Genomic DNA, 72,089 nt, shown 5'->3' with positions numbered 1-72,089 from the left:
AGTTTGTGGACTTGCACTGATGGCATTACATTTTCCTGCACTCCAGTGTCGATTAGCGCAGGCACGCTCGAAGATAGAATTGTGGCAGCGTAGCGTGGCTGCCATCTCGTCCATCCTGTTTTTTTTAGAAACGGAAGAAATAAAAAAAGACCTCTTCTACATCAAAAGGGTCTGTGGTACTTCTGTTTCTAGAGCCTCTTGAGACGCCAACACGACCATGGCAGTATACCCTCTCATCTATGCAGGTTACTTTTGGAATTGTTGGGGAGGACACAACGTCCGGCGCATGCACATGTGGCAGAGCGCCTCCGCATTGTTCACATGGATTCTTCCCGACTTCCTGTCGATGTTGGCGAATGGGCTGAGTTCTCAGTCTACGTCTGCAACCGGAACTTTCTTGGGAACTTGTTTTCAGCACATGTGCGTCCTCTACTTTTAGGCCCTTTGTGACATCCTCCATGTGGGTGGCCCTCAAATTCACCAATTCATGGGCTCTGTCTAGTTCCAGAACTATTAGCGGAGTTAGTCCTGGTTCTTTGAGCATCTGCTTCCTGGAGAATTTCTGAATGATTTGACCTCCTGCTTCCCGTCTTCATCTGTGAATGTGTATATGAAAACGAGATGCCACAACCTCATGTAGGAGGTGTTTAGTGATTCTGTTGGGCCTTGGTGCGCTTGACATAGATGGAATCTTGCATAGTTGATGTTTACTATTGGGGTGAACTAGTTAGTTAATGCAGCTCCAGTGTCTATAAATGATCCATTCGCTTGAGGAAGCATCTTGAATAGTTTGTGAACCTCGTTGCCAGAGTAAAAGAGTAACATGGTATGGTAGGTTATTTATAGCACACTTAATGCCCAGGGATCGAGCCTGTGTTGCTCCGTGTTATCTTGCTTCCATGGCAAGATCGTTGCTGCTGAGCTGTCCACGCGAGACTAAGCATATATCTTTTTGTGGCATCTTGTGTATCCCAGCAGCAGCAAGAAACATGTCAAACCTTTCCCGCCATAGTTCCCACCATGGTCGTAATGTGGCTGGTGATCCTGATCCATCAAACGCTGGGCCGCAACAGCCAAACCATGCCTACTCCCATGGACTCTCACATATGTGTGTCTGTCCTGGGGCCAGGAAGTGGTGGACGATGCACTATATATACTATCTTCTTCCTCCATACCAGCTCCTCCCCTCATATCTCTGGACATCTCTCTCCCAGGCCCACCTTTACTGCCGCATGAGCACTCTGACTTCACAGAGCAGCTGAGACAGAGTAATGCACACCCTTTGAGTATAAGAGCTCAGGTTGGATCTGGGCACACATGTCACACTGTAAATGCCAGCTCCTTCGTAGCACACCAGCAACCATGCATGTACACCAGACTGACTTCTTACTTGTGGGCAGCAGAAGTGAGTACCGGACAGTCGCTGGATCAGGACTTCTGGGGGAGGGCTTATGCACAGCAGCACTGTCCGTAAATGGGAGAACAGCACACCGCAGCCACATCTTGAAGCTCCGCTGCATCCGAAATGCACCGTGAGCGGGTCGCTCACTCGCCAGATCCAGCGGCCACCTTGAGTGTGCACATCTACTAACTGCTGCCGCTGCACAGCTGAATGTTGAGGCATGTGTTGCACGCACTTTATTTATTTATTTAATTTATTTCCAAAGTGCTGTAGACAAAGGCCCTGAGGCATGAGAGCGCTGCAACATGACAAACAACAAATAACATGCAACAAGAAATAGCAGAGGGTATCAGGGGTAGACCTAGGAACTGAGGAGGGTCCTCGTCCCAGGAATTATTTAGAAAGGACAGTTTTCAGCTTTTGCATACAGATAAAGAGGCTCGGGCAGAGCCGGATGTCTGGTGGAAGGGTACTCCACAAATGCGGAGAAGAAAATGGGAAACAGCTATTTAATACAAGTGCCAGTTTGGCTTTCGCAACCTAAAGTGGCCCTGAGTTGTTTGACCTCAGGCAGAGTCTGTCAGGGAGCCCTTCGTTGTGTATTGCACAGAACGTGGCACCGCATGTGGGAGGTAAAGACTGCAACCAGATGCATGGAGCAGCAGTGATGTGGGATCATAAGCTCCGCAATAGTGGTAGCTCCGTCCTGGTCACCAGTTGTTGGGAGTGAGGGTGCGCAGGGATGCCGCACTGAACAGAACGCAGTTTGGTATTAGCAATGGCCACGCTTTGTGGAGGCGTGGATCTTTTATTATCTTGTCCAACTTCACGTCCTCTGTGTGTGATAAGGTGTAGCAACTGGACATTACAAGGTTGGCCTGCACATTTGAAAGAATTCATTTTTCCTGGTGAATGATATTGGCATCTTCCTCCCCATGTGTCCGGGGCTCCGTACGGAGCTGATACCTTGGTGTGTATCCTCCCGTGCTCCATTAATACAATCAGGGAACGGTGTCCTTGTGGTTATAGCCCCATCTGCATGTGCAATGGTGTTTTACTCTGGATGGGGAGTGGAGAACGGTATCTAGGTGTACCAACAGGTACCAGCCAGCAGATCCTGGAGCTCTGTCCTGCATCTGGTTTCGACAGTGCTGTTCAGGGAAGACACCTCTGGTAGAGCAGCTGTTTGCTACTCACATCATCCTGTTGCTTCCCCTCTCCTTGTGCTACATCCCGCCACCCTGCAAGTGCATGCAATTCCTCAGAGGATTGCCTTCAGCCCACAAGGCTCCCAATATCATGACGGAGTGGGGTTTCCCTTTCCACCTGAAATCTGAATTGCTTGTTCTTCTGCCAAGTGTGATCCAAGGCCAGTCGCCATCCCAAGGATACAGGGAAAGCCGGATGAACCAGGGACTATTTGCCCCACCAAGGTAAGGCGACCACCTTCAGGCACGCTTTGCTCCACCCTCTCCCTACTTGGCATATGTTGTTCTTGTGTTCACCTCGTTCGTGCCATGCCCATTGTCGTGCACCGCAAGCGGTTTCTGACAACTGGTTTTGCTTTGCAAATCCTGACAGCTCTATCCAGCAAAATGGAAAATCACTCTTCTCCGTCCATTTATCTCTGCCGCCTGACTCCAGTAAAACCAATTTCAGGTACCAAACGTCTTGTTGAACTGACACTGGGGCCTGTTTTCTGCACATTTGGCAGTGCCAATGACTTCCTGTCCGGAGCAGTGGCATCCTGTGCATGATGAGCAGGGTGTATCACTAAGAGTTGTAATAGCGGATCCATATAGTGCATTGTCCCATTGCTGCCCAAAATGGTTTGTGCTTTGAAGAGGGATTATGAACAGATTTAAATGTACAGTACAAAGTAATGAAGTTCTGACTTTTTGGCTAAGAATATAAACAACAACGTTTGAAGAATCACTCGTGAAATGCGGGATAATGTTAAATTGATGCAGTCAATAAGCCATTAACATTTTATGCACTTTATGGATTGTGAAGCAAATTATTTTCACTAAATATGAGGACAAAATATGTTGGGGACCATAGTACATTTGCTGCAAGTCTTTTCTTTATGTTTATGAACTTTTAAATGGAAACAAGTGTGTGTGAATGTTCTATACAGTAAACACATCTTCCATGTCTGGCAGTAGTGATGTTAGTCTTTTATTTGTGTTCATGAATGTTGCTGCTAACTGCGAGTGAAGATGGTCCAGAAACTACTGTGGACATTGGAGGCCAATGGAGGCAATTGTGAGGAATGCATCCAAGCAGGGAGAGACGCTTTTACACTTAAAGTTCTATTTTAGGAATGCATTTGGTGCTAGACTTGGCGATACATTAGATTTGGCTGGGTATATATTGCTTCTTTCTTCTGAAATAGCCACCTGATGAAGGTACACGACTGAAACATGTAGTGCCTTAATAATATGGATGCTGTTGCCATACATTGATTTTTATAAAATGATGTTACAAACACATTTAAAAAGATAGAAACTATTATTAAAATTCAAGCTGTGAAAGACAAAGTTGGAAGAATAAATAGGCGTGAACACATTCTGCACATGTTGTGTTTCATTGCATCAGTGAGCCTGGCACAGAAATGCTGCTCGCCATTAAAACTGAAGGCTGAGTGCACTCAGGAATATGCATACACTCCTATATCCCAACTGATTAAAAGAAATGGGCAGCCATTTTCTGGCAACCAATGTGCAACCGATTGACTGAACACAGAAGTACATAGAGGGCTCTGGGGGCGCCAGACTTTGTGAGAGAAATACTAGACAGAATTAACCGCTAGTAAACAGACCTCTGTTGGATCTGACTTTGAGTATTGTTGCAGCAGAGACAAAGCGAAGACCAACACCACAGCAACCATGGAGTCGTGGAACAAGAGTAGCAACATGTCTTCCATCCTGCCAATGACTCTTTATACTGTTCTGCGTGCGGTCACTGTTGTGATGGCAATCACGTGACAGGAATTGCAAGCGTGTTGACGAAGGAAGAATGTCACCATATCTGTAAAATAGATAGAGTGGACCACGCCCAGGGCGGGGCGGTGCATAGTACACAACACTACGTTGTGTATGTGTACTTCTGTATATATCACAGCACGTGTATGCGTCCTGCCTAATGGTCGGAGGTTAGAATAGCCTCAAACAATCGCCTCACAGGAAAGAAGCGCATATCAGAAACGAACGCTTGGGATTTGTCTCACCCATCAACCACAAAGAAAGCAATACTGTAAAGTGTGGCCAACATGTTTGGAAGATATACAAGCCTGCATTCTGGCAAGGAACAGATCCTAGTGCACTTTGCAGAGTTCCATGAATAAGGGTTTGTGTCGGCAGTGCAAAGTCACTTTGAACCGGGCAAATATTCCATGAATCGGGTCCACTGTGTCCGCTCGTGCCAGGTTACATTGACACATAAGAGAATAGCCTTAACAACTGGCAGCATTGGTAAGTAATGTGAGCATGGGACCATGAGCTCTCCATCTACAAGGCAGTGTCCAGTGACACAGGTGGTACCCCCTAGCCCATCCCCCTATAGAGGAGCAAGCAGGAATAGGGGAAAGCATAGGGAGAACAGCGCACAGGGGTGTTCTCTCTCCCAGGAGGGTTATCGGTCTCTTTACGAGTCCCGAGAACTAGCGAGTGCCCAACACACCATCCCTTGCTGGGGCTTACAGCACATGGGGCATGCTGGCAGCACTCTACCTGACAAGGCTGGAGGCGAGCAGTGAGACGGTGCTCCACCTCCCCATGCAGCGCGTGCAGATACGGATGCTTGGCTGTGCTCTGTTCGCACGGAAGGCGAGTTCAACTGGACTGCTTTCACATCTGGCCTCACAACTCACCTCCCCAGTCATACAGCATCGCATGAATCCTCCTGGTATCCCCATCGGCATTAGAAATCCATCATACGTGGCACTAAGTATGTGTGTAGCGCAGAACAGTGCACAGGGCGGATCGGGTGTGAAAGGAGGTTGTGAGAAGATTGAAGGTGACGAACGGGGAGCGCAGTGAATGGAGGAGGCACCCCGATAACCGGGGCAGGGGCCTTCCTCCTTCCGCTCTCTCGCCCCTCCACTCACAGGGGAGAGGGCGGCAAAGGAAACAAAGGAAAGGGCGCCAAGAGCCCTGGAAAGCCCCCAAAGGGAAACAAAAGAAGGAGGAGGGGCTTGGGGCATATAAATGGCGGGCGCCCGGCACAGGAGCACTTGCAGCTCTTCCAGCAGCCGGGTGCCCACTAAAATCGGAGGATTTCGTTACAGCAGAGGACTTTGTTTCCCGTGGACTTCGAGGCCGTGGGGACCTTGCGTGGAACTTCGCCTGGAGACTTAGCTGCAAGGAGTATTTTGTTTTGGTTGTGTTGCTGGTTCGTGAGGCAGTTCGTGTTTCGGGAGAGGGTTCCAGTGCTGGAATGACTGTTTCACCAAAGGCGGAATTTCGTACAGCAACAAGGCGGCGTCGGGTAAGGGACTAACGGCAACAAAGGCGTGCGTCGGAGCGTGGTAGGTGCATATAACACTGTGTAGCTAGTTCTGCTGCGAGAGGGGCGCCATTGAGCCGAACCGATTTTAATGAGGTTTACTAGGGGCCCCGGGGCGCAAATGATAGCTGGCCCACGTTTACTGCTGGGAAAATCTCTAGGTGGTAGGGTTAGAAGCACCACTGGTGTGATGCTGAGGCGGGTGGGGGTGTTTTGTTGATACCTCGGCTCGGTGGCCTGACGAGGGGATTGGCGCATTAGCCACGTTAAAGTAATAGCGCGGTCGGATTACATGACCGTTGCGGTTAAGGGTTAGCGAGTGCAGATGGGGCGCACTGTCAATATTGTATCGCATGAGGGTTAACAGAGGCGAGATTATCGGGTTATGCACTCATACTTCCACACGCAGAGATACGCAGAGATATGCGTGCCAGTTCTAGCGATACAATAAAACATTTTTTTAAAAAAAACGTGATTAAAAGGAGCTGCTTCAGCCTTAAAGCTATTGGAGACTGTCTGCCATTTAGCTTCGAGGGCACATAGTACATAAGCAGACTGTCCTCATTAGTCTTTGTTGGTACCAAGAATAGTTATCTCTCTTCGTGTTGCTTACAGGGGTTACTGCTAACTCGAGGTAACCATTGTTATGTTATATGACATCTCCACTATTTTGGTCATATGACTATGAGGCCAATTGGGTTTTTTGAGGGCACACAGCAAACCTAAATAGTACCCGGGCTTGGTTTTGGGTCATGACGTCTCTACACTGGGTTCACGTCATCCCGTGGTGTCTGTTCCCTCTGGGTGAGGTCCAGGGCGCCAGTGTAACCCCATGCAGTGAACAAAGGAAGAGGAAATAAGGAAACAGGGAGCGAGAAGCCACACAGGGATCCTTCCAATCAAATGCACCTCAAAAAGTTAGAGTAATAAATGGCCTCAAATATTCATGTGCGACAGATAAAGGCGAGCTGTGAAGCACGTCATTAAATAAAATTGAGGTAGAGCTACAGCGCCGGGGAGGCCAAAATGCCAGCAGCGATCGAGAACGTGTGGTTCAGCGAAAGCGAACGAAATGGACTCGTAGCTTTTACAAGGCTGTGACACAGAAGCAGCATGTTGGGGTTTCAGCAGGGTGTTCATTCCTAAATCTCAGTCATGTGAAGCTGCGTTAGTGTAACCGTTGTGGAGTCAAGTAGGAGCATTCTTACTAAGGAAAAATTGTTGGAAAAAGTTGTCCAATTTCACACAGAACTTGCGGTGTTACATATTGCACCTTGTTGGTTGGGCTTGGGGTACTGATCGTATGCACAACCAGGTCACAACCAGGTCACACATTTGTGGGAATGTTGAAGTGGGGATAGGAGGTGTCCGCAGCATGCGAACAGACATGTGTTTTCTGTTAGCATAGCACTGCGAGAGTTGTCAGACACAGGTTTTAAAACTGCATTCAAACTTTATGAACAGGCACCTGATGCTGCGCGTGTGTGTGCTGATCTGTTTACACACAATACTATGACAGTGATTGCATCATTCACGGCATAGTTGGAAGCTGCTGGGTGTCTTGGTAAACTAGGTCGACTTATTGGTGATTGGGGAAAGAGCTAGTAGATGGGTTGGAAAATATGGCCACCCGGGATTGGGGCAGGGGAAGGCTCCCTGGAACAGTAAGTAATGCACGCAGTGGCGTGCAAATTCAACCAAGAGGCCATGGAAAGGAATGGGTAGCGAAAGAGGCCAGAAGGGGACAAGCAGTTAACGGGGCTGGCATATCGTCCACCAGATTTTGGTCATTGCCGCCGGCCTCAACCACTGGAGGTTTATTACAGAAGTGGTGCGGAAGCGAGAAGGATAGAATGGAAGGGCTCCACCCGTGTTAAGAGGGCCAGGGTATTTGAGTGAAGAGCTGCACCTAGGGCACTGAGGTGGGATTATGGAAGGTCTTCCAGGTTTGTACGCGGAATTACTGGCCGTAACGGGGATTGGGAAGTGGAGATAGCCACAGTGGTAGGTGCATTCGGCTGGGTTGTGTGGCAGGGGTGAAAAGGTGCGGGTGAATCAAGGCATTCAGTATGGGATGGCACGCGCATAACAGGGGCATCCTGAATACGAAAGGGAAGGTATCAAAGGTCGGAGAATTGGGCAGCGGGCCAGTGCCCTGAGGAACGATTATACGCTGGATATGGGTATGGCACGGTAGTGTCCAGCTGTTACAGGGGTGCGGGTAGGTTCTTGCTGAGGGGGTTCCCTAAAGTTATGGTGCAAGTTGCTCGGGATTGGCTGGTGAATGATGGCAGGGCTTGCGATGCCTGCAAGAACGGCAGGGCGTTGGGGCTACTCAGGGAGCTCACAAAGTGCTTGCTGCAGCTGAATGCAGAAGTCAGGGCACGACATATACCCGGGGTTAAGAATGTGGCCGCTGATTCTCTTTCTCGTTTACAGTGGGGAAAGTTCCGGGAAAATCATCCAGAGGCAAGCACAAGGATGACACCCTTCCAGACACAATGGTGGGGATTGGTTGGGGAGATCTGAGCTCGCTGATCGACACGGCACTCGCACCAGGCACAATGCGAAGATATAGAGGGTGCTGGGATCGATTCATGGCCTTCCAAAACAACACCTTGCCCGAGAGCGAGAAGGAATGGCCAGTGCGGGCCTTTGTGGGATGGTGTTGGCAACAAGGAAGGTCCAGATCTTGAGTGGTCTATCACCTGGCAGCGGTTGCGCATTTCTATAAGTTGGGGGGCAGACCCGATCCCACCAAAGAGCATTACATTGTTATGGCAATGAGGGGCTGGGCTAAACAGGTGACAGTTAAACCCGACGAGAGGCGGCCCATAGATGTGGGGAGGTTGCACAAATTGATCAGGAGCTTGGTGGTGGTGTGTAGAGATGATTATGAAAAAGCATTGTTCGCAGCAGCCTTCTCACTGGCATTTTTTGGGGCCTTAAGGGTAAGCGAGCTGGTGCCAGCCAACAAGAAGGGTAAAGGTTTAAGTTTCCTTAGAAGCTGTGACATAGGGTACAAGGAGAGCGGTTATACATATTTCTGAGGAGATCCAAGACCGATCAGACAGGGAAAGGCAGAAGCATGTATTAGGGGGTACCCGGGACAGTCCGGTTTGTCCAGTAGGATGCGTAAGCAGGTATTTGAGTTGGAGGATTCACACGGGGGAGGAGGCCCCCCTTTTCTAGTACATAACGATGGGTCAGTGTTAAGCCTGTTTCAGTTTAAAAAGGTGTTGGACATGACACTGGCAGCGGCTGGGTTCTCGAAAGGGGTTTATGGGACGCATTCCTTCAGGATAGGGGCAGCCACGTCGGCGGCAGGGATGGGCCTGGGAGCAGAGGCAATCAAGCAGATTGAGGGCTGGAGGTCAGGTTGTTTTAAGCGGTACGTCAGGCCTGAAAAAATGTAAGACTAACGGTTCCTCCCTCCTATCTCCTCACAGTAGCATCGAAGAAGGGAAGGCGACGGTCCGCCTGGGTAGTGGGCCATTCGTTTGTGTCAAGGGCCAGGGCAAACTGGACAGCCAAGCAGGAGGTGTTGACTGCCGGGGAAGACCGGGTGCAGTGGCATGGAGTGCCGGGGATGAAATGGGCACAGCTACAGGGGCACATGCGCAGACTCCTGAGGGAACATCGGAGGCCCGATGTGTTGGTGGTGCACCTCGGTGGCAACGACTTGGCTGGTCTGGAGAGGGGGATCTTGCTCAGGGAAATTATGTCTTCATTACAGGAGCTTTCGGCGGAAATGGGGGAGACTGAAACCGTGTGGTCGGAAATTATCTCGAGGCACGAATGGAGGGGCGCTGAGAGGCAGTCGGCCGTGGAGAATTCAAGGAGGAAGTTGAATTGAGCTATGGCTAGGTTTTGCAGAGGGAGAGGCTTTCAGCATATCAGACATGGTTTGATCAATCTTAAAAACACAGAGTACTACTTGAAGGATGGAGTTCATTTGTCGGAGCAAGGAATGGAGTTGTTCTTTTGGAATATCTGCACAAAATTGCTGGAGTTATAAGCAAGGAAAGGAGGGAGCCACGGTGGGCGGTAACCCACCTTTGGCGTGGCGGGTTGTGGCAACCTATGATAAGACAAAGACTCCGAATGAGCCATTGCTAAACCGGAAGGGGCTTTGCCCATTCTAGACAGCGCCTCCTGGGAGCCTAAACGGCGGGGGTGTCTGGCGGTAGCAATTGGGGCTCAACTTCCCCCCAACAAACGGCACTCCCCCAGTCCGCAAAGACCTGCAGTGGCAGGCGGTTCTCAGACTCGAAGGCCTTGGGGGAGTTGTGCCTGCAATCGACATGGAGGTAAAGGGGGAAGCAGGATGAGGAGCAGTCGCCACACTTTTGGAACTATTTTTAATACCTGTTTGCAGTGGTTATGTATATGTAAAAATAAATCTGCGGCCTTGTTATGCCAAACCAAAGGAAATGTCTCATGCAGCACCTTACTAAAAGGAAAAGGAAAGGGGCTTACAGGATGAGAAATGTTGGTGTTACATATGGCATAGCTAATGGACGAATGCCCAGGTTATGAAGGTGGCGAACGGGGAGCGCAGTGAATGGAGGAGGCACCCCGATAACCGGGGCAGGGGCCTTCCTCCTTCCGCTCTCTCGCCCCTCCCCTCACAGGGGCAGGGGAGAGGGCAGCGAAGGAAACAAAGGAAAGGGCGCCAAGAGCCCTGGAAAGCCCGCGAAGGGCAACAAAAGAAGGAGGAGGGGCTTGGGGCATATAAACGGCGGGCGCCCGGCACAGGAGCACTTGCAGCTCTTCCAGCAGCCGGGTGCCTACCAAAATCGGAGGATTTCGTTTTCCCACCCTCCCACCCTACAGTTATGGCGGAACCTGGACGTCGTTGTCGCAGGATGGACAGGCGGGTTGTGGCAACCTATGATAAGACAAAGACTCCGAATGAGCCATTGCTAAACCGGAAGGGGCTTCGCCCATTCTAGACAGCGTGTCCTGGGAGCCTAAACGGCGGGGGTGTCTGGCGGTAGCAATTGGGGCTCAACTTCCTCCCAACAAACGGCACTCCCCCAGTCCACAAAGACCTGCAGGGGCAGGCGGTTCTCAGACTCGAAGGCCTTGGGGGAGTTGTGCCTGCAATCGACATGGAGGTAAAGGGGGAAGCAGGACGAGGAGCAGTCGCCACACTTTTGGAACTATTTTTAATACCTGTTTGCAGTGGTTATGTATATGTAAAAATAAATCTGCGGCCTTGTTATGCCAAAGCAAAGGAAATGTCTCATGCAGGACCTTACTGGAAGGGAAAGGAAAGGGGCTTACAGGATGAGAAATGTTGGTTACATATGGCATAGCTAATGGACGAATGCCCAGGTTATGTGCAAGTGCCGCTGGCTGGCAAGATGTATTTCTAGGAGCTTGCAGTAGCGGAGGTTGTTCTTTGGGATTGGAAGAAACCTGCTGGTATTCTGGATGCCTAAGTGGATACTCAGTATGTGGCCGGACATTCGTGTTAGACTTCAACTTCCATGATCCCTCACCACTGACAGTTCTGGCTGGAGCTGATGAGAGTTGAAGGTCAAAACATCTGCTGGGCAATATTCTGAGCAACTGGAGGATTTTTGGAAGCCTTCAAGTCAGCTGTTTGGACATTATGGGCGGTCATTTGTAGCTACTAGAACCATCAGAGGTACATGCCAGCCATGCCATGGACTCTAGCCCTTTCACTCTCTGTACCTAACTGCATACGTGTTAATTCTCTCGCCCACCAATCCCCTTGCCCATCCACAGGTGTCAATGGTACTCGCACCTGCAAAAACAAAGGCTTATTTTTTTCACCCGCCTTGGCAACTCATAAGGTTCACAGCAGGTATGCCTCTGCACACCGCATGCCTCTAAGGTCAGTGTCCAAGCCAGGCTAGCCCCCTACCCCCGTGTCAGTTTCCACCCTCGCAACTCATCAGTGCTGCCAAAGCGCTTTGGTTTCCAGACTCTGCTGAAAGTTCAGTCTGGCTCTGAAACGTGCTTCTCTGTGTGTGCCAGCAGTGATACTGTTTCACTGAGATTCGAATGAAAGCCGTGGAACCCGGGTGCCTCCCTGCACGCTTGGTATTTTGGGGTGGCAGCTGTAACTGCTACTTCTTTTGTTGATAATGGGCACAGTGCTTTGATGAGCTCTAAGAGGAGCTTGATGTACTGAACGCAGAAGAGGGCTGAGGGCAATGGCACCTGCAAAGCCCGACCGTATAATTATGGGGAATTTTTGAAAAAACCTACTCATGTAAGGTGGTGTTACAGGAGCTCATTTTCGTTGTATCCTCACCCCAGATGGTCGGGGTAAGGACCCGCACTCACGCCTGTATCCACACACGCACACCGGACACACATGCAAGGACGACGCGGGACGCGTTGTTGCCTGGTCCGCGTCCCGGCGGGAACTGCCGCACGGGCGCCGTTTATTGCTCTGCACATGCGCGACCCGGGAACGAGGCTCGCGCATGCGCTGCACACTATGGGGACGTCACATCCCTTCTTTTTTTTATAACATCAAACAGTAGTGTAGTACGAACACAGTTGTACTCACGTGATCAAACGTAACAGTAATACAAAAACATTGCATAACCAATGTAGGCTTCAGGACTTCCTCGATCAATCACCCGAGTCCATAACATAGTCTCTGAAGTGGTCCGGAAGTCTCCTTCCCCCTCGAACTGGATATCTTGGCACGACCGTGGGCACGAGACAGTCAGCGCCACAGGTAGGGTCCGGATCTCTCGACGGCTCGCTCTCCTGGATCTCTGGGCTTGAGGCCCGCATTGAGGACTCCTCTGATGTCTGAGCTTCAGGCGCGACGTCCACTTTTTTGAAGAACGATCTATTGCGGGTGACGGTGCCGCATTCACTGGCTGCAGTCACCATCGTGCCTTTCACATGGGTCACCTTCCAGGGTTGTGGTTCAAATGGCAAGGACAGTTTCCCTTCCGGGTGTCTATTCTTGACGAGCACGGAGTCTCCGACCTGTACCTCCTTCTCTTGCAAACCCCTCTGTTCGCTCTCCTTTTCGTTGCGTTCCGCCCTTTCCTCTCAGACTTTCTCGTCGTCTCTAACTCTGGGACTTCGGTTGTCCACTTCCGGTATCATCCCTCTCGGGCAGCGCCCGAAGAGTGCCTCGGCTGGGGCAACCCCAGTGGACTGGTGAGGGGTTGTGCGGTACACTCGAAGGAACTCCACAATTCTCCTTTTGAGGGGTTCTCCCTTGCTGGCTGAGATTCGCATCACCTTATTGAGCGTACGCATCATTCTTTCGGCCTCACCATTTGCCCGCGGCCATAGTGGGGACACTCTCAGATGTTTAATCCCCCTCTCACTCAGATACTGGGCAAATTGGCGACCGGTAAAAGGCGGTCCGTTGTCTGAGCACACAATGTCAGGAAACCCATGCGTCGCAAACATTCTGTCCAACGCCGCCGTGGTGTATTCGGTAGCCGTCGACTTGACCACCTCCACCTCCGGGTACCTCGAGCATTGATCCACTGCCACCAGAAAATACATTCCCCGCCCCGTTGCGCCAAAGTCCATGTGTACCGTACCCCACGGCTTTGTGCTGCGGTCCATCGAGCTGATGGGTGGTGCTTTGTCCCCTGGCGTGGCAGCTTGGCAGACCAGACATCTCTTTACATAGCGCTCCACCCTTTCTTCCAGGCCTGGAAACCACACTTTCGGCCTCAACCTCACCTTTGTTTTCACAACCCCCTGGTGGCCAATGTGCGCCAGCTCCAGTACCCTCAGCCTGAGTTCCCACGGGATGACAATCTGTCGGCCCCTGAGCAACAGTCCATCATCGGAAATCGATAACTCCTCTCTCACTCTCCAGAGTGCCTGTAGATCTTTCTGGGCCTCTTCCTGGCGTCGTGAATTATTGCGCAGTACTTCCCTCCAATCTCCGCTTCTCACCGCAGCCTTGATGATGTCGAAGACCTCATCTTTGCATGACTCCGTGGCGATCGCCAGTCTTGATAGTGCTTTGGGAAGCACACCTTCCACTATCTGGCAGAGTAGGCCGTTGCACTCCATTTCACTGCCGTCACCTTCTGCACTCACTTTGTTGGGATGCCTTGATAGATAGTCCGCGGGGTTATTGGTCCCGGGTCGGTATACCAACTTCACCCTGTACTCCATTAAGGCCAGCATCCATCTCTCAATGCGGGGTGGGGGTTTTGATGATGCACCCGCGAGTATTGGCAGCAGCGGCTTGTGGTCGGTGACCACCACTACCGGTTTGCCCAATATGTACAGGCGAAAATGGCGACATCCCCATAGGATGGCCAGGGCTTCCCTTTCTATCTGGGAGTATCTCCTCTCTGTGCTGGACAGTGCTTTGCTTGCGTAGGCAATCGGTCTCATGTCTCCACGCTCATCTGGTTGTAATAGCACTGCCCCGACCCCGACTGGGCTAGCATCCATCACTACCTCTGACTCCACCGCTGGGTTAAAATATGCCATGGTGTCACCATCCGACAAGGCGTTCTTTAGGGCCTGGAATGCTTCTTGTTCTCGTGACTCCCATTTCCACGCCACCTCATTTTTTGTCAGTGCCCTAAGAGGTTCTGCCATCGACGCCAGTCCTTTTATGAAACGGCCACAGTACGTCACCATCCCTAAGAAGCGCCTCACTTCCGTAGGGGACTGTGGTGCCGCCGCTTCCCGAATGTCTCTGACTTTATCCGGATCAGGTGATATTCCTGCGGCCTGAAAGATGAAGCCGAAAAACCCGATCCGGTCCTTGAAGAACTCGCACTTTTGGCGATGTAACGTGAGTCCCAGGTCTTTCAATCTCCTTAGAGTACTTTCCAGACGTTTCAGGTGCTCTGCTTCTGAGTTTGCAAATACTAAAATGTCATCACTCATGTTTAGGACACCTGTCAGCCCCGCCAGTGCTCCTCTAATTTTGTTCTGGAACACTTCAGCCGCCGAAGATATCCCGAAACTCAAACGTTTGAATTGGTACAGGCCCTCTTGTGTTGTGAAAGTTGTAATGAATCTTGAGTCCGGGTGGAGCTCCAGCTGGTGGTATCCTGCTCGTAGGTCCAGCTTGGAGAATAGACGTGCCCCTTGAAACTCACCTACAATGTCGTCGAGGGTTGGTGTAATATGCCTCACCCTCTTCATCGCCGCATTGGGGAGGCGCATATCTACACAGATCCTCACTGCTCCCGGCTGCTTAGGTTTGGGGGCGACTACTATCGGTGAAACCCAAGGTGTGGGCCCTTCCACCCTCTCAATGATATCCATATTAACAAGCGACCGCAGCTCTTCTTCTACTTTTTCCCTGAGATGGAACGGAATTCGCCTGTGTTTCAGAGCGGTCGGTCTGATGGTGTCGTCGATGTGTAGCCTTATCGGGGGCGCCTTCAGTTTCCCTACGCCTTCGAAAATGTCAGCATATTTGTCGAGCAGGCACTCGACATCTATTTGATGCACCTCCAGTGCGAAATGCACCAGTCCAAGAGCCTCAGAAGCTGCGCAGCTGAGTAGAGAATGAAGACTGATGTCCGTGACAAAAAAACGTGCTTTGATTGCTTTGTCACCCTTGGTGACCGGCGTGACGAACACGCCCTTAATGGGTATCGGAGTGTCGCCTCCGAACGTAAATATTTTCGCCGCGGAGTTGTCTAGCGCCGGAGGTCCTGGAAGTTTTTGGTACTGCTCTTCGGCCAATACACATACAGAGGCTCCAGTGTCAATTAGAACCTGTGTTGGCACCCCTTGTATGTCCACCATGCATTTGGATTGCCTCTTCTTCCTGGTTCCTGATGCTAAATTAGATATGAAGAATGCGTCTTCATCCTCTTCTTCCTCTTCCTCCGCTAGCTGCAGCCTTTGTATTTCTTGTTCGAGAGCCGCAATGCTTGGTAGTCTTCTGGATCCGCCACCGCGACTTCTTGCTGGGCCTCTCTGTACAGACACGGGGGCTGGGGCACGGCACATACGGGCATAGTGCCCTGGTTTATCGCACCGACCACACGATCTTGATTTGGCCGGGCATTCCTCCGAGTGTGGCAGGTCATAACCGCAGTATTGACATATGGACTCCGACCCTGGGGGATTTCGAGTTTCTGGCTTCTTCTGGTCCCACTTATCTTTTGTGGCCCCCCGTCTGCTAGTGGCATACACCTCATCCACTATCCCTGGGCGCCTGGCTGCGTCCATCCTTGCGCCCCTCGCCTCCGCCAGTTCAAACGTCCTGCCACTGTCTAGTATTTGCGCCAGCGTCCACCCCGGTTCTCGCAATACTTGTCTCCTTAGCTTGCCCGAGCAACAGCCCTGTATTACCTGGTTCCGTATCATTGACTCATCATTGTCCCAGCGGCATGCCGTGGCCATCATTCTCAACCTGGCACAAAACTGATCAAGAGGTTCTTCATCTTTTTGCTTCTCCCCACAGAACAGGAATCTCTCATAGTCCATATTCGACTGAGGTATGAAATGGTCTTCCAAGGCCGTCTTGACCGTAGCATATGTGACTACCTGTAGATTGCACGCCTCAAAAATGCGAATGACATCCAGCCCTGCCGAATACAGCAAAGTTGCCCTCTTCGCGGCATCATCGGTGATACCGGTCGCTGCAAAGTACATTTCAAGTCTTTTAATCCAGAGCAACCATCTTGGCCCCAGTTTGGACGGGGGTCCCGACACGTCAAACTCCTGCATCGGTAACAGAGACCCTTGTTGTGGCCCCGTTGTGCCACGTGCAGTCTCCGCTTCCGAATCGCTGTCTGCCATTGCTGCAGGTCGCACAGGCACCTCTAGGTGTCACAGAGGCCGCAAACCTGATATGTGGGGCTCCAACGCCGTGTCTTGGCCACTCCTTTTTTTGTGTCACAGTTGAGGGTCGTCCCCAGGTGGGTGGGAACGACCAGGAATCCAAAAATTTGCCGTGAGGCAGAAGCGCAACAGCACACAAGCACCTGTGCAGGCCGCTACTGTTGCTCAATCGTGGCGTTCACGCCGGGTCTGTGTCATGCCACGATACGCAGCACCGCTGATCCGACGTTCGGTGCGTGTCGGGGCGAGCGTAATCGTGGCGCTCCTCCTCGTTGCCAGTTGTTGTATCCTCACCCCAGATGGTCGGGGTAAGGACACGCACTCACGCCTGCATCCACACACGCACACCGGACACACATGCAAGGACGACGCGGGACGTGTTGTTGCCTGGTCAGCGTCCCGGCGGGAACTGCCGCACGGGCGCCGTTTATTGCTCTGCGCATGCGCGACCCGTGAACGAGGCTCGCGCATGCGCTGCACACTACGGGGACGTCACAATTTTGAAAATCACCGTAAACCACGCAGAGGGGACGGTTACGTTTCCACTTAGGTCAAATGTAGTCGACTGCTTAGGCCATTGCTCTGCATTGAAATGCAAATGTTTACATTCCTTTTTTTAGGGGTTTCTTACATTAAACCCTTTGGGCAACAGTTGTGCTTTGTGCAGATTATTGCATACAATTCATCGTTGTTATGGACTAATGTTGCTCGTTTGATAACTCTGCCTCCTTAATTGGGGGTTATGCTGCCCTGTTCTAATGTAAATCCCACTTCGATTAAGCGACTAATATCTGGGGAGGCAAAGGACCGCTATCAAGATACAACCTTTGGCTCCCAGCTTCCCAAAACAAGCATCAAGCTAACGACAGAGCTCTCAAGTTCTTCCACAGCAAGAGCGAGGAGCTCGTCTAGTTTGACCCCCCTGGTGCCCAGTGCACCCACAGCCTCCTGCTGGCGCCCATTCATCCCCCCCACCACCCGGCACCACAAGCTGCCTCTGCTACTGTGGCAGACCCCAACACTGTGCCTAGCCATACTGCCTCCCGGATGTCAGGACAATTGCTCCAGCATCGGTGCTCACGCCGATGGTGGATACTGCTGTAGGGCCATCCCCATCGCTGAGGGACACCACGATGAACACGGTCCATGGCAATTCTAGGACACATTATTTCCCATGGAGGGAATTTCTTTCGAGATGTTTCCACTATCAAGTCAGTGCTCTGTATCTTTGTTTTAAGTGAAAGCAATAGTTGACAGTAATATTCCTTTATATAAATATATTAGTTTTCTGTAGGTTAATGGCAAACCTTTACAAGCATTTCTGATTTTAAGAGTGCAATGCGTTTTGTAATCATGTTGTGCCCATTTTCATTATTTTTCTTCCTGACTTTTGGTGGACTGAGGCCTTTCATAAAGTATTTGTTTACTATATAAAGACTTTGCTGTCATTTTGGTATTTATGTGTGTCAATGAGGGGCTCACCGCCCAAATGCCTGGTGAGTTCAGCCTTTGGATGTCAAGCCACACTACCCTAAGAGCTCAGCTCTGGAAATAAAAGTATATACAAATATAATATGCCGATTTTCATTCACTGGACTGCAAGCATATACAAGCCTTTGGCAGAACCTCTAGACCCCCTAAAAATAAATAAATTATCAAATACCGCCATGCAGACATACATTAGTAAGCAGACAAGGACCTCATTGCAGAAGCTTTGCACTACTTCAAGTTCAATTTTGCACAGCATCAGCTGAAGGCAAGAAAAGCCCTAGTTCTCATATGTATTCTTTCAATACATCTTTGTGCCAGTGCTTTGTCTGCCCTTTTGCTAATACTGTGCCACGTTAGAACTAGGGCAAACATTTTCCTTGTGAAAAAATTGCATTGAATTAATACTTTTTTGTCCATACCATGCAATATTGCACTCACACTGGCACAACGTTTCTGTAATGAGGAATTGTTGTTAAAAAAGACAAAATAACCCTGCTCTGACTAATTACTGATTTTGGCAATATGAATTTAATGTATACTGAGCTAGCTAATTCTTTGGGGAATGGGGGGGTGTCAGAGGCCATCTCCGAAGACTTCCACTCAGTGAATTTTGTTCTGAAATGGTGACTTTATAAGAGTTGCAATAACAATTTCAATATTACAAAAGGATATTTTGGTCATAAATCGTTGTGTTCGTTCATGTTTTAGATTGGTGTTGTCTTGTACATGAGCAGCAGGATTTGCTCGAGTATAAACTGGGTGGTTTGATGACAAGTCAAATAGAAATGTATTGTAGTAGCTTTCACCTGTCAATAAGATTCCAAAAAGAAAGATCGAAAAAAGAATTAAAATTGGAAACAACGTTTTTAAAATGTATTACAAATGGCACAACATTTCAAGGTGCATCCTTTTAACACATTTAAAACAGCTGCGGTTGGCAAAACAAATTGAAACACTGTACAGTCACATTATGTATCCAAGCAGGCAAAATAAATATAACAATAAGATAACATGAAATGAAGTCAGTAAACACAATATAGCAGACATGAAATATCAGTTATGCAAATAGTTAAACATAAAAGGATGAACTATCATTGGCTCAGAAACAGTTCAAACAGGCCTGGAGGTATCAACACAGCCAATCCGGATGACGTTCTGCATAATAGGTCTTATTATGCACCCAACTGGGTTTGTCATTATTTATAAACATCTGGTCGTCTTTGCTGTTCCCTAAAATATTCTTTAGCCAAGTGGGGATGCACATTATACTGCAGCATGAGCTTTGACACTGAGCTACTGTGGCAGTCAAAGAGCCACAGAACAATGTGTCAACAGAAACAATCCGCTATTTCATAGATAATATGCTTAGAATTGTGCCAGATGCATTAACTTGGGTGGGGACGGTTAATGTAGAAACCACTCCCGCTCATGGGGGCAGCCGAGCCTAGGTAGGCCTGGACGAAGGCAATGCCTCGGTGAGAGCTCAAGGCCATTATCGGCCCAGTACGCCACCTGAGCGGGGGTGATTGCTATTTGCACACCGGGGTCCGGCTGGGGTGCGAATATTATTATTTCTTTTTTTTTTAAGGAGATCGGCCCCGCGTGTGCTGCGTGAGCCTAATCTCGGACGGGAGGAGCGCCGGGACCGGAGCACAAAGCTCCAGTCCAGCAGATAAGTGCGAAGGAGGGAGGGTGGTGGGGAAAAGGGTGCGGATGTCTTTGGGGGAAGGGGAAACGTGGGGATGTGGGGAGGCAACAGGGATAGCCTCCCTGTTTCCCCACAATCAAGATGATGCCATCCTGGGAAGGGCCATGGGTGGCTGGAAAATGGAGGCGGGACACAGTGTGTTCCCACCTGCTTTTTCAGCCACCTGATTGGCTGAGTGTGCTTTCCCGGGTGCAAGTAACACAAAGCTCTTGTTACAATGTTTGTTTAGCCCAACTTTCTTCATCAGAGCTAAATATGTGTTGACTACAATGACCAGACACAAAAGTTAGCATTTTGTGACTACTGGCTTCCTAAAGAAGCTGATCTACGTCAAATCATACAACCAGAAAGATGTTGGGTTCTAAATCGGCTCTAGGAAGGATTGCTGCATTTTTATTCCAGAATGGCAACTTCACTGATTTTTTGGTGCTGATTTTTGTTTTACCACAAACAGCGGGGAGACGCCCGCAGTCCACCCGTCCACCTCCCACCCTCAATATATATCTTACCCCAACTTATCATTTACCTGTTTGTGGTGAAAACAAATTAGCAAAGAAATGTGACACAACTGAATTCGGCAAAGTTGCCATTCGGGAAAAGTAAGCTGGACCTCTAAATCATCCCCTATTGATGTTAATGGTTTTGAACTCTATTTAAATACATTGTACAATTTACATTTTTACAAAAAAATTACGATTTTTGGGTTTCGAATTGAATTTATTCTTTGTATTGGACCGTTTGCTCTTGAAGTATCTGGCTGTGGCTTTACCGTGATCTTGGGGTGTATGTGTTTCACCTGGCTAATATATTAATATATTTAATAGAAATACAAACAAAATATTCAGAGGAGTCTCATATTCCCATATTCTAGCAGATATGTGATGGAGATATGATGTGATGGAGATATAATGTGATGGAGATATAATGTGATGGAGATATAATGTGATGGAGATATGATGTGATGGAGATATAATGTGATGGAGATATGATGTGATGGTGGTACTACGGATAAATATAAAAAATGTAATGCAACAAAGGACACAGTATAATGGTGCAGCTTTCAACCCATAGGCAGCAATGTGTTGCTGTGTTGCTGCATTCTTTTTGAGAGGGCCATTTCATTAATGGTACAAAGTTTTTTCATCGACAGCTATTTTTTTGACTTTTTTAACAGAAATTATTTGCCGAAATAACCCATCAAAAAATATAGGGGGGGTGGGAAAGGGCATATAAAGGGTTGGGGGGGGTCAGGAACTGTAAAACAAAGATAGAGGAGGGAGTTTTGGGGGAAAACCCCACAAAAATAAAAAATAAAACATTTCAATGTTTTTTCTGCCGAAAAATATTCGTAAAAAAACCTGTCAAAAAAATTGCTGTCCATGCACTGACATAGAACCCCATTCCTAGAGGGAGTACTGAAGATTTAATAGTGTAGTCTGATAGGGTGAAGGAATATCCCAAAAATAGTTGCATGGTGATTCAGGAACTCTTAGTCCACAGAGCTCCCTCCTTATCAAGACTTGGTTTGGATCTCCTGTACCACCCAGGACTTTAAGGGTGGTTCAACGGGGGCCTGATCACCCCCAGCGCAGACGAGGCATGTAGGTAGGGCAGCCTCACTTTCGTACCGTAGCGACAGCAGGATAAGGGGGACTGGTACAGAGGGATTGGTGGTATTCACACTGTGCACATTGGTAGGCCCGGCAGGCATCCATCGGCCGGAAGATCTAGAACAGCCCACAGAAAGCACAGACACTGTGGCTGGAGCTTGTTGCCTAGTACTGACAGACCCTTCAGCCAGCCACCCACCCACACAAAGGCCAGTCCGGGAACCTATATATCTACGTCCAAAGCACGGCAGCTGGAAATTAAATCTAGCATTATCTGCAGTGCTGGACCACGTCATGTTGCCCGCATGTTCTGAAGACGACTGGTCAGAGACCACGGCACTCTTCCCATGTAGAAGGCACAAGGTTGCATCGAATGCAAGGACGCACCGAGCAGTTCCCTGACCGGACTGGGCGGAAACAAGGGGAGTGTGGCAAACAGCCAGGTGGTGGGAACCTCTCCTTACAGGGATTCTAATGTGCAAACTCTGTAGCTGCACTGTACACTGTCCTCATAGTGACATGCTTATTTCCAGCCCACATTCAGAACTCTTTGAACGCTTAATACTATATCAGCAGAGTTAACAAGGGCTTCTCAGAATTTATAAAAAGGGTCAGAAATGTTTCTCATCCAAGAGTTTTGAGGCCGTCTTTAAAGCCATTAGTCAGTTTTACTTCTTGCAGGTAATGCTGGGTGCTACATCAGCCATCACGGTTGTTTTGAAGCATTACAGTGGTTGCACCACTGCATTGCAAGTCAGACATCCTCGACCTAGTACAACTGTTAACCACTTCAGATGTCTGTCAGACATCTTGTACTGCCGAGTGCCATGTCAGACATCAGTGCTGCTGAACAGCCGGGTGCCACGTCAGGCATCAGCATTACCACACTTCCGGTGGCCACATCTGACACCGTGGACCTGGTTCCTTTGGGTACCACATCAGAAATCAGGCAACCTCTACTGCTGGGTGGCCCGTCAGACATCAGGGATGTTCTGCAGAATGTCTGTCAGAGCGGAGCGTGCATCGTTATGCGAATCCAGGGGATGTGCTGCAAGGGACTGAATCAGCTTCTTCACTATGGTCTTCAGGCAGTGGTGCGCCGCCAGCAGGTCTCTGTCGAAGTGCTGCCCCTCCAGCTGCATGGCCATGTGGCTGCAAATGTTTCGAAACTCAATGCTATCCTAATGGGGAAAAGAAGAAGACTGTGGTCATTCAGTACTAGACATTCTCAGAGCATCACACCTATTCTCAACCTCCTTACATTACACGACCATTAACATTAGCATTTCATTTCTAACCAACGAAATGCTGCATCTGATATGAAGGAAGTAGTTAAGAAAGTAAAAACAAGCATTGGCAAAGCCAGCTGTTTTGAATTGTTTCCCCTACGGCATTATTTTCAACAATGTTAGACTGTTCCACAGATTATTCAAATAAAATCTATAACATGTCACTGCTAGTCTGTAATTGTTCTATCAAAAAGAAAATGAATTCAATCCGTTTCGACTATTGTTTACACTGGATATCAACCTACTGCCTAGGAAAAGCTACTGGCATTTACCAATGGTTGCCATCTGTTACAGGTCAATACATCTGGGTCAGCAACAGTAGATGGTGAGGAGTGGTTAAGTGTATTCTGATAGAGAGATACATTATGTGGCACTAAAAATAATGTTCTGAAGATGTGACTTAAGCATAGCAACAAACCTGTCTATAATTGGAGGTAAGTTTGTTTCCAATTGCCAGACATGACATGGTCCTGCAGAACAATCAGCTGAGCCCCAAGCTGAGGTGTTAATTCACGGCTCTGTGCTGGGATGATGTATTGTTCATAATTCGGGTGGCTATATATATTCATTACATCTAACCCATTACCTTTGAGAAATCTGCTTCTGAAGGCAGCAAGCATTGTTTTAGAACACCTTCACGTGAGGACGAGGTGGCACTAGCCATATGCATGTCGTAAATGCATCCCTCAACAAGTACAAGGAAAATAAATACACAAATTAAATGCAAAGCACTCAAAAAAGCAATAATCCATGGCCAACCCCCCTACATAGCCAACCAGCCAATACACCAGGCCTGATTTACAAAATCTGTTTACAATGGCGGCATCCCGCTTTGTAAATTAGGCCCAACCTGTTTTAGGACAAGAAATGGACAAGCACCCAGAGTCCCAACCTTTCTGTGCAGCACAACACACAAACACAGCTAAACTGAAATTCTTAACCTACTATTTAGTGGAACACTAACATTTTACCTGCCTACGAAGAAGCACCCGAACAACCTTTGCAGGGTGCAACATCCACTGATAACACACGTGTTCAACCGTGTCTGTAAGGCATCACTCAAACATGAACAGTCAGAAGTAAGGTGTATTTGTGACAAACCAACCAATTGAACCACACAGGTAGAGTTTCATGCAGAACAATCAACAATGTGTTACATTACTCTTCCCTGGGGCAGAATCGTATTTACTCCACACACTGAAAACAAATAAAAAGAGGCAAAAGCTGTAATGGATGGAATTTATAAATCCATGTGCTGGGTGAGATTCCTTGTGTGCTTGCTGTGTATGTCTGGCGGCATGTCAGGCCAAAGAAAGTTGGGAAGGCTATGTACAAACAAAAATATTAGCCGAACGATAAGAATGTTAATACAAGAAAGGTGTCTGTCTGACCATTCGCGCCCGTGGAAGGGCACACAGCCAACCAGGTGGCTGAAAGAGCAGGCGAGAACACAATGCGTACCGCCCACTGTTTCCAGCCACCCGAGGCCCTTCCCCAGGTGGCGCCATCTTGATTGTGGGGAGGCAACAGGGAGCCTCTCCCTGTTGCCTCCCCACGTCCCCACACTCACCTCCCACCCCCCAAAATCACACCCATACCCTTTACCCAGCCCCTCCCTCCTTCCCACTGACCTGGTGAGCAGGAGCATTCTGCCCCTCCCACCCGCGGCAGCCATGCAAATAGAAAAGGGAGTAGGTCACCAGTTAAAAAAATCCACACGACCCACAGCCCTCACCTAGGTGACAGGACATTACTGGCCATGTCCCGCCTCCCCAGATGGGGGTTATTGCCATATTCCCTGCTAAGGCTAAGAATTCACGCAGTTGATTTTTCACAATTTCTGTTCTATATTGAGTAGTACTCCCCGTTCTCCATGAGTTTTATGAGAACGTTCATGTATTTCTATAGGCTACAAATTCAATCAGTTGATTTTACACAATGTAACTAACTTAAACCCTTCCACATCTTACTCTAGCATTGCTCTTTAAATTGGGCAATGTATGATTTAAGTTCATTTCTGGTCAACAGAACATATGTTTGACACTAACACCCGTTTGAAAAAAGTAGCACTGTTTCATGAAAGAAAGGCAAAATTTACTGCGCAGAACAAATTCAATAATTAAATAAATGCAAAATATGGCATTTAAAAATGAAGAAGGACTAACGCGAATCAAACCGCAGGAATCCCAAACTTGACATATTCAGTTTTAAAAATGTTGGGAGACAGTTCAGTCTGTGAATTACAGTATTAATCACAACACAAAAAAAAACTTACAGTAGGTATGATTTCTAAATCACATGCTTATTCAATCTGTTGTACGTAATGCTGACAAAGCAAAAACCATCATTTACTTTGCAATACATTAACAATAACTCGGAAGGCGTGGTGCAGAAACTAAGCAAGTTGATGACAAACATGGTCATTGCACAATACTCTGGTGGAAGCTTGTTAATAAAGGCTGCATCAAAACAGCCCAATAAAAACAGTCAACAATGTTGCCTTTGTGCTACTATTGATCCATAAGACGTCCAGGGGATTCCAGAGTGCTACATCTGAGAAGGATCCATAATGACCGCTCATTTTGTTTCTTAAAGAACACAGGGAATGAAGTGGCAAATACAAAGGCCAAGGACCTGAGTATTCCCCAATGCAGGTCCACTACAAATATATCCCTACCCCCTCCCCCCAACCCAATGCCCGAAACATTTGACAGGAAGCCATGGAATCATGCAGGGATCCTCCCAGCTGCAGATTGGCCCCTACCTTGTGTCGCCATATTGGATACACAGACCAGCATTGTATGCACCAACATTCGCCTCATTTGCCGCGACGCACCTCCAATCCCCAAGTACACAGGTGTTTCAAGGCGCGAATACATATATCATATATCATATACCATATATCATATACATATATCATATGTAGATCATTCCTTTGGCCTGCAAGTAGGAAATGCCTGACTAGAAAAACAATGGAGGATATGCCCTATCGTAATGCAATGGCCTGATCACGCGGTGGCAGCTACATGCAGGTGCATGCCGAGGTAGGTATGAGTACAGTGTAGGAGGGTCAGCTAGGGAGACAATCTCTCAGGGAATAATCCCATAATGCTGACAGCCCTGAACCTGAATTGCACAACACAGCTCTGGCACACAGAGGCACAGCATATTAGAGTCCCAATTGCCATGCATGCGCAGTGAGTCACCTACCAGCTACATTAAGGACAGGTAAGGCATGAGATGTGGACTTCTTAAATTGGCTGGGATGTTGGTGACAAAAGATAGGCAAAAAGTAGATTTCTTGGAAGCAGAAAACATGAAACATCCTGTGAGATCAAGAAGGTCCATCCATGGGCATCTCTAAACCATCTGTGAGTAAGCAGAAGCGCGCGCGGCCTGGGGGGAACGATCAATGAAAAGCAACGGGAACAAGAAAACATTCAGAAGCTCCTGAAATAAATGCCATAATCAATCACTGGTCTTGGGCACAAAGTGCCTCCGGAAATATGCAAAGCAAGTTCTGTTCACTGCTTGAAGCAGTGGTCTACGAACTTTTTATGCCAAACCCCCCTGAGCAAAACATAAATTGTTCCGTACCCCCCTGCCCCGCCCCTCTGCATTGGTGTTAATTTAGTAAGGTTAGTAGCTGCCGTTTATCACAAAATGGCAGGCCAGCAGGGATCTTAACCACTAAATGCCCACAGAACAGCTATAAAGCCTTCTATGTCAGCAAGAGGCTGATGTGGAGGAACCAGTGTTAGAAAGCAATGAGGTGATAATACTGTACCATATCCCGTGGGAGGTGATGCCCCCCAAGACTCAGTGAAGGCCCCTCATGTGAAAAGTCTGATTTGCCCTGGCATCTCTGTACTATTGACTTGTACAGAGTCCCCACAGACCTCATTTCTCCCCTGCTTAGAGTGGAACCAGTATGCGGCACACAGCTTGTAATGCAAAGCGCACATTTTAAGTACCAGGACAAAAAAACAGAGAACTGAATACATTGCTGAGCTAAATGAATTCTGACTGGCAACATTGGTGCAGTTGCTCCCCCCACCCCCACCAAGACTCAGTGAAGGCCCCTCTCATGTGAAAAGTTTGAAATGCTCTGGCGCCTCTAATTTGAAAAGGATTAAATACCCTGGCGCCTTCCCTGGCCACTGCAGGAGAAATGAGGAACATTGGGTCTTTGTTCTATTCACTTGTACAGAGTCCCCACAGTCCTCATTTCTCCCCCACTTAGAGTGGAACCAGTCTGCGGCACACAGCTTGTAATGCAAAGCGCACATTTTAAGCACCAGGAAAAAAAACAGAACTGAATACATTGCTGAGCTAAATTAATTCTGACTGACAACATGGGGGCAGTTGTCCCCCCCCCCAACACTTAGTGAAGGCCCTTCTCATGTGAAATGTTTGAAATGCCCTGGCGCCTCTAATTTGAAAAGGTTGAAATGCCCTGGCGCTTTTACCATCTCTACCCCCCATAATGTTTTTGTTTTCTTTTTAAATTCTTTTTCTTGTTCATTTGTGATTTGGTTAAACATTAAACCTTTAACAAACACTCACACAATTAATCACTCGATTAAGACACATCTTAATAGAAACGCTGAGGCGTACGGGAGTCTGCCTGGCAAGAGACGACAATCTCCCCCCGCCCCTCTTGCCTTGATACTTATGGCCTCCACAGACAAAGAACAAACAGTGTGTTTGAGGTGAAATATTGTAAACCCATTGCAAATCTCCTTTATTGTCATGGCATCAAAAAGAAATATACCCTCTGCAGAGAAATGAAAAAAACTGGGAAACGCACATAGAGTCCTGTTAAACCTATTGATAAGTTCAATCGCACCTTGCTGCAAAAGAGGCAAATTAGACAAAAACGATCTGACGTCCACAATGCAACAAAAAATCACTGGGTTTTGGGATCTGGCCTCAATAGCCAAACACCCCCCTCTACAGGTCTCTCCTCCTGTTATTGTGCATCCCATTCACGTTTGCCGAAATAACTTCTGCCCAACCTATGGCTGTGGATTCTTTGGGCAATTTTGATGACGGTCTGTAGCTGTGTTCTACGCCGATAGATAATAATGGCTCTCTACTTAACTTGAAGTCTATTCCACAAGGAAAAGCACACACCTTCTTTTGCCGCGATGCTGGTCATCACAGCAAAAGAAGGTGTGTGCTTTTTTCCTTTGTCTTCATAAATAGGCTTCTAATGGAGCTTGAGGCCACACAAAGATTCCGGGCCCTGTTGCACTAAGCAAGTGTGGCAGGGGCCGTGGATCGGGCTGTTGCTTGTTGATGAAGCAACAGCACGATCCTTTTGTAATGTAATTTTCTCTTTTCAGGCTGTGAATGTGCGTCCCCCTGGGCATGAGGCTGCGGCCCACCAGAGAGGCGCGCCCCACAGTTTGAATAACGCTGATCTAATGAAAGCAGAGGGACCAATTGAGAAAACCGAGAGGTTCCTACAGAAACCGAAGACAAGTACATTTCCCTGTTTAAACTGCCAACACTGTAGCAACATCATTAAGGTGACTCCATCAGGCATCCACATAATGGGAAGAAAGTAAAGCTAAACCATTATGCCACCTGTGGCTCTTGAATGGTCATCTATGCCATTTGATGTCCATCTAGCATATATTATGTGGGCCAGACTGTTAGAAAAGCAAAGGAAAGGTGGACAGAGCATAAGTCTAACATTACGACATGCAATGAAGCAACACCAGTCTATAGAGACTTTCGGGAGAGACACCATACCATTGCACAGATGAGATTTGTAATTCTGGAAATAGTACACTGCTTGCCAAGAGGAAGTGACCTGCATAAGAGACGGACTCAAAGAGAACTATTTTGGATACAGCAGTTAGATTCATTGGAACCATTAGGAATGAATAAAGAGTTTTACCTTGTCCTATGTGTTTAATCTTTCAAATTACTCTACAGTCCTAATTGTCTCTAACAATTAGTGTTGCTCTTTGAAATAATACTATTGTGTCAATTACTGCCTCTGCTCTTTGTATAACCTGAGTAATCTTGAGGACATTGTTATTTTCTAACTAATACAATTATCATGACTTTGGATGCCAACTTTGATATTTGTAGATTATTATCCTGACTATCTTTGAAATTCATGAGTTTGTCAATTTCCTATCTTGTCTCTAGTAGCCAAAATTGACTTTTAAACAAAGTTCCAGTGACCTGTATTGATGAATCTAACACAACATGCACATGATTATTTGCCTTAGTAATTACCATTGGAGAACATGTACCTCTTTGTCCATCTTTCTTGATCTATACTGCACTAGCAACGTAGGGCTCAAAATGAGAATTCAATGCGCTTGCGTTAAAACCCACACCTGGGTGTCAGGGATCCCCTTGTAGGCAGGAGGTATCACTTGGGAACCTGGAGAGAGTACCCAGTACATCGCAAATCTAACCTCCACAGGAGATACACATGTGAACTTTTTTCCCATTACTTATGATCCATTATGCTTAAATGTGTGCTAGCTGTGTCTTTCTGACATTGGAATACACTGGAAACAAAATGATCTGCTACCATCTATTTTGCAAAGCTGATGGATTCAATGAAGAATTTTATCATACCCATCGAAGGAGCCCAGGATCAAATCTGTATCACGGTCATTCCATCAGCCCACCCTGATAAACTCTATTACATTTTTAATTTTTTTTTTATTTTAAAATGTTTTATTGGTTTCATATGGGCCTCATTACGACCCAGGCGGTAAGTGATCGAAATTACCGCCATGGCGTAATGAGCGTTAACGCCATGGTCCGATGGCGATAAGAGCGCCATATTACGACCCATCGCGCACAAGCATTACGCCATGGCGGTAACGTAAACTACGCCATGCCGTAAACAGCCCTTACCGCCCTCGTTAACAGCGCAGGGTGACCTACCGCCACCCATCATTGCGCCGAACGTAGTCAGCGGTCACCGTAATTAGCGGTGACCGCAATTAGGCGGAACCGGAAATAGCGTAATCGCGGTGGAACGGGAAACAGCACAGCGGCCATCTTAAAAAACACAATCCATTGCCATCCTACCCAACCACACCACAACCAACCCTCAAACCCTGACATTCCCATAACCCACCCATTTCCTCAGCCAACCATGCCTAAAGTTGTCAAGAAGGCATGTGACAGGCAGCGGCAGGAGCGCTTCAGTCGAGAGGAACTGCAAATGCTTGCAGACACGCTCCAGGAGAAGGCCGATGTTGTCTTCTCCACTGAGATGACCCGGACAGCCATAGGCCGCAAAAAGGAGGTGTGGGAACTTGTGGCACAACGTGTCAGTGCTGTTGGAACCACCCCACGCACCTCCAAACAGTGCCGCAAGAGATGGGACGACCTGCGGATCAGGGTCCGGGGCATTATGTCTGCCAACCGTAACCTGGCCCTGGGAACTGGCGGGGGAGCAGACTCCCCACTGAAGATGCAGCCATGGGAGGAGACATGTGCCTCTCTGATTGGCATTGAGTGCATCGAAGGTGTCGGCGAGATGGAGAGAGGGGCCCCGAAATCTGGAGACACAGGTAGGTGCCTCATATCCAGCCTTGCAAGACACCCTGATACACTTGCACGTGACAATCACAATGTGGCAGACGCAACACATCAGCAGATGAGCCACACCCTGCGCACATGCAGCATGTACACTGTACAGTAGGCAGACACACACCTGCATGCAAAACCGAACCTAAAGGGAGGCAACCTGTATGTCACGGGCTACTAACTCCACCATCTATCCATTACACTCTTCACAACGCCTGCTCAATGTCCGCTGAACCATCAATAACAGTCACCCTCCTCTGCTCCACCACAGGCTCGCAATCGGACACTGGCAGGGACGACAGCACCAGCACCCCAGCCAAGAAGGCCAGGAAAGTGGGAGAAGGGAACCATGCATCCACCTCTGCTGGACCCAGGCAGAAACCACGGCAGGCTGAAGAGGCCAGGGCAGCAAAGTCCCCCGAGGAAGGGGTCGTGACAGCGCCTGCAGCCCAACAACACCCACTGTTGCCCACTGAGGGCAATGTGTCAGCAGGGAGCAGTACTGTTGGGGAGACTGCAGCCATCGCTGCCTGCTCCGACAGTGATGTGGAGGATGACACTGGACTTGACCACAACACGCAACTGCACTCACCACACCTATCCCCAATCAGCCATCATGGAGATGACACCCAGGGCCCATCGCCAGCTAATTCATGGCCAGCAACTCCAAGCCCAGTGGGAGTTGTGGAAGATGGGAGTAGTCCCATTGGTCCCCCATTGGCACCCTCCATTGGGCCAGAATTCCAGCTGTCGCTGGAGCAGATTGCCAACAGGCAGGAAGCACTGGGCACACTCCTCACGCAGCATGTTGCAGAATGTGGAAGTGCCAGTGCAGCCATGGAGAGGAGTGCTGATGGCATCAGGGCTGCCATCCAAACTGCCAGCAGGGACATATGCACCGAACTTGCTGCAGTGCGGCAGATGATGAGCCAGCTCATCCAGACAATTCTGGACACATGCCGTACTGAGCAGCCCGGTACATCCTCAGCTGCAAGTTCAGCACAAGCCTCTCCCGTCCGCAGGTCATCCAGGACCCTGAGGAGCACAGGCAGGGGGGCCCCAGGTTCCGGGAGAGGGGGCAGTCAATAGTGTGCTAAACTATACACACTTCACCACGGGCACTGTCACATGTTTGCAGGGTGTTCAGGGGGAGGGGGAGGGGGGAATTGGGTGTGTTGGAGTGTTCAGGGGGGAGTGGGAGGGGGGAATTGGGTGTGTTGGAGTGTTCAGGGGGGAGGGGGAGGGGGGAATTGGGTGTGTTGGAGTGTTCAGGGGGGAGGGGGAGGGGGGAATTGGGTGTGTTGGAGTGTTCAGGGGGGAGGGGGAGGGGGGAATTGGGTGTGTTGGAGTGTTCAGGGGGGAGGGGTTCTGTTATACCTATTCAGAAGAACAATACACTTTTTCTTTTCTCACAAACGAAAAGTGTGGACATTGCTCATTGCGTATGTGTGCTTTATTCTTTTACAGTCCACAGTGTTGACATACCAGACACACACAGTGCCCCAAGTGCCATCCATATGTCACACACTCGCTGTGTGTGCTAGAAGTATCGGTCAATGACATTCTGACGCATTATATGGCCCTCCTGTGCATCGCTGCCTCCCTGAGGTGCTGCCCCATCCCCATCATCATCATCCCCATCATCAGGTGGTTGTGGTTCTGCGTCAGGGGGCAGAGGCACGTTTCGTCTGATGCACATATTGTGTAGCATGACACATGCCATGACGATCTTTGCAACCTTCTCATGGCGGTACAGGAGTGCCCCGCCAGACCTGCTGAGGCAGCGGAAACGTGCCTTCAGTAGGCCAAAAGCATGCTCTATCACCACACGGGTACGTGCATGGGCATGGTTGTAGTCCTCCTCATGCTGGTTCGATGGGTTCCGCACTGGTGTGAGGAGCCACCTCTTCAGGGGATAGCCCGCATCACCTGTAAAATGTGAGAAAAGGATGTGTCAGGAACGAGATTGATATGTGAACATGACGCACAACCATGCCTTGATTCTGACTGTTACTGTGCACCAATTGGAGTTATTGATTTACACTGTGCAACCAGTATGTGTTCATGGCTCTCATGTACTGTTTTGCATGCAAAAACACAATGGGGGGACGATTGCCTTGTGAGTGGCCATCCACTGTGTCCGTTCAGGCCGTCATTCATGTGACCTTGCACGTGTCCTGTGAGCTTGAAGCTCACATGATAGCAACATTGATGTCTGGCTCATTATGACCCCAGTGAGCATTACTGGTGTCAATGGGGACAGTTTGTGGGTCTTGTAGTGGTGCATTGATGTCCCTGTCTGTCATGTGCCTCCTTTGTGCGCAGTTGTGGGGGACAGGCCTTTCAGTAGTTGGTGCATGGTGACGTGCATGTTGGTGTTTTTCTTTAGGGTCAATGCGGTCACAATTTGCACAATGCACTTGCAAATGGTTGTGTCGTTTTTGGGATGTACTTTCATTCACATGTTGGGATGATTAGGTCAGGCATGATGTGTACACTACTCTGTTGACGTCAGTGCTGCCACAGGGAATGATATGGCTACTGCTAGTTGCACCCATGTGACGTATGCATCACCCCCCTGTATCTGCCAGATGTAATATGCATTGGTACGTCATTCAACACCCACTTTGCATTTCCATGCTCATGACATTAGACTCACCGAGTAGGTAGGATCTTGGGCCTGCATGTCGCTCCATGTAGCGTGGTATTGTTGAGTTCCGAAGGACCATAGAATCATGGGTTGATCCGGGGAATCTGGCACAACAATGTGTGATGATCCTGTTGGAGTCACAGACCATTTGCACGTTGATTGAGTGGAAATGTTTACGGTTGCGGTACGGTACCTCCATGGCATGTGGGACCACCAATTCAACATGGGTGCAGTCAATGGCACCAATGCAACCAGGTATGCCGGCCAGTGCATGGAAACCCACTTTGGTGTTGGCAATCTCCTGGGCAGACCGTGGTAATGAGATGTGGTCATCTGTGTGCTTGAGGAGGGCATCGAGCACTTGCATCAGTGTACGCGAGAATAATGGTTGTGATACGCCATGCAAGTGCCCCACTGTGTGCTGGTAGGTGCCTGTGGCCAGGAAGTGGAGCACGGACACTACCTTCAGTAGGGGGGGGTGGCAGTGGGTGTTTCAATCATGCTGACGATGTCGTTGTGTATCATGTCCACAATGGTGGTGATGGTGTCCCGGTCCAGTCTGTACAGGGTGTGGATCTGCTCAGCGGTGAGGTTGAATGGGCTGGGTCTGATGCGTGGGATTGGGGGCTGCCTGCGTGGTGGCACTGGCTGTGCTGGTGGGGCTTGCTGGGCCTGCCTTGCCCTCCTTCTCCTCCTGCGTCTCCTCTGTGCAGCCTGTTGTTGTTGTTGTTGTTGTTGTTGTAGTTGCTGTTGTAGCACTCGCATTGCTATCAGGTCCTCCAGCCCCAACATTGCTAGTCCTATTGGTATCATTGTGGAGTGTGACTGGGTGTGGGAAGGGGTGGGGTGTGCTCTTTTTGTACTTCCTGAGTCTGTATTGCCTTCACCTGTGCTGTTTCTGTGCACCTGTGGCAGCTGCATTCACTTTACATGGCCCTTTACGGTTGGTTCGCGGTGGCGTAATTAGCACCATGGCGGTAAGGTACTTAACGGGCTGGGTGATGGCGTTAGGGGCATGTCCGCTTGGGTCGGCATTCGCGTACCTTTCCGCCATGGCGCTAAGTACGGTGTGGATGTTTGCGTGCGCGCGCCCTTGGCGCAGTCAGCGGCAGCGTTAGCTACGATGCCGCTAATGACATTGTAGTTTACGGTCACGGGTCGTAATCGGCCCTAGCGGAAGACGATGGCGGTAATCGTTTACCGCCATCGTTTTTCGCTTTGCGCCAAGGTCGTAATGAGAACAAGAGCATTGTTAACAATACAAAAAAACCTTCAACATTAACTCAATCCTCCAATCATTTCTTGACAGTCAAATTAAAAAAAGAAACATGTATATAACAAAATATCCTTCCCAAATCCAACATATAAAAACCCACATCCAACTTCTCCCAAAGCAATTCATTATTTTTAATTTCACAGTCATCCAACTAAATAGTCAATCACTTTCTAAAAATCTCTCTTCCCTCCCTCCCCAATTCCCTAGTTAATACAAATTCCAACATTTTCATTACTGCAATTACCAGACCAGTTTGCTCTCCCATCAATTTCATTTCCACCAGTCGATGGGACTTAAGGTTTCCCCCACTGTCTTATATCCCTCTAAAAAGACATTTTTCACTTGGTTTAATGATTCACAGGCCATTATCAAATGCATGGGAGATTCCACTGAATCCACAACCTTGCAGAATCGACATTGCAGGTTTGTCACCCACAGCATTTTCCGCAGCCACTGCACCTCTCTTGTATCCAAGATATTTAAACGACACCTAAGCAACATATCTCTATATCTTGGTGAGGGAAATGTTTGAAAATAACGGGGGGGGGGCACATTGAGACTTTTACCATCTTCAATTCTCATACGCCCCAGCTTATCCTTCTCACAACGCTGTATAATATCTATTCACTCCCATGTCTGCAGCTTCTTTTTTACCTTTGATGGATTACCCATCAATTCACACACCTCAACATCTCTCCCCTTGAATATTTTCTCTACTTTCAGTTTCCAGAGATTTAGATGTTTATCATAAAACCACAGGCTAAAATCCAGGATTGCAAATGGTCTTCTTAAAGACGTTTGTGCACATTTTCGATACAGAGCCATTGTCTTCCATACCACCATGGATTCCAGCGATTGTAGCTTAAGCTCATATCTAATCGCACATATTGGAAGTCAATTTGGGAATCTCAGCACATTTCGCCAAAAAAAGACCTTCTAATTTCTCCCAAACTCTATTTGCGTCAAGCAGCATCGCCTTTCACTGGAACATGGAAAACAGATGCAGATCTTACTGTCCAACCCTTAGGATATCCAAATACTTGAATGGCATGACAAACTATTGGGTAATCATAACAGCTATTGTTACAGTTCTTAGAAGCCAGGGAAATCGACAAGAAGCTTTATATAAAAAGCCAAATGTTATTAAGCCTGAAACAGGGTTTGTTGTACAGAAGGCAGTGAGGTATTGCATGATCTCACTGAAGGTCATTCTGGCCCAACTACTGTTTGATGACAAAATGCACTTTGCACCTGCTCTTAAGGAAATAACTTTGGCGTTGGGTGTGAAAGCACATTATCTGACTCAGGGGTCTTGCTAGGTCTGGAAAAGATCCGGGGCTACACTAATATCGGGACTGTCGGGAGCTAGGCAGCCTTTTGGCTTTAGCCCCTGAGATTCTATCAGGGGCTTCATCTAAAACACCCGGGGCTATAGCCACCTAAATCCCCACCCCCCTAACAACGCCTCTGAATTCCGACTTGGTTTTAATTTGCAGATATAGGACTTGCAATATCTCCTATTAGATTAAGCGTGAATAGCTGCCACTTAAACATAAGGCACCCTGAAAAGAATGTTGCAAGATTATGTAACTATGTGGCAGAGCACTTACGCAGAATCAATATCCCGATTTCACATGAACATCAAATGAGAAGTGTGAAAAGACATATTCATCATATGCAAAAATGATGTTCTCCATTGTGTCTTTTAATCTGTTTATTATAAATCCCATCTAGCAGTTTATGTGCAAAAGTAATTTATATAATTTCAAATGATTACCAAAGGAATTATAAATTGGATAGCCGCCCACCTTGTGTTATTGAATAAGGTATTAAACAGAATTTTGACTGAACATATGCACTCAAGGAGAATGTATTGAGGCAGCTACAGATTGGCTGACATTGTCACTAGATGTGTAATTTGACTAACTCATTGATTGATTGAATATAATCGCCTTGACATAGACCACTGGTTACAACACGTGTTGACACGGTACTAGGAACAAATAGGCATATGAACAAAATAATTGAGGATACAAAAAATAATTATTTGGAACCAAATCACAATATTATGTTAGATATTTACGTGAATGATATTCCTGTGTATCACTTTGCATCTAGCGTGCTTAATCAAGGATGATTAATTGGAGGCACAAGGATCACTAGGAGTAACCATTTCAAATTGTATAAATTACTTTTGCACATAATCTGCTATATGGGATCTATAATATACGGATTAAAAAGGCTCATCTGAGAATATATATGTCATTTATAACACGCCTGTACACAAGTGTTTCTAGGCGCGACAAGACAAGGGAGGGAACACAGAGGGATGACAAGATAAACGATCTTACTAGACCTTGTGTCATTCAGATCATGTAAAGTGAAGGGGGAAGGGAGGAGGGGAAGTGCCAGGGAGAGGGAAGGGGGAAATATAAATTTTGCATATGATGAATATGCATTCACACTTCTTATTTAATGTTCATACAAAATCAGGATATTGAACTCTGTCACAGTTACATTATCCTGGTTTTAAATTGCACCTGCATGTTGTAGCCCATTCCAGAAAGAGGCATGAGGAACCCAATTTGGTTTCATGAGCACATCAGTGGTCTCTCAACAAAGGAGCCTCATAGGTTTGTGTTGTCTGTGAGGTAGGTTGAGGCCAACAGAGCTGCACAAGTCCATAAAGGTCCTTTCCAATACAGCGGGAGCAGGTTCACTTTAAACAGGTCTGCTTTGCGATGGAAGGAGAAGATTGAGTCTTCTGCTCCTAAATTGCAATCAACTTACCTGCTCCAGTGAGGTTCCAGAAATAAAGCAACATGATCAGCATTGGGAATTCTCAGCCTGCAGGGGACATAGTAGCTGCACAGAATGTTTCTGTGGCTGGTAGGCATTATCTCCATCTCCCTCTTCCTCATCCAAGTACCTACCTGGGGGAACCCATTCACAGTTATTTTAGTTCAGCCCCCTCCACTCTCCTGGAGGCATAATAACTCCCTCTTACCCACAATCCCATAGTTCAAAAAGGCCTGTCTTTCGTACAGCGACCATGGTGAGCCACTGTTTTTACCTCTTTTCCTGATGACCCTACTTCTCGGCTTTGGGGGAAAACTGTTGCTGATTGCAGGGCGATTTGGCTCAAGGGTGTGGATTTTTTCTTGGCAATCTTGTGGTGCAAGTGGTGGGGGGTCAATGTATAAGGAAGAATTGGCTGTTGATGGTTCCAGGGAAAAAAGGAACTATGGGTGAGGTCATGGGCGGTGAGCCAAAGACAGAGAGTTTGTAGCAGGTAAGTGCTGGGGCATATGAGGCGACATGTCCCACAAGTAGTGCACATGACGAAAACAGTACAAAGCATTAGAGTGAACAAGAGGGGGCAGGCCTCATGGCATCAGAGCAAGGCTGCCATCTCTCAACAGCGAGAAAGCACTATGTTTGGAAAATAATCCAGGGAAAAGATGCGCGCATGCATGGAGGAACACTCCCACTATGAATCATAGGCTCGCAAAAAGAAGAGGAGCCAAGAAAAGCATAAGATGGCTAACAGGCATAAACGGAGGCCTTGCATGGACAGGAAATAAACACAAGTTGTGCAGGAGCAGAAGGCCAGGAGGAAGAAAAGGAGGACTACATTGTCATCATCATCTTCTTCATCGCTCCCATCCTCATCATCCTCATCATAACCAGATCCTAAGTGAAAGTATCTAGGTAGAGAGGAGGGCATCAGGGTACTGCACGGGTTGTCCAGTTATTTGGTGTTTGTGGAGCCAGGCCCTTTAATGGGCTCTACCATACAACAATATAAACATATCCCCAAAATAGGCTTGTCTCTTATATCAGATATAAGGGAAACGATTCTGGCTACGTGGAAAGTCCCCTAGCATAACCTGATACCTAGATTCATAGCACAATTGCATCCCCGGAAAGCAGAAAAGAGTTTACCAGAATCAGTTGAAGTGGACTGTACCCTAGCTAGTTTAGTAGGGATATCCTCTACGGTGGTCAAAAAAGCAGATTCGGTGGACAGAAATGGTGCCTCGGTTTTTCAAATATCTCTTTCTGACACTAAGAGCAAATACTTTGGCTCTTACAGATCAGACATGGTCCTAAATGGGTTTAGGAGACCCAACAAACTACCCTCGACATGCAGAAAGCATTGAACTCCGTCTCCTGGGACTACCTCTGGCAGGTACTTGAGAGGAGTAACTTTGGGCCCAATTTTCAATCCTGGGTCAGACTTCTCTACTCATCTCCTGTTGCCAAGGTCCGTACTGAGGACCGGTGCTCAACCCTCTTCCATATATCCAGAGGTACGAAGCAGGGTTGCCCCTTCTCGCCCCTAATATTTGCTATAGCCATTGAGCCCTTGGCAGACAGGATACAACAAATACATGCACACAGAGGCCTGAGACTATCCGCCCCCCCTGAGATCATCTCCCTGTATGCTGACGTTGCCCTCCTCTTCATTCGCTCTCCTGCACAAAACCTTGCCCCTATTCTGGAGGATGTAATTCTCTTTGGCACAATATCGTGTCTCTGGGTAAACTGCTCTAAGTCTATAATGTTTCCCTTAACTGAAGTCACCACTTCCCCCCCAGACCTGTTGGGCTTCACTTGGTCACAGACCGAGATCACCTACCTTGGACAACTTTGGAAACTACCTTGCCTCCCTTGACCGAAAGTGTGCAGGCTGGGCTAAATTACCAATCACCCTGGCCAGTAAGATCGGTATCTTCAAAATGGTTGTGTTGCCCCAACTACTTTACAGGTTCCTGAATGTTACCCTGTCGCCAGGACGTGATTTTTTTCAGACACTGACCTTTATCGTCAACACCTTTCTGTGGCACTCCGGTGCGGTCCGCCTAAAACTGGATACACTAACCGCCCCAATGTTGGGGGGGCGGCTTTGGTGCACCTAATTTTGTAAAGGTATTGGATAGTTGCACAGGCACATTTTGCTTCGCACTGGTTTATATCTGCAGACCCCCCATGACACGCTGGACTTAAACGCCTTGCTGTGGAGAGTCGTAATATCCGCTCTTTAGCCCTCCCCTCCCAGCATGTCAAATTCGAACCTCTTGACCAGGTAGGCTCCACGACTCTAGCCTTAACTAAGCTGTGGAGACAGACTAACACCATGCACCCGTTTCACAGCGACTTCCCCCTCTGGAACTTCATCCCGGAATCCCCCGTATTTCCCCTGCAACAACAAGTCTATCGGCTAATGCAGGTTTCGAGACTGCCCGAGATGTCTTCGACCATGGCAAATTTCCTCGAATGGTCAGACTTGCCACTCCTCCTAAGGGGGAAGCCCTCCCACTGGCTACAATATGTGGGTCTCCGTCGCTCCTTTAAGAACAGATGCCCAAACTTTCCCACAATCCCCATAGATGATCCGATATTGGCTGAAATCCTGAATATCTCATCATTTAGACGGAAGATCTCCAGACTGCACACCGTATTACAATCCAAGGCCATCCTCCCTTTTGCTAAAAGGAACACCTGGAGCGAGAATCTAGATATTGAAATAACTGACCAACGTTGGAGCCGCATGTGTGCCCGTATACATGAGGTTTCATTCAGCTCCCGATTCAAACTAATCCAATTTCAAATACTTCATAGATTTCACTACACCCCGATTAGACTACATCATATGTCCAAGGATTACACGCCCAGATGTCCAAGGTGCTGTTCAGATGACGCAAATTACTCACATATAATGTGGTCCTGTCCACGCCTCTCCCAGTTCTGGGAGGAAGTATGCTCCTCTACGTCTGAAATCCTAAGTCACACTATGGTCCCATCCCCACTGATATGTCTCTTCCATGAATTCCCGCAAGTGGGGCGTGACTCTCGAAACTAGCTGGGCTATGTATGCTGTTAGAGTCCGGTGTATCCTTCTACTCTGGCTCCGCCCCGGTCCCCCCACACAAGCCCAAAGCCTCAGGGCCATCACCTGGGCCTCGGATACAGAGGAGGCCTGGATAGGACAGCAACCACTAGTGTCTAGACCCAGAAACATTTGGACTCCATTCTGCTCCTATATCTCCTCCTTGTCGATTGCCAGTGATGATGATGCTGATGATCACCCTTTCATAGTCCTAATGACTGTTTAACTCTTTTTTTCTTAGCTGTCACAGTATTATGTTTATTCTGATTGTTGTACCAATGTTTGTCTTGCTACTCCCCTGTACGAACTGTCGTTATCCTGTATATGCCGGTCACATATTTCTTAATTATCTGTAAGCTGTTCGCTTTCTTATTGTAATGTCAAGCATAATAAATAAAAATTTAAAAAAAATAAGGAGACCCAACAAAGCGCCTGAAGGAAGGGACTTTGCCCTAATCCTTGGGGAAATGGAGACGCAAGTAGAAATGCATTCCAATCGTTCTTATGATGAGGTCAGGGTTCCAACAATGTCCGTGGGGGCCTCCATCGAGCAAGGAGGTATCTACATATTCGAGATTGCCACAGGATGGGTCATGAGAGTCCATTGCTCTGCAACTTCTAGCCAATGGAATAAAGCTCTTTGGGGATGCATTACAAGGCAAAGAACATAAGATGCCGATGGCAGACTGTTTTGGTCTCCCATGTATCAGTGCACGGATGTGTGTATATCTTATTATTTTCCCCAAACACACGGAATAGGAAGGCAATGTACTTTTGGAACGCAAGAATTCACTCACTCTCAGTGATTATAAAACTGGCAATTGCATGGCCGTTCATTAACTCAAATAAACATTACAAAATAAAATGCAGAATTAGAAAACAAGGTTATATCACCATTGGCATAGGTTTGCACCACTTCATCCCTGACAAGAACTTCACTGGACAGCTTCTCAAACCAGGCTCGGCGCACAGAGACAGCACAGCAGGGCTGGAACCGGATTCAATGAGTCCACTGTCTCACAGTTCAGCTGAAGCTATGTGTCTCTCTTTGCCAGACTCGTCTGATGCCCCCCAATCTAACTTACACAACTACAGACTAGTACTTCTCCAGAAAGGACACCTGCTGATAGCATCTCATAAAGACCCAGCCGATGTACTCATTGGAATGCTGTCTGTTTCTCATGGGAGCCAAAAGAACGCCTTTCAGCTTCTGCAGAATTCAAAACAAACCTTGTCTGGCCTGGGCACCAACAAGATATTTTTCCAGTGTTTCAGAAAATGCAGACGATATTCAGAAATTAAGCTTTCACTGAGAATTGGAAGCAAATGTCCACTGTGGCACACAGAATGCATTTCACATAGACTCCATATTTGAGTCAAAGATATTACATTTTTTAAATGCATTACTCAGACAAACACACTCACAGGCTTAGGAAGGAATTTCATCATTTGTCCAGTTCCAGGGCTTTTGGTTCTTGGAGAGAACCTAAGGCCCACACTCAAGCAAAGTTTAAATGTGGATAGTGCTCAAGGGATAGGCTGTGTTTTAACTGAGGTCATGCAAGGTCCCACAGAGGCAGAAGTCCTGACAATCACTGTGGACATGTAGACGACAGGCTGTGTCAGTTCTACAAGGTTGGTAGTAACATACTTCAGGGTCCTAAGGACAGTGAGGTTGGACTACCAGTTGGAATTCTCAATGCCTCCAGTACCGTTGGGCTCTTTGGTGACCCCAGATCTAAAGGACCCTTGTGACTAGGAATTCAGAAGTTTTAGGGCAAGGAAGCAATAGTGAGAGTTACTAAGGAGAAGAAGAGACAGGGCTTTTATTCAATCAAACTCCTGGTACCCAAGGACGAGAAGATGTTCAGGCTTTTGCTGGACATGAAAGGGCTGAATCCGTATATCATCAGGACCACCTTCAAGATGAAAATCTTGCAGAAGATCTTCCCCTTTGTCTACAGGCCAGTTTGGATGGGTTTGTATCAATCAGTCCCTCTCATCATATATTCCTGAGGTTTGCTGTGGGGCGGGGCCCTTTCTAGTTGAGGGTTCGCCCCTCTTGGCTATGGACAATGCCCATATTCTTCACCAAACTCCTGGATCCTTTGGTGACAGAACTTCATCTGGATGGTATCCAACTGTTAACCTACCTGGAGGACCTATTGATCAGGACAGCATCCAGGGCAGTCACTCTGAGCCAGATGCTGAGGACATGTTAATTGCAGATGGAGTCATGGTTTCTGGTGAATTGGGACAAATCTCATCTGGAACCAGCTCAGGAATTGACTTTCATCGTGCCCAGTTCTCAACAAGAGAGGGGGAAGTTCTTTCTTCAAGAGGATAGGTCTTATTGACTCAAGAAGCACTAAAGGCAGTGCATAGGAGGGATTCAGCTTAGCACAAGCAGTGCTCTGGGTTTGATGACAGATTGCCTGATGTGTGTTTCTGGTGCTTTGGCTAAGAGTAAGACTACATTTCAGACCTTTGGTCACCCACATTCACAAAGCCTAGATTCCGGCCTCTCAGTCATTAAAGCTGAGATTCAATCATCAATATGGAGCACCAAACTTTTCAAAGGTGTGAACCTGAACCCCCCACTCCAGGATCACAATTATAACAGATACGACTGGCATAAGGAGGGGTTTGACTTGTCAGCTCCAAGAACATCAGGGAAGGTGGGCACAGGGCAAGAAGAGTCGGTTCCTGAATTGGACAGAGTTGTCAGCCACTGGCAGGGCTCTGTGGGCCTTCCCGTCTGCAGTGCTCAATCAAGCAGTGTTGATTACAATGGCCAACTGCACGGAAGATGCCTATACAATCATCAGTGGGGGTGAGATCCAGGCAACTTAAAAACCTGGGCAAGAAAATCTGCCCACCTAGTGCTCCTGAAAGCAGTTCACATCAGGGGGTGGACAACAGGATCACTCCAGCAGAGTGTTTCCTTGCTATCTTTTCTGCAAAGCATTTTTATGAGCTTCTGTGGCAGGTTCGGAGTTCCAGTTATAGATATGTTTTCATTCCAGGATACAACTCGCCTGTAGAAATGCTGCTGCAGGTCTCAGGCACACTGAACCTGAGGAGAGCATGCCATGGTGGTGCATTGGCCATGGGGTCTCCTTTATTCCATTCCTCCAGGTCCCCTAACTCCTTGGGTCTTCAGGAACCTCAGGATCAACGAGGCAGAGGTCATTCTAGTAGTCACTTACTGGCCCAGGAGGGGTAAGTTCCCTGTGATCTTGGAACTAGCAAGAGTACCAGTTTGGCTGATTCTGTCCTGGCCTCCCCATTGAGGAATCAATGGGGTCTGAGCCGAGGGGGTTTGCTGGGTGGTCTTGAGATTGAAAGGAGGGTCTGAGCAATCTGGGTATTTAAGAACAGGTTGAAGTGTCCCTTCAAGAACATGTGTCCAGTTACCCAACAAACTTATAATAGACATTGGGCTACTTTCATTGCATGGCATGGGAGAAATTAGGTCTCAGCAATGGAGCACTATCCACTCTATCCTTCCTTTCCTCTGGGATGGACGGCAGGCAGAGCTTTTCTGGAGAACTGTGTGGTAAAGGGAGAAGGGAATCAGCAGGTGGGGAAATTGCTCAGGCATTTTTCCATGGAGAAACCTGTGGGTCATGTGTGTACCAAACCTCAGATCTCCCATTGATGTTAACAACTCTGATGTATCCCCTTTGCAACCAATTGACTGATATTACATTTTCTGACACTGAAGACTACCTTTCTTTATGCAATTATATCTGCCTGGAGACTGAGGAGACAGGAGATCTGATTTGTGCTCCTCCCTTCCTTAATGTGCAATCCAATGCTCCTATTTTCCAATGTGACCCGGACTTTCTACCAAAAGTGCTGATGAAATTCCATACGTCCCAGAATATTGTATTAATAAAATGTTATCAAAATTCTTCTGCTGAGGAGGAGCAGTACTGGAATATCTGAAGGGGGACAGAATTGTTCAGGAAATAAGACAGTCTCTTGATTATGTTCATATCCTTAAGGGCAGAGTGGAAGGATGTGGTCCCTACAAATTGCAGCTGGATTGGAACTGGCATTACATTGGCCATGGGAGGTCTCACCCAGTGAAAGTGCAAGGGCACTCGACCAGAGGCAAAGCGGCATCATGGGCGCGTGCATTTTCAGTGCCTCTGCAGGAAATCTACAGACCGGCCACATGAGCTGATCCCGACACTTCATTAAGAATTATAGATTGTGTGGATGGTGACCTCAGAGGTTTATTAGGAAGATTTGGAGTAGGAAGATTTGGACTTGGATTTGGATCAACAAAGGTTCCAAACTGAAGTGAAAACAGGGCTCTTCCTCCTCTCTCTGGTTCAATGTCTCCTGTTTGACACTTGCATATTTCTTTTTTACTCTGAGGGCATTTTACGAAAACGTAACTATAAAATGATAAGATTAATGTAAATTCTTATCGCAATATGGATTTATTTCTGCTGACGGTTATATGCATTATTCTTAGAAGATGTTGACACAGTCAAACTTCTACTGGTTGGACAAAGTCAACAGGAATTATCAATTTAATGAAAGCCAGACAGCCTTATTGAGAGAGAAGCAGAACATGAAAGGCGGTGAGGAGCCTAAAGCTGAAAGAATCTATTTGAACACTTCTTAGTGCTGCCCCCACAAGAAAACCACCAAAGGCAAAGCAATGACGTGGGACACACGTTCACACAGAAAGTGGTGAAATAAAGAAGTCAAATGTAAAACACATAGCTTTATACAAATAAAATGAGTGTGAATGTTATGTTCCAAAATTTAATTCATAACAACATAAAGAGATATACCTATGTACATAAATATGTCTTTAATGAGTGAGTGTTTTTTGTCGTACTCATGCTGCAAGATGACTGCTTCCAAGTGCGGACAGCAAAATTCACTGTATGGTAAGTTGCATTAGTTTTTAAAGAGAAATCTGTATGCCTATATACTTAAGATAAGTGCCACGGGAGGGGCTTCAAGGCTCTTCTGAACTTCAGGTGATCAGGTTTGGTGTGGTGGAAGAGCGGGAGGAAGAGGCAGAGTTTGGTGGCTTAGTAGCCTATGGATCTTTTCCCAAAACGCTTGTACTTTAGTTAATGATCAGCAGGTTCTGGGAGAACGCTGTCACCTGACTGGACTGTCATGTGGATGCACGAGCAGGCATTCCATTAGAGTGTTTACCTCTGGATTTCCACACTTCTATCTCTCGGTCACTAATTGAAGTTATGACCCATTCAGCCATTGACTATTGTCTTATTGGGGACTTTAAGAGTCAGCTGGTCTATTTTCTCATTCCTTTCATTTGGTCAATTACCAATTCTTTATAACATACTAAGCCTGTTGTACCTGTTAGGTGTAAATGTTACTTCAGAGATATATACCAAACGATAAGTAGCCTCAAAGTTTATCTTTGCTGGCTCCTTCAGGGACCTTTAGCATTTCAAGATGTAGACAGTTAAGCAAATCATTTTCAAGGAGTTGCCTTGACCACTGTTGATAATCTTGGTTTTCTGGTTCAGAATTAGACCCTCATCACTCTGGTTTTCCATTACTCTTAGATAAGGGAAACATAATATTTGACTAATTGGGAAACCTGTCTCACTTCATTACATTCTGATTATCATTCGGATCCCGCCAGATCTAGAAATCAGTATGAGAAAACTTTAGATTAGTTAACCATGCCAATTTACAAAGCCTCGAACCACTTCAAATATCCCTTTTCTGTTGTTACTTACAATCTAAATTTTACTCCTGCCCCTTAGCTCTCGTGCTCACTTTAGACAATGAAACTGATATGTTTTCTCAAACAACTGTGTAGCTTTGCACACTGAAATAGCTACAGACCTTGCTAACCATTCTCCCCTTCTGGACAGCTGCAGATTATAAGAGCTTCTGTTTTGTGACAGTGTCACCCACTCTCAGGTCATGATGCTCTCTTCTCAGTTCTTTGAAGGCCACATCAGAGAGTGCAGATCTCATTCCTGCAGCTTTACCAAAATTGATCTACACTGTCATTCTGCCTTTTTATGTTCCCAGTGTTCAATATGTCATTGTCCTTTAGTTGTTGGTCATGTGTCATCCTTTTACTTAAAAGGGGGCATAATAGGCATCCAGCCGTGCTGTGTTCCTCCCTGATCTATGTATTCAAAGCAAGTGCCTTGAAATGCATTTAGCAACACACACTTCACACCACCTTACTACGCAGCATATGCTTTGTTCTTATCAATCCTGATTTTTCCTCAGATTGCTGGATAATAACACCACGTGCGCATGAATGCTGAGTGGGCCTTTTTGTGCATGCTTCTGGGTCCCTCAGTGGTATTAGACACGATCGACCATGGGTCGCGCGTCACAACCTTCCCAACCACATGGGTTTTGGGGACTTCTTCAGGTGGTATTCTTTCTTTTTGATGGTTGCTTCCAGTACACTACATTGTGGACCACCAGACGGGGCGCACTTCCCTTGCCATGTGGGGTTCCAAGGTAGTCAATCCTTTAACACTTGTTATTTATTATTCGCATGGAGCCACATGGTGATCTGTTGCTTGGCAGCTGTACCTTTAACGGTCAACAACACTCAATTTAATCCTAAAGGGATATTCACCATTTTAGGTGCTCTCCCAGCTCCATAGAAGAATGTTTCACCTTTTACCTCAAACTTGACCCCACAAAAGGTGAACTGGTGTTATTTACTTCCTTGCTGTCTTCTCTTTCTGTTGAGTTGGCTTGAGATGCATGTCACCTTGGTTTGAACTTAGATTTTGCACTTACTTTCAACCCTTATATTGCAAAATGTTGCAAAGATGTTTACACCTCTCCCTTCACAAACACATCAGACCCTCTAATTCTAGCTCTGTCGCCTAGGTTCTAGTTTTATCTAGTTTTATCTAGAATAGATATCAGGCAGGCAATTCTTCCTGGATTGTCTCCACCCCCTCTCTCCGCACTTAAAGGCATCCTGAAGTCTGCTGTAGGGCTGGTGGGAGGTGTGCTGCCGCACCTTCAAGGATCCTTGTCCTGAAGCAATCATCCATTGTTGCTGGTAGGTTGTCTTGCTCCAGTGGCTCTTTCTCCCTGCACAGCAGAGATTGCCTGCAACTCTCCATACTGAAAAACAATCAAATAATGTAGAGCCTTCAAATTGCGCCTTCTTCTTCTCCGTTTGTTTAGAATTCCTTCCCCGCACACATTTGGATTCTCTCTTCACTCATGGGCTTTTAGAAAGCCCTCAAAACTGGCCTATTCAATTGGATTTCAACCTGTCAACGTTTGTGTTTGCATCCTTTTTATTTGGATGAACATTTCAGTTTATTTATTTTTTAGTTACAGTGTCATTACATGTCCTGTCTTTTTATTTTGTAAGCATGGTTCTATTTGTGATATTTCCTTGGAATCTGTCAAATCACCCAGACACCTTTTGGTATTGTTTGCACGCTTTTAAATATTGTAGATGAAAACATATTGCTTCACAAAGCCTCCCCAGGGATGATCAAGGTCTCCACTAAGATCAGGAAACGACTTGAAATCAATCAATCTATAATGCTGGCATACACATGATCACAGGTGAGAGAGATTCCATCACTGATACAAGCTCCGGCATCAAAAAGGTCAGAGCTGACAAATGCATTCTCCCCTAAGTATTCCTTCCTAAGAAAATATTAAAGCTACGCAAAAGCCCACATTATGTCAAAAAGAAATACTTTAAAAAATGGACAATTCAGTTTCTAAAACAAAGCCATGTGTGCCCTGGAGCAGACTCTGCCAATCCTTCTGAGGAGTGTAATAAGCTGTTTATAATGCATGGCAACAGGTCAGAGATGCTCATCCAGTTTTCTTTTGATCTTTGCATTCTGGGGCTTGTAGGTGTGCTCTTCCCATTATAAATTCAGGACGACAAGTTACCAAATGCAAAGAAAAAACCAGGACTACGCTGAGCAGTTCCCAGGAGCATGCTGGCATTCATACTTTACTTATTAAATTAGTTAGGAACAGCATCATTGCTGTTGTTTCTTTAAGGATTGCTCACACTGTAATAATTGTATTGTTGCCCAATTTAATGGCAGTCCATGTGTCAATCTCGAAAGCAGACATCTGAGTCATCATCATTACTTTCATTCAAACGTGGGTCCTGGAGGCTGCACAAAGATACATGGGGTGAGTGTCGACATAGACAAAATGGCTCCTGTGGGACAATAACTACAGACCATGGCACTTAATAAACCAAATTCATCAAAGGGAGGCATTTGGAGGACAAATAAATAAAGGGGTGGAAGAAAACAACAAATATAAGCGCACTTGTGTGTGGTATCACCAATATTTGTAGATGCCAAAAATATAATTTGTTGGAAAAAGTTTAGAGAGGCTTCCCAGTCTAAGAAACAATTGTCCTTCACGTTAATCTATGAAGAGTTTTTAAACTATTTACCAGAGTGCTTCGTAGAGGTCTGGGATAAACTGACAACACTTTCTTGTGAACAAGTAGAAAAAGTAGGTTGCAATCGGTTCCATGCAAAAATGTCTCCTGACAAAAATGTCACTGTTTTTGGCGGAGACATTATTATATTGAACATGCGGGGGGAGCAGCTTCTCTGTCAAAGCTGCTCAACTGTGGAATTCCCTGTCGCCAGCCCTTCGCGCAGTTCAATCATACCTGAACATTAGACAAAATTGCATCAGCTGGCTCAAGACAACTGACCATTATGGCCTGTCCTCCCTACCACATTGTAAATAGCTTTAAAGTTCTTGCTACTAGATACTTGTATAGTGTTTCTGTGTGTACCATTAGGTTCTATATGTGATTACCTGCCACTGCTACTTATTGCCTATGTTTTGACCTAGCCTTCTTCCTCGTGTAACCTATTGTTGTAACCTAAGCTTTGAGCCTTCATGTAACCTCTGCACCCTGATACCCTTGGGTCTGGGGCTCAATATAAACAAATAAGCAAACAAACAAACCCCTGCAACACGCACATTTTTTTTTCTAACAAGAGGAGCAGGGGACATCCCCGCAACCCGTCCCCATACACAGGGCCTGATTCACAGAGCTTGTTCCTATGGGATTTGGCCATTATAAAATGCTTCTGTGAATCAGGCCCATAATGTCACCATCTATAATGGTGCCAATGGCTTTTCTCGGCGACATTATGAATGGGGACATTATTACCTGATACCGTTGCAAGAAAGGTGACTAAAACGTGGCTGCTCTGCAAATATATTTTTTTCCCATTACCCAAAATATGGCAATATTGGCAGGGTCCTTATTCTGGGGGGTAATTAAATGTAATGTCAAGGGGTCTTGTACAGCGGACTTGTTCAATTATTTTGGCATCACTGTGCACAGCCCTGTAAGGGAAGCGGGAGGGTTGCTAATGCAATAGAGGGAGGGGCAGATGAGAATCCTTTGCTGTACCATAATCTTGGGTTCTGGTGTGATTGTAGGTGGTTACTGGCCTGGACCAGCTTGAGTGTGTGTTTCACCCAGGAGGGAAAGATCAAGGTTAATCCGATTGGATTCAGGGCTAGCTGGACTTAAGCAGCCACTTGTGTGGGGTGTGATGGTGCAAAAAAGTAGAAGTCGGGTTGCTCCGTTAGGTATCCATTCTTTTTGCGGAGGAATTTTCACCACAGATTTCTTTTACTGCAATTTGTTTACCGAATGTTTGGGGCACAAATTCAGTTTGATGTTTGGATGAGGCAATATGGCATGGGTAGTTGGGCGGGGTCTTTGGAAGGGAGCCAGGGGGTCGCCCCACATATTTTTGGCAGCAAATAAATATATAAAACATGGGATAAAAATACTGCATATTCAGCAAAACCACATTCTAGTGTGTAGAGTTTGTAGGCAATTTCTAAAAAGTGCAATTGTTGGTTGTGTGGGTAGCGTAAGGGGGAAAGAGATGAAGATGAGCTGTTGTTGGAGAGGGAATGGAAGGTGAAAGGGATCCTTTGGTTCAGGGCTGTTACCCTGCTGCAGTTTAAGTTCTTATTGTTGTCTCCGTTAGTGATTTTTCTTTCTTTCTTTTCTGGTTTGGTTTTTTTAAAAGGGAAATGGGGCAGATTGACCTGAATGAGTCTGATGTCCTATATTTCCTGGCTGGCACCTTGTGTGCTGGCCCACTGCACACTTATGAGCCTGTCCAATTCTATGTAGAGGTGGCGAGCCAACCACCTGACAGAGACTGATCTTCCATAGTCCTTTCCTTAAGAGTTGTGTGTGGAATCGTTGCTTGTTCATGGAATTGTGTGCAGTGGAGGTTCTGGCTGATATATGCTAGCGAGAGTGAGCGCCTGTCAGCTAAGGATGTTGTGATGCTCTCGGAATAAGAGATTTTCTGGGATTTTAAGGAGGTACAGTAGTTTTCCTCTTTTTACAGAAGTTTGGGCATCTAATTCATAGAGTGAGGTTGAGAGGATTCAGAATGGGGATACTGTCTGGCATTTCCAATTGAAGTTTGTCACTGTTACGAGGGCAGTGTTGCTGGGTTAAAGTGTTCTTGATGGTGTGTAATAGTGGCTGAGACAAGAGCTCTTATCGCCTCTGGCTCCATCCTGGTGCCCGGTGCTACCCCCCCACCCTCGGTTGGCTCCAGCTGGGCTCGCGGACGCTCCACTCGGAGCAGCGTCGGTCGGCCATGAATTTCAATGCATTCATTTTTTTCTTTAAACCATAAAACTGGGTGCACGGCCGCACTCACCCTGTCCGATGTTGTGTTTGTGTGCCGTGAGCCCATGACCCTGCTTTAGGCAGCCTTGCCCTTCCCTGCATGTCTGGGATGAAGATCCCGTCCATTTGGCAAAATGGACGTGAAACTGTGCTGTAGACAGTTTCGATTTCCCCGGGCCCACCACCCAGCCCAGGCCCAAACTATCTGTAGCCAACACAGGCAGCCAGGCGCCAGGCAGGGTACATTTTCTATAATGTAGCAAATGATCCACCCAGGCCCTGCCCAGTGCTACAGTGCGTGCCCACGCACCATCACGCAGCCCACCTAAGCCATTCACTGTCAGAGAGCCTGAGAGCCACTCTGTCACGCACAACAACGAGTGAGAGTTTACCATGCCCCCCAGCACACTGCCCTAGTGAGGATGTCCATGGCTGCACCCACCTTGCCAGCTGCAGGCCTCCGGTTGCCCCCGGCCTGGGCCCCTCTGCATGCTGCTGGTAAGTACCCTTTCGGCATTTCACACTTTTTAATTAATGTGCGACTCTTTTCAAAGGTTGCAGGCGATTGACAACACTCCCTGCAGAGCAGTCATTTCATTGGCATCACGTGCCATAGCATGCTGCAAAGCTTCTAGAATGAGTGGGGGGAGGGGAGCAAAACTGTGTAGATCCTTAGGCTATTTTCCCAAAAATATTCATTTAATTAATTTCCCATTTGGCAAAACAATACGGGTGTATTTTGTTAAAATTCGAAGTTAACAAATCTCACTTCCCAGTGTGCGCTGAAAACTGTAGCCTATCATTTAATTGGGTAATCCTTGTTGTTCAGCTGACACTGACTTCTTTAAGGAAGAGGGGTGTCTTTATTCTTAAATCAGTCCAACCTTTTTATCCAGCTTCCCCAAGACAGGCCTTTCAGTAAGGGGGGTCTGAAATACAAAATTCCCCAAAGCATTCCAATTTTTCTGTCTGACTTCCCAACTCAGACCAAAGCAAGGGAGGGGTCTGAAAAACAAAGTGATAAATCACCCTGTGTGGGTGAAATTATAATTGCCCTATATATTTTTACCAATTTTGAAATCCTGCAGGAAAATCAAAATCGCACAACATTACATAAGTGCCTTTGTTATTTAAAAGTGTAATTATTGTGTGAATTGAAATTTGCAGAAAGTAAGAATTGTGTCTGTGTTCTTTGTAACTCACTTTTGTGATTTATTTATGGTGTGTTGTGCCATGGATAAAGTGGGGTTTTGGACATTTTCATGCTAATTTCTATTACTTTTAATTTAAATAAATAACTATATATTTTCCGTACACTGGCCTGGTTCTTGGCTCATTGTGAGCTCAGGGTAGAGGAATCCAAGGTGCATGATATGTGACGGAAATGGGTCTAAAAAAGAATCTGTTAAACAGTTTGTTGAATAATCACTTGAGTGGGGAGGGAAGGAACTCCCTCTGTTGAGGGCGGCTTCTCAATAAACCGTTACATATTACTCACTGCCCTTTGCCCACTACAGGCTCAAACTTTTTTTGAAGGTTTGAAGAAGGTCACCTGGACTACGAAATCCCCCCCTTGGTTATGCTTCAAAGTGCACAGGCGCTGCGGGTGCAGATGCAGGTCCAATTTACCTCTGGAGGTGGATCTCTCGTCACGAATGCAGGACAAAGAAAGCACTGATGCAGCTGGTCCCAGGACACTTGAAGAAAGGCAGGAAAGTCGCCAGCAGCCACCCCCACTATCGCGACAGTGATGCAGAAGCACCCAAATCTTGCGGACTGATGCACACTTCTCTCTCACGGCCGATAGCAGGAGGGATGACGAAATTTGGCAAGAAGAGACTTTGCAGTGCGGACTAGGTTTCTTCCAAAGCTTGACCCGAAACTTGATGTAGCAACACGCCAGCATGGGTGCCAAGGTACAAGCTGGTCAGTCCACTGGAGGGCCCAGGGACACTTCTGAGAAGGCTCCTTTAAAGGGCAGCAAGGAGGCATTGAGAATGATTGGTACAACCACTCAAAAGGGTTAAAGCACCTTTGCTGGTCTTCGAAGGTGGAGCGCAAAACAAGGCTCTGCAGGGACAACATCGGGCTCAGGGTGCCAAATCTTCGCTTTGCGGGTCTGCACAGTCCTTGGATCTGCTTCGCTTGTCAGGTTTCTTGGCTCAGTGGAGAGGTCGATTCGGACCTATGCGTGATCTGCGGGTCTGAACTCAGAGCCCTTACTCGTATCTTAAAGTCCAGTGAGTGCTTGCACCCAGTTGGCCAAAAAGGAGATCTGCCCCAATAATGCACGCCAGCAGTGGTCCAATCAGGGACCACTGCAGCTCTTATGCTCTCATGCACACCAGACATCCTGATACCAGTAGGGTGGATTGGGGCCATACAGTCCCAGCCCACTTCCTGGGTACCCACACACGTGACTTGCATTAGCCCGCAAAAAGCACCAGCTTTTACGGGAGAATGCATGCCCAAGTAAGGACTCCCTGGGTCACAAAGAGCAAGGGGAAGGCCTACAGAATAAATGTCCAAGGGAGAAGACAAAAGACCTTGTGGCATGGCCATGACTGACACTAGCCACTGTCATGAGCCACACACGGTAAGCATGGTATGGCTCAGTAAAAGTTCATAAAAATACATTAAAAAGCTTCTGCTGCCACCAGTCTACTCCTAAGCACATTATTCAGTTACCAAAAAATCTTTACGGGATGTCTATGGCCTGAAAACGCAAGGACCCCAGTGCGCGGTACTGTAATGTACTTTGCACACTGAAATACAGTTGCCAAAAGTGGCAACAAAGTCATAAGGCTAAGGGAAACAATGTTTCCCAGTACTGATTGTCAGAAGGACAAGTCAGTTTCCCCAGAACGATGAGCGAAAGCCCAGTGCAGCGCAGCTGAAGGCTGTACTACACTGGCAGAAAGTCGGGACAGGAGGCTGTAACACAAGCTAAAATTTGGGGTTCCACAAATAGAGAGGTAAAATAGCAGTGCATGAACTTTTACCTAACACCCACCCACCTCTACTGCAACTTCAATATTGGGCAATGTTTTTCTTCATGCAGCTAACCCACCTACATCCTAAACCTTATTGCTTGAATATTACCGTCCAAGGTGGACGTCTGATTCTGGGGCATGGTTTAGCTTCCATCAGTATTTGGGGCCCTCAACCCAGTGCACCCTGTAGCTTAGTTAAGCCCAAAGTTGGAAAGATGATCCACCACTTAGGAGCCAATATAAGGATTGCATTTCAGGGGCAGTGTGGGCACATTTTTTTCAAACCAAGGATGTATGGCTGTGTGATTTATGATTAATTAAGCGCTCACCTCTGACATCTGTGTGCAACCTGAAGTCACACATATGAGTTATAGCGAGTCAATTTGGACCTTCATCTTTCAGAGTTTGCTAAATTGAGTATGTTCAAGATCCTCCTCTTTCCTATCAACAAAGGTGTGGGATTCAATGCCCCGGCGACTCTACACAAAGGGCGATCACCTGGTCTTCAAATCATCTTTCAAAACCTGACTGTTCACTAGACCAAAACAGACAAGACTAGCATGACACCCTGTAAAGACGGAACCAAGAAGAACTTTCAATTTCTAGCCACCCTGTAAGACCCGCTAGAACCACACAGATGAACCAGCATGGTCTTTCAACTCCCAAGCCATGCCCCCCCAGATTTTAACAACATAACAGGCATCACAAATCTGGACACATAGATTGGTCAGGGTACCACACTCTCAAACCATGATGACATGGAGACTGACCCTTCCTGAACAGCCGCACTGACATGTGTAATGCAGGAATGCACAACAGTTACATCAAGAGCTTATTGGAGATCGGAACCCAATCGGGTCAGTCTCTCCATCACACAATATACACTGACAGCACCACACAATCATAAAATGGAACCAGAACAGTACCAACACCTCGTTAAGATGGATAGCAACACAACTTGAAATCTACTCACTCAGTATAACCCTATAATTCCAATAGCACCAAACCACCTCCCAAACCTTTCAATCTACTAGCACCTTTAAACTATACAAAAGGATTATAACACACATGGCAGAAGTATGCCTGCTGGCATCATCCCAACTATATGAACCTTGGGGGGCACCTCAGAAATCATTGCAGAGCCGACTAAATCTGGAACACATCCCAAAGTGTCTATGCCACAAATCACATCTAACCATACCAGCACTCAGAACGTGGGTACACGTTCGCACTCAACGCCAAATGTTTGGTACCTGCCTCTCTCTTATAACCACCCCCTGTTTAGTTTAGGCAAAACCATACAGAAGCCACACAACAACCTTACATTTCAGAGATGTGCTATACAAGACCACTTGACATTACCATTAAATTGGGTAATAACACTTATTAGCATATGGAAATTATTGACCTCCTGTTAGCCAAGCAGAATGTTTAGCATGCAGTCAATAACTACTGGTATTGACTGCATTCTGAACATTCTGTTTTCAGAAGAAGACAGGGAAACAACAATGCAAGATTTTGTTTTATCAAGACACTTCCTCTCTAGCAGCACCTTTTTTTGCTGCAACTTGCCGTTGAACACACGAAAGATAAAGAAAAAAGTTTGGAGAATGTTTTCACTTTCTTATAGATAAACTGTTTACTTTTACATGGCACCTAAAGTATGCTCATGCGAAACCTTTTCCAGTTCAACCAAGTTGCAATTAAAATGTTTAACTTATGAAGACAGCCATGTTATTTAAATATTACAAAATAAAACCACATTTAATGTACTAGCTCAGTTTGTTTACTTTACTCACTCTTAATGCACCTTTTTTTTTACTTCACGGCAAAAACTCCAAAACACGTATTGCTACTTCCACCATGTGCTAATAGTATTAAAGACCTCGGGAGGGGTCATTATCTCTTGGGATAAAGACCCTTCCCCATCCTGCGATAATGACGCCTCCCTCAGTCTCTAAGGCTATAATTACAGCACTGAGACGTGGGAGTATCCGCCATGAAGTGATACATTAAAATTAGATTTGTATACTCTTTTTACAGCTTAAAATAATGGACCAGGGTTAGATGGACCATTGATATGGGTTATTGGTTTAAAAAGTGGCGGGCACTTTAAGGAGGGCTGTTGAACTGTGGTGTTGGAGATGTCATATTTAAGCTTAGTTGGGGTGCCATTCAGAGTACCGCTAGGGTACATGACGAAGGGTGAAAGTTTGGGGTAGATGGGGTACTATATTGTTCATTTCTCCCGTTATGTAATTTTTCATTCATTGTTTCAAAGCATGAGCAAGACGTGATCAAATGTATTTAATGAAAAACACGCTGTAAAACACTTGTAAGCCTAAATCCCTTTCACTGTTTTTTGGAGGGCCTTTATGCAACTGTGCAACATGAGTACACTTTTTAGAGTGTACATTAACTTGGTGCAAAACGTTCATTATCTTAAGCCTGGTCTGAACTTGCATGGAGAAACAGGATGTAGGAACACACTACAACATGAGTTCCTAATGTGTATAATTTTAATCTGTAAGAGAGATGTTGGGTGCTCTGGCCACTGGCTACAGGGACAAAAATATCACAAGCACATTGTTTTTGGAATCTCAAAGAAATATCTGGGCACTCCTGTGGGAACCCACCCTTCAATGTAAAAGTTCCGGAATATAAAATTGTAAAATTCACAGATGGATACTATCAGTCCTCGTGGAATGCTACATGGCATTAAACAACTTTCCTGCTGTCACAGGAAATCTTTTCACTTAAGTTCACAACGAATATACATGTCTTTATGAATGTAGGAAGACAGGTTGTACTCAACTGAAAAGGGGAGCAAGCAAATCCCGAAAGGCGCAGTAGTAGCAAGAGATCATTGTGAATCCGTTGCCCATTTTTGAAGGAGCACTCTTGCTCATTTGCCTTAATGCCATTCAGGGGAATGTGGCTCTTCATGCTCCAGAATGTTGTCAGAAAACGCGATTGTCTAACGGTATTGAATGTGTGTACATGTATGTTCTTTGTGAACTTTAGTGAAAAGATTTCCTGTGACAACAGGAAAGTTGTTTTATGCCAACTAGCATTCCATAAGAGTAATACATCTGTAGAACGTGACAATGTTATATTCCGGAACTTTTCTTTTGGAGGGCGCGTCCCCACAGGAGTGCCCGGGATGTCTTTGCGATTCAAAGAACTATGTGCTTCGGGACTTGCATAGAGTCCTCATTTTTTGGCCAACTCTGTAAACTATGTATTTACTTAACCCAGTTTGGTCTCTTGACCTTTATTTGACAGGCCACTACCCAGGACCCGTTGTTCCATTCCCCCCCCCCCCCCCCACTCCACCCTTTCCTGGTTTTCCTCTCCCTCCAGCCCCATTTATGATTTCAATAGAGGGCACTGACCTTTAGGTGAATGCTGAAAGGCAGGTTCTCCGCGAGAGGGCATAGCAGGTTCTGTTCCACCGACAAAAGCTGAGACGTCAAGTCTGTGACTCTGGAGAGCCTGTTGTCAGTGGCCCTTTCTGCCAGGGTGCGGGTCCCTGGGCCCGAGCCCCTTCGCGGGGGCAGCTGCGCCGGACCCCTGTCGGTTAAACTCTTCAGACGTTGAGTCTGAGCGGGCTCCGGGAGCTGAGGCTGGCCATGCGGGCTCTGGGCGGGTGCCTTGCTTGGGGGACATCCCAGCACCGAACCGTTACTTTCACCGTCGGTCCGAGTGCCCCAATTACACGTCATATGAGACTCATGTCCGCCATCTTGAGCCATATCACATATGTTGCCTCCATCCTGTGCCATAGCAGGTGCATGTCCTCCATCCTGGGCCATCGCGTGAGCACTGGCGCACTCGCTACCCACGCCTTTCTTCTGCTGCAAATGCTTTAGCGTTGTCAAGGCAACCATTTGGTGACCCATAGAGGTGAGTAACGGACCCCCTGGCCTGGCCATCCTCTGAATGTCCGGTGGGCCCAATACCATGTCCCTCTTCCACCGCTGCAGGCCGGTCTGTGTGTAGCAGCCCATCCTAATCGTGCATCACTGTGTGGCCGGCTCCTCCCCGCAGGCCTGGCGAGTCAGTGTGAAGCGTGCAACGGTTCTGCAAGCACTCGAGTCAGCACTCTCCCGGAATAGGGTGGGGGAGGGCGCGTGTGCAGATCCGTATCTCGCCAGGATCTTCTACGTGAAATAAAAGCACAGAAGAGGTTATATACAGTGTATGCAGTATTGAACAAGAACACACACGGAAAACGGAGAATCAGAAGAAAACATTTTCAATATTGTACTTTTAGTTTTTATTCGTATTTTAATTTGATATTTTGCATCCATGTCTGGTGACAGGGAAGTGGGTTCGGTTTCTGAAGGCTCATATCATTTGGACGATAGAGCCAAGGTAGGCGAAGTCACACATGCCACAGAGAAATGTTTTTTTTATTTTAATCTTAAGGTTACTTCCCATAGAAAGTGAAAGCCTGCAATTAAAGCCTGCAAATGTTGGAAAAGCCAACGTTAGGGGGGGTGGGGGAGAGAGAGAGAGAGAGAGAGAGTGTGTGTGTGTGTGTGTGTGTTTTTTTTTTTTTTTTTTTTTGAAGAGGCCAAACTTTGTCCAACCCCCATCATACCGCTTTGCTCCCACCAACCCTCCTCCCGCCCCAGCAGAACTTCAAGAACCTTACTTAAAAAATGCTCTATCCTGAATTTTTGTAAACTTTTTTTGCCCTGTCGTCCACGGATGACAAAATTATATGCCTCCACAAATTGCCTTTTTAAAAGAAAGTTCCATTTTTCCATGACGACGAAGAGCCTATTGTCACCTTGGAGAGAAGAGCCTATTGTCACCTTGGAGAGATACACACACGCACACACAATCACACAGGCACATTTGACTCACATCCTGCAATCGCTTGGGATTTCAGGGCCCCATCTGTAGAGTAGGGGTCAAAGTCGCAGTATTTTGCTCTTTCGCGTAAACTCATGACGAAGCTGTCCATCGTTTCACCTTTATCTTGTGTGGATGTGTGAAATATGTGACATTCATAGTCTGCGTTTTTTAGGGGAGCAAAGTAATTGTTCAGTGAATCAATGATGCCTTGAAATGTGTCAGTTGAGGAGCACTCCACGTGTTATATGAACAGCTGGAGCAGGAGTAGGTGCACGGGGCTCAGCACACTTATTGTGGGGCTGTTTCACCCGCGTGCACATGCAGCGCCCGCCCTTTCCAAGGACTGTTGCAGGCTCTCCGATGCAATGCAATGCAGGAGTTCTCCCGGGCCCTGGCATCATACCTGAGCCCCCAACCCTGGGCTGGAAGCAGAGCGGGGCGAGCAGCAGCAGCAGCGGTGGTGCCATGCACACAGGTGGCGCACCGGCCCTGGGAGGAGGTCTCCATGCGGCTGTGGATGGTACAGATATGTCACCGCAGGGTTCAGCATGATGATCCTCGTCGCCATTGTGGGATCCGCGCGTAGCGGATGACGGTAATAAAGCAAAGGCACACAATAAAGCACAGGCGGTTGTCCTGCGTAGTTGCACCGTCTTGATTCATTGCGCGCACACTGGCGATTTTAGGTGGCAACCCCACCTACTAATACGGGTCGGCTACGACCTTACCAAACAGTGAAAGCACTACCAGCATGGGCATAAACATAGGACATTACACTCACGTGCCATGACACTTTGCCAAGTCCCAGTCATACACTCCATCAGCTGCAACATAAAGGAGTCACTCCACACTGCTACAGTGAATCTCCACTGTTAACATTGCAGCCTATATGTTTCATACTTAATATACTGTGTCTTCCATAGCGAAACACCTCACAAGTGCACGTTTTATGTTCTATCACGAAAGGGGTTTCACACATGAAATCCTGCACGTGTCTCTGCCTTTGCAAACCAATACCGCATCTACGGGCCCAGAGACGCCTATAACCCGTGGCCGTGGGGTACTGTGTCATCCCTCTGGGTCCCTGGGTGTAAGGTTTGCTCCTCAAATGACATCGGTACTTCCCATATGTGCTGGCCTTCTACATGTGCCAATCAAGAGTGATCACATTCTACATAAATAACTCCAAATGTCCAATAGCTTAAAAGGTAACACCGGAGCGCGATGTACACAAAACTGTGGAACTATGGGTTATAGTTGGGGATTGGGTCCTGGGGGACAGGGGGGTGGCGGCTTCCTTTACACAACCAATCCTCAGTTCTCTCTCCCGCCTTCTTGGCAAGCTCATCAACGCCGCCGTTTGTGGCGTGCTTGGCGCTATATTAACACTCCAATAAAGTGAAGGCTGGTGAAGACAGGCAGCTTAAAAAAATTAAGTTCAAAGAAAAATATTCTGCCCTTTTGTCGTACATACAATTTAATTCGGTAGTAGCGTGGCCTCAGGGACTTGTGTAAAATGTTGATGTTTTCCCTATCGGCAGCCACACTTGTCACATTGACGCACGAGGCCCATGTGCCCGGGCTTCGGGCTGATAGCACTGACTGCTGCCAGCTCCAGCTGTGGGCCTCGCCGGCGGCCCCTCGTGTACTGCGCCTAATAGACGGCGCCAGACCCGGCCACCCTGTTTATTTTCATAGCCGGACGCTGGAGGTTCCTGCGCATTCCAGCTGGAGGTGGCTCGCCTACTGTGGGTGGAGGGAGAGGCCGGCTGAAGACACGCAGGACACACGCACCATCCTCCTATCCGCGGGATGTTAGCAGTATCGGGTCCAGGACAGGCGTACTCTTTTAAAGCACAGCTCACAAAGAATGGTTCTTCAGTATTATCATAGCACTGCACCACACGATGCTTAAAACGGCGCAATGTAAAACTGTAACTACCGAAACACGTCAGCAATACGTAAGCACGTGTGTACACGAAAAATAAAGGCTTTGTGCGCTTCCTCGGAGATTGCAGCTGAAAGGTTTGATCTGGTCGTTAAAGAAGGCGCTCGGGATGCTGGCTGCCGCTTTGTGTGATCTCGTGCAAGTCCCGACCCCTCATCACTTTGAGCCACGGTTTTCTTGAATGGAATTTGAAAACGCTTAGAAGCAGCACGAGTCTGGGAAAAATCCCGAGTTTGGCTCACCCCTCATGCCCCGCTTCTTCCCAAGACATCCACCCCCACCGGCTGGCCCAGTTTCAAGCAGCCCGACTCACCCAAAACGGGCTCTTTGGTAATCTCCGGTCCTGTAAGAGCCGTTACACAATACCCCCTGTGCTGAAAGGATGCGCACCGCAACACGCCGTCCTCGCCTTTGCCTTAGCGACCGTGGACTTGGCGGCTGATGCTTGGACGTGCCGCTTTTAAGCCAGGTGTGCGTGTGATGTCAGCTTAAAGCAACAGGTTGCTGGGAACTCTGGCACTCCAGTTAATTATTACATTACACCCATAAACCGGAGATAAATGATAGGCAGCGCACGAGCCATGGCTCTGGAAGCGAAGGGCGGGCTCGAGCTACCCACCCTGTGTCATAGCAGGCAAACCTAGCCTGATTTTCCTGCCAGGCTACAATTAAACATTTGTGCAGGTGTTTTGTCACACACCTAACGTATGTGTCATTATGTTGTGTTCCATCTATGAAATGTGTCTGGCGAATTTGGAACCACTTTATTTGCGGGGGTAGTTAACGAGGGTGTAGGGATGTTATTGCGTGATAATGGCCCGCGGACGGAGGCACTACTGCCATTAGAACATTTATCTAAAGCGGGTGGAACGCTCTGTTTAAAACTAGGAGAGACAAAGGAGAAACATTGGAATGATGGGACAAATGGCGTATGCAAGCCATTATTGCCCCCTGCCAGTGCATGACTGCACAGGAAGTGGCAACATTCCAGTGCCTCCAGGCCCCTCGCCCTCGCCACTGTACTTTTTTTAAATTCAAGGTGATCCGCTTTCCGACAGAACTCGGTCTGAAATATTTGTCTTTATAGCCCCACCGCACGCAGCCCCGGGTGTAAAGCACCCGAGCTATCCCATAATGCCCCAGTTTTCCTGTCTGTCCCTGCGGACAGTGCACCCTGGGGAGGCCAGCTCCTCTGCTGGATTGTGTGGGTCTAGAACTGCTGATTTGTTTGCGCATTGATTTTTTCAGTCTGTCTAAACAGCCGACCAGCTTTAACCGCAATTGCGAAGCCTTCAGAGTACTTTTTGGGCATTGTCCCTTCAGCTTAAATTCCAGGCTCTATCCCTATTAAGCCTCAGATGAAGAGCCGTGGAAGGCTCGAAACATGTGTTAGGCTGTTGCTTGTACAAAACCTTGTACTTTAAAGGCTGTTCTTTCACACAAATCACTTGCACTCCCGATTTTTATTTTGCAAAAATTGGCGCAGTGAAACTGGGACTTGTTTGTGTTGCATTAAGTGGTAGAGCCACCTATCCGCTGAAACTACTGCATCAGAATATAGATCGGGAGGAATGGCATATGAGGACGCACACAAAGCTTGTAGGTGTTGTTTGGTTAGTTGCCTACCCATTGACTGCCCATGGACATGTTATTCCCTATGGTCATTCCCACCCAGTTCCTGCCCCGCCCCACCCAAAACACCTCCTCCTGGGAACTCTTTGAGCTTGCTTTATTCAAGCCTTACCATCAAACTTTGCATCCAAAGTGCCTTCAGTGTTTTCTCAAAGCAGTCTTCTATTAGTTAATTACCTAATTGGAGCTGTAAACTGGCTGCTGGTGTAATAAAAATGTCTTAACCAGGTCTGCCTTCAGCCGCTCGATTTATAAGCAGCATGGTGTCCTTCACTGAAGTCCTGTGGAAAACAAGCATCGGCAAAACCAACAGTTGTTGCTTGTTTATAGGTATTAGGCATTTGCCAGGCACTGCTAGTAGATGCCCAGGTATTGTCACAATTTTTCTCATGCTGCCACCGATGTCCATTTGATACCACTATGGCAGTGCCTCGCAAGTGCCTTTTCCATGCCAACACAAAATTCCAAACTGTTGGCATTGCCAATGCTTGTTTTCCTTGGGGTTGGGTGCCTGTGATTCTGCCTGGGTTGGTCAATATTCCCACTGCGTAGGGGAAGATCATTCCTTATGCATCCTCGAGGCCCTGTTCTCCCACACCGAATCGCCCCAGCTTCTGTTTATCCTCAGCATTTGCCTCAACTCACCCTCCACCGTGGAGGCTCACACTTACCTTCATTGCACTTACCTGTTGCTCACCCATGAGCACCCCAGCACCTATCCCATTCTCCCTCCCTTCTGCACTTGCATATTCTGAAGGCATAGAAAGTTCGTCCTTTCCCCTTCACCCCACTGTATTTAATATGTGTTATGTTATTCATTGTCTGTCATCGCCTGTCCCCTCCCTCTTGCCCTGTGGGCGCTTTGAAACAGTAATTACTTCCTGTATAAGCGCCTAACAAGAGAACAATACATAAATAAATAAATAAATAAATAAATAAATAAATAAATAAATATGTGCTGGTTTGGTCTTGGATCTTTGTGAGACTTCAATAAGTAAGTGCTGTGATGAGGAAGAGGTACATGGAGCTAATGTTCTGATAACTTACCGGTTATTTTACCAGTAATCTTCATTACTCCTAGTCCCAACATTTTTGCGTACCAGTACCAACACCCACCCCTTTTCCCCCCACCCCCATTGTCAAGATCATCCCAGTTCTTTTAATATAGACAGGAGGATTATCGGACAGGTCAGGTGTTTTATACCTGGGCAATGAGGGGGTAGGGCTACAATAAATATTTAGGAAAGGGTGCTTTCGGAAGGCAGGTCCCCTTCAATATGTAAGTTCTGTGCCTAAGAAGTGTTGGACTAGGAGTAATAAAGATTACCAGTAAGTAAAGAGAGCATTATACACTACTTTCATAGGGGGGTGTGGCCTGGTGCTCATGGAGTGAAGAGTCAGCGGCACTGAGCTCCAGCCAAGATCCTGAAACTCGATCCTGTGAAGGCGGCCAAACGACACAAAAAGCAAAATAAGGACACCCAACGGTGGGCAAAGCGCAGCCAGCTACAACTGCAACAAATCCGGGTGCAATCAGACCCGGAGAAGTCGAGATTGACCTCCAGAACAGATCCCCCCTTGGGCACCACAAAATGGCGGGCGCACCCTTGAGCCTGCGACATTAAAGGGGAAGGGTGAATCACTGCCTCCGACATGCAGAGTGAGCGTTTCAACAAACCCTAAATGGAGGCAAACTGAGCAGAACAGGCAACGAAGAGGACATCGCCAGACAAGGAACAAGATGCGTCCCCATACCAGCGCGACTGCTCCCGGCACCGGACGCCTGAGACAGTGCGCAGCTTGCGGCGTGACCTGTGCTCGGGGTGCTGGAAACTGCAGAGGAGTTGGAGCCGGGGCGCCGAGGAGCGGGTGTGACCCCCCTGTACCGCTGTGTGGACCGGACAAGACGGAGCGCTCTGCATGCCCCGAGGAACTACAGGAGATATCACCATCAGCTGGACAACATACGGAGTTGGCGATCTGGGCGGAGCAGAAGCCCCGACTTCCAACTCACAACGTATGGCTGGCGCCACAACGGGGCCAACACGGTGGAGGATTACAAAGTGCATCGGGAGGTGCTTAGGGAGGAGGGGACCAGGATTGAGGTGAGCCGCAAGCCTGCAGAGGAATAATCCAGCACAGCAGTGGACACGAATCGCGGCTACCGCAGGGAGCGTACTGCAAGCAAGATAAGGCACTGAACCGGGTGAAGTTGCCTCGGCCGGCATGGCAGGAGATGGAGGCTGCCTAGGGACCAGACTGCAAACGAATACCAGCAGGTGAGCCCAGTGAGTTGGCACCAGTCCTGAACTTTAGACACCCTGTGGGCTAGAGGAAAACTTTATAAATATAAAAGGCTGACACCGGGCAGCTTAACATAAGTTATGTCATTGCACTCCCACGACTGGCCCAAAGGAGACCAGGGTGGAGGAGACAGAGCGTGCAGCAAATCAACGGGCCCTAACAGAAATAGGGCAGCAAGCCAAAAGACCAGCACACCACTGAAAGTCCAACAAATACAACATAAAACATACCTACTGATGTCACCGGATGGGGCGCTGAGTACTGTGCAAACCGCAAGCCGAGAGTCCTGGCTGAAAGAACTGTCGTGAACCGGAAAGGCTGCAACGCTGACCTGTGAGCCACTGCTAGCATTGGAAACCACCTGCTGACCTACGCAGCAGTGAGGTCGAATACACAGCGGCGGACACAACATATTAGCCCTACCCAGTCCCCAAGAGATGCCAACACAAGGGCGAACATGCTGACAACTGACAGGGCAGTCTGAGTGGCCTGTAATCATGCCATACACAGCACGAGAGACCGGGGCACTGATAAAAACACACCAAGCGAACAGCTGGAGCACAACACGGATATCTCCCATGCCGTAGGAAAGCTGTGTGAGGCAACCCACAGCCATGTCAACCAACAAGCTTGTGCACCTCGAGATGCCCAAATCTAAAATGTCACCGGCCAAAAATAAAACAAAAGCAACAATAATGGACTCCTTTAACGACACTAAACCCCACACCACAACGCACACCGAGACAATTGAAACTGAAACCCAGAGGAAGCCAGAAGGGGACAGCAGAGATGGACAAGTACTTGAAGTCAAGTCCGACGTGCAGTTAGTGTGCCAAGATGCACGTAACTTATCAGAGAGGGTCACCAATGCTGAGACAACACTCCATGAGACAACAGAGAGTACCACAGACCTGAAACTCAGAGTCAGTGAGCTAGAAAAACAAGTTGCTATGCAGGAAGCAAGATCTGAGGAAGCAGAAGGGCGCGCATGACGCTGCAACATTAGAATTCTGGTGGTACCCGAAGGAATCGAGGGACCCAACACGACCGGATATGTGGAAACATTATTACAACAGGAAGTGGGTGCGGGCAAACTGTCGCAAGGCTTTGCGGTAGAAAGAGCCCATAGATCCCTCCAAAAGCAACCTCCGCCGGGTTCATATTCCCAACCAATGATCTCAAAGATCCTTAACTTTCAAGACAGGGAAACCATCCTTAAATACTCCAGGGAGGGAGGAGTTATAGAGCGTGACAACTACAAAATAACCATCTATCCCGACTACAAACCAGCCATACAGAGAGCGAGAAACTCCTTTGTACCGATCAAGGCCAGGCTCAGGCAACTGAACCTGAAATACATGCTACTCTATCCGTCCAGACTGAAGATGATATACAAGGGGTGAGCAGTATTTCTAGAAACACCGGCAGCTGCCACCATGTGGATGGAGTACAACAACCTGGCAGATGGGGCAGAAGTGGTCACCGGATGGATCCCGATGTGGTTAACGAAGCAGGTGCGAAAAGACATAAACACGTTTGGCCACTAATGAAGGAACAGCTTTTTGATAGTGAAAGGCCACCTGAGCATTACATTACAAAGGAATGGCTGGGGGCCATGCTCGGTCTCCCCAACTGAGCACACAGTCCTAACCTACGAAACAACTAGTGCAGGCCTGTTGCCAGCACGAGAACATTTGCGCTTGAAACCCAGGATGGGAATTGACAGCGCAAGGGCGCCTGAGCGCTGCAGGAGAAATGCAGCAACTGGGCGTAACAGTTTGGTTTATGTTACTTGTTTTGAATGTTGGACTGTCTCCGAGCCACTAAATCAAGGTAAAATGGGAGCTATGAGTACTGATGACACAAAGGCCAGGAAGGGGCGCAAACTGGTTTGGGGGACCACGAGAGGGGATGGATTGACACAAGGCGGGGGGAACTGGAAATTGGCTGGAGTAGCAGACAAGCAGAATCATGACGAAACAACTTAAGGTACTGACATGGAATGTAAGGGAGTTAGGCACATACTTGAAGAGGAATAGGATCAAATCCTTCTTACAAAGGAAAAAAGTCTCGATAGCCCTACTACAAGAAACACACCTCACGGCAGAAGCCACGGCTAAACTGAAGGACTTTTGGGGGGGGGTCAAGGTCATGGTGCTTCCTACTCTAAATACGCTAGAGGGGTGTTCACGTGGGTGAGCCCGGAGGTGCCTTTTCAACTGATGAGCACAGAGATAGACAAAGAGGGTAGATACCTGATAATATGGAGAGTTATTGAGCGAATCAAGATCTGCATAGTGAACTCCTACTTCCCCAATCATGGCATACCTGCACACCTCAAAATATTGTGCACCAAAATAACACCCCAACGGGATGTTTTTTTTCATGTGGGGGGGTACCTCAACTGCACAAGAGATGTGGTCCTGGACAGATCTAATCCAACGCAACACCAACCACATGTAACCCCCCAGGCACTGAACACAACGATAGACCATTTAGACCTAGTAGATGTATGGCGGTAACTCCACCCTACTGATAGATGCTACTCGTACTACTCCTCTCCCCACAGTCTATACACTAGGATAGACTATCTTCTCACAGACAGGGACCTATTTTCACAAATACAATCTGTGTAATACCTGGGCAGGTCGATATCAGACCACTCACCATTGCTGATGTACTGGACAATCAGAGGCCCTAGACCTCCCATAATGATGTTGCGAATGCCTACTGGGGCCCTCACAGATCAGGACTTCAGGGCAGGGCTCAGGGACAAGCCCGAAGAGGTTGCGCGCATTAACCATGGCAGCGTGGCGCATTGGAGCACACTTTAGGAAACGCTGAAGGTTAACACGAGGGGAAACAATAGCGAGCGCAGGAGGTATCAGAAAAATGCTTAGCAAGCAATTGGAGAGTCGGGAGGGGGAAAAACAAGAGCTGGAAACCAATACCCAGGGAACCAGAGAAGATGAGGCCAAACTGATAGAGGCTAGAAACAAATTCCAAGAGGCATGGGGGAGGTTATCCAAGTTTGATTACACAACATACACTGCCAGAGCACATAAGGAAGCAGACAAGCTGAGTAGACTATTAGCTTGGATATGCAAGAGAGAACACCCGAGACACCTACCTACTGAGATGAAAGACGAGGGAGGGGCGGTACACAAGACACAAGTATCGATTAATGACACGTGTGCTGCTTTCTACTCCAAATTATATGCCCATGACGCCCCGGTAGCGGGATCAGACATATGGGACACACTAGAAGAGATAGGTCTCCCCAAATTAAGCAAAATGCAACGTGAAGCACTAGATGAGAAGATTACCTCTGAGGACGTGACAGATGCAATCAGACCCTTATCTACTTGTATGACCCCAGGAAGCGATGGACTCCCCCCAGAGTTCTATAAAGCCTACGAGCCTATCTTGACCCCACTATTACATGAGGTTTTCAAGGAGGCGTATGAGACAGGGAAACTGCCAGACAGCATGAACAAAACATTGATAGTTCCGATACTGAAGCCAAACAAATCTCCAACAGGCTGTGACTCGTACCGCCCGCTGGCCATGCTGAATTACGACAGCAAAATATTGACCACCTTACTGGCCAAGAGACTGGCCAGGGTGGTAGGGAGCCTGGTACACGATGATCAAAAAGATTTTGTCCCAGGCCGCAACACAACGGCCAACTTGCGCCGGCTCCAACACATCATGGCGCAGTTACAGGAGAGCGAGGTCCCCCTGGCGATACTATCACTAGATGCTATCAAAGCATTTGACTCGATATATTGGGAATGGCTAGTGGAAGTTCGGAGGAAATTTGGGTTTGGAGAGGGTTTTGTGTGATGGCTCAAAGTGCTATACAATGCCCCAATGGCTAGAGTTAAAACTGTCAGAACGGTGTTGAAAGCATGGGCAATACAGAGAGGTACTAGGCAAGGCTGCCGGTTATCACCCATGCTATATATCCTGGGTCTTGAGCCACTGGCAATATACCTTAGGAAGCAACATTATGACACAGGGATATGGGTCAGGGGCAAGTACAACATAATATCACTTTATGCTGACGATGTCCTCTTATATTTAAGAGACCCACACATCAATGCCCCGGTATTACTAGAGATACTGGATAACTACGCAAGAACATCGGGAATACGGTTTAGTAAACAAAAGTCCTGCGTATTTCCATTGGCGAAACTAAGGGAAGCAAATGCACTGGACTTGCCGAAAGTGGGAATCAAGTGGCAATCACATGAGTTAAGATACCTGTGGGTCAAAATCAAACACACCCCAGAGCTTACACATGAGTGCAATACGGTGGCTGTAATAAAGGGTCTACGCAATACCGTTAAGTTCTGGGCCAAGCTACCTCTATCGATGATGGGCAGGGCGGCAATCACTAAGATAATTATCCTTCCAAGATTCCTGTACTATTTCCAGAACATATACTACTACATAAAGTCAGAGTTCTTTAAAAAACTGGAAGCTCTGCTCAGGAAGTTCCGATGGGGTGCGGCCCGCCATAAACTGTCCTTGGCAATACTGACATTGCCGCACAGGGAAGGAGGGATACAACTTCCTGATTTAGAGATGTACTATCTAGCGGCACAGCTTAGCCACATTACCAGGTGGCTATCTGACGAGACCACAGCTGAAACTGGCCTCCTGCAAGGATTAATCGCTCCACTACACCTAAAGGAAGTATTTTGGGACTCCCCAATGGGCTCAAAGGATACTCCCATGATAGTGCGACTGGGTAAGCAAGTGTGGAACAGGACCAAATAGGCGCTCTGCCTGCAACACCCCAACACATCGGATATCCCGATGTTGGTGGACGTTTGCAAGGTGCCAGCTGAACTCCCCATAATGAGACACTGGGAAAGGGCGGGTTTATAGACCTGGGGAGACATGTGCAAGGAGGGAGTCTTTAGGGACTTTGAATCATTGCAAACACAGGAGGGGCTAGTGAAGGGGCAATTCCTATGGTACCAAATGATCAAACACACAGCCAGAGAGAAATGGGATAGCTGGCCAGAGGAACCGACAATTAATCCTCTGTTGAAAGAGATTTATAGTCTGAATGATGGCTGGAGACCTGTGTCTAGATTGTATGGTCAGTTATCAGATAGGCCCAATCCCTGCAGTGCCACATTAAAAGAAAAATGGGCGAGAGACCTAGCAGTCACGATCACTGAAAAAGAATGGGAAAGGGTGCTGACATATCCGGAGGCGGTGTCTAGGAATACCAGATTCAGACTAATACAGCTAAATGTACTGTATAGGACTTATATGACCCCCCTAAGAGTGGCAGGCTTTAACAAACAAGCACGATCAACATTTCCATGTGTAGTAATGAAGAAGCCAAACTGATACACATGTTTTGGGGGTATCGTAGAGTGCAGGCGTTCTGGGCAAAAGTAGAAAGAACCTGTCGTAAAGCAGGGGTGAACAGATATGATTGAACTCCAAAAGAGTGCCTTCTGAGCACATACCCCAGGTTGAGTAAGCATAAACATATTGTGAAACTAATGGGCATGGTGTGCATACTAGCAAAGAGGGTGATTGCAATGGCATGGAAATCTCCTGGGGGCCCACAATATGAGAGGTGGTTCAAAGAACTAGAATGATGGTCAGCAGCAGAGACAGCAGCTTGGAACGCAGGAATTACTATGCCCGATGGTGACATGAGTATAACATTGGAGGCATGGAAGGCATTAATCTGGGACATGTTCCTCCCAGCAGACGACAACCCGCCCCTGAACTGAATTGTATGGAAACACGTTACACATGTGAGATCCAAACAGAAGTGGACTTTGCAATAATTAACCAGGAAGACCCCCCCCCAAGCCGAACGCTGCAGTATCAGAGGCGTGCTCCCACAAACTCATGGTCAGCTAGGGCCTTAATTGGCAAGAAGACAGACACTGTTTGTTGTTGTTTAGTGTTTAATTGTTATCAGTTACCAAAATCTTGAATACTGTACCATATATTGTACGATGTAGCCTACAACTTGCAATAGATGTATGATCACAAATGCAAAAAAAAACATTAAAAAAAATACACTACTTTCATAAAGAAGATATGACCTGACAGTAGGCAAACATGCATAGCTCTCTCCATCACCTGAAAGTGTACAGTAGGCCTAGACACTCTGCCCCATCCCTGCAGTAAAGTCACCACATTCAGACCATTTCTCCTGACCGCTCCGCTGTGCCAAACTCCCACTTCCTGACTTGCACCCATGGGAGAAGGTAGATCGATTCTTCACTGTGCAAGATCAATGCTTCAGATGTGCTGCACTCGTGTTATGTTTCTTGCGCCATTGCCCTTTAGTTGGGTCAAAAATCTCATATATAATGAAATCTCGATTGTTCAAAACGTCACGTCATGTTCTCGAAATAACAACAGTGTTTACACACACAAGATTCATCAGCTCCCCTTTGCTTCATTAAATGCCATTTGTTTAACTTCAAAGGCATTTCAACATTCTGGCTGCTTGGTTGAAGGTAGTTAGTACATAGCTTTACATTGCCGTTTGTGACAGCAGCCCAGGGCTTTCAGTGGGCCAGGGCTAAGCCCCGGCAGTCTCCCAAAGCCTCGGCTCATACTACCACAGACAGCCCTGACAACCACTTTTTTTTTAACGTTCTGTGCACAAGATTAAAACACACGCATTGCCAGTGACTAGCCAGTGTCTCATTGCACTGTCCTATTACTTAGGATGGATTTCGTCTGTTTCATTCATAGACTGCTTGACTCATAAAGCCCATCACAGGCTTTATGGGTCAAGCAGTCTACTGTATAACAAAACATAATGGTGCACCTATGAAATAGCACAGTGCACTGCAGCACTGATTTGTCAGGGGTAGGGCTTGGGTTGGAATCCCTAGCACGGGACAACACATAAAAGCGATTTCTGTAACTGTCCCGTGCTAGAGATCGAACCCAAGACCTGCTGGGGCAAGCCAGTGTCAGAGGGCACTGGGGTACTTCGTAGGTGTTGAACTGCACTGGTTTCATTCAAATGACTGCTTGACACAGTCTATCTAATGAAACAAAATGAATTGAGCACCAATGAAACAGCACAGTGCAATTCGACACTGGCTTATCACTGGCAGGGCTCGGGTGAATCCCCAGAGCGAGACAATAAAATAATCCGACAACTTTTCTATTTTATTCTCGTGTGCTGGGGACACTTCAGGCCATGCCCATCAGTTAGGCAACACCGCCTCGCTGCCCCCCTCCGGCCCCCGATTTCTAGCCGCACTTAACGTACTTCAGTAGCCTTAAACGTAAACACACATTTCGGGCTGTGCTAACGCTTAATGGGGTGAAATGTAACATGCAGAACTCAACCCCTCCCACCGCACACCGACCAAATACGAGGGTGCCTAACTAAGAATGTGTAAATATACACTGGTGCTGTTTCAAGTGCGAGACATATTGAAATATGAAGGCATTTCACTCATGGCGGAGAAGGCAGTAA

General features: G+C 47.3%; 1 protein-coding gene across 1 annotated transcript; it reads right to left on the bottom strand.

The window, feature by feature from the left end:
* Window positions 1-19,035: 19,035 nt before the first annotated feature.
* DLEU7 (deleted in lymphocytic leukemia 7) lies at window positions 19,036-61,092 on the bottom strand. Its single transcript, XM_069640142.1, has 3 exons — window positions 60,981-61,092; window positions 57,249-58,016; window positions 19,036-22,689 (listed from the first exon to the last, which is right to left on the bottom strand). Exons 2-3 carry the CDS (start codon window positions 57,861-57,863, stop codon window positions 22,483-22,485), a joined length of 822 nt encoding a protein of 273 aa, XP_069496243.1. The 5' UTR covers window positions 57,864-58,016; window positions 60,981-61,092; the 3' UTR covers window positions 19,036-22,482.
* Between the last annotated feature and the right edge of the window lie 10,997 nt (window positions 61,093-72,089).

The sequence above is a fragment of the Ambystoma mexicanum genome, chromosome 7q (genome assembly GCF_040938575.1).
Source record: "Ambystoma mexicanum isolate Mex_15411 chromosome 7q, UKY_AmexF1_1, whole genome shotgun sequence".
NCBI lineage: Eukaryota > Metazoa > Chordata > Amphibia > Caudata > Ambystomatidae > Ambystoma > Ambystoma mexicanum.
Note: the sequence above shows the minus strand (reverse complement) of the source record. Positions and strands in the feature narration are given on the sequence as shown.

Excerpts from the sequence above, each read along its gene's own strand:
- DLEU7 (XM_069640142.1), bottom strand. The coding sequence starts at position 57,863 with ATGGGCTGCTACACACAGACCGGCCTGCAGCGGTGGAAGAGGGACATG. Across the intron at positions 22,690-57,248 it reads CTTTCAGCATTCACCTAAAG|GATAGCATTGAGTTTCGAAA; the intron begins GTCAGTGCCCTC and ends TTTCCCCATTAG.